The following is a 72,089-nucleotide window of genomic DNA, read 5'->3' as shown; positions in this document are numbered from 1 at the left end:
GTGTGCACATTGATCCAAATGATGCCAAACTACAAAGATCTCAAGCCAACGGAAGTCATTGGAAGAATTGTTGCTCATGAGATGTCACTCAAGGATAAGGAGGAACTTCACAACAAGTCAAGTGGTGCTTACAAAGCCTCAAGTGAAGCCCCCACATCATCAAGTGAGAAACAAACCTTCAATGAAGAATTGAGCTTAATGGTGAAGAACTTCAACAAATTCTACAAGAGTAGAAGCAAAGAAAGAAGCTCCAAGTCAAGGTCTTACCATGACAAAAGATCTTCTAGTTGAGAGCGCAATTGCTACAATTGTGGGAGACCTGGACACTATTCCAATGAGTGTATGGCACCCTACAAAAGGAAAGAGGATTCTCCAAGAAGAAGAAGCAAAAGAGAAGAATCACCACCAAGAGAGAGGAGGAGTAGAGATGATCGTTATGAACGAAGACCCTCACGGAGAAGCAAGGATTTGGAAAGGAAGGACAAGTCATCAAGGAGCTACACAAAATGAAGACATGAAACTCATGTTGGTGAATGGGTATCCGGCTCTGACTCCGACAAACACTCCGAGAGAAGCTATCACTCCGACTCTGAATATACTCAAGATGAAGGTGTTGCCGGTCTAGCACTTGTGTCAACCAACTCCTACGACATATTTGATTCACCAAATGAAGGAATTGGAAGATGCTTCATGGCAAAAGGTCCAAAGGTAACACATCCTGAGTATGTTGATTTCAATAGTGATGAAGATGACTTGCTTATGGATGATGATTTACTTGTTGACAACTCTAGTGATGAATAATATGATGAAACGTCAATTAATCATGCTAATCAAGATAAAACGAATGACAATGGTAAGGAGAAAATTGAGCTTCTAACTAAAGAACTAAACACTCTTAAGTTGGCTCATGAAACTATCTTCGAAGATCATCGAGAACTTTTAAGGGCTCATGAGAAGTTACGCTTTGAAAAGCTCAATCTTGAGCAAGAGCATGAGTTCTTAAAAGCAATCAATGATGATCTCCGTAAGAAAAGTTCTTCTTACATTGCCAAGTGTTTACTCCTATCTACTTACATGCCTCAAGTCAAGTCTAGTAATAAGTACAAGAAAGATAGTTCCTCTAGTAGTAACAATAATAATGTCAAATCCAATATTGTTGCTTCTAGTAGTTCTCTTGATTCCACTAATGATTCTCTTAGCCAAGTTGCACTTGAGCAAGAAAATAGCTTATTGAAGGGAATTATAGAGAAAGGTGTCTACAAGAGCCTTGCCGGGAGTAAGCAATTCGAGGAAATTGTACGCAAGCAAGGAAGGCACCGGAAGAATCAAGGTGTTGGTTTTGAATGAAAGTTCAATGCCAATGGAGTTGAGTGGGAAGAAGATTAATACACCAAGACGAAGTTTGTTCCTCAACAAGAGAAGTATGATCCTACTTCCTTCAAGGGAACACAAGCTCAAGATGATCTTCCACCACAAGACCACAAGAACAAAGGCAAGGACAAGCTTCAAGAAGAGATTGATGCATTTGAAGAAGCACCTAAGGTCTCGGTCAAGTGGATTCCCAAGACTACGTCAAGTTCTACTTCATCAAGTACAACTACAACCCCAAGGATTCCCATCAAGATGATGTGGATCCCGAAGAAGAAGAACTAGAGAGTTCTTGAGGGTGACTCCGCCAACATTCTTCACTCATATCATTATGGCAAGGAAAAGTGCAATCAACTTCCACATCTTGCACTAGTTCAAGGAGTCACAAACCCTCATGTTGGTAAGGCAAGGGACAAGGTAACCTAATGTTTTCATGGACATTATCTCGTGTGTGCATCACTCTATGTCTATGGATATTCTTGTTTGTTCCTTGTGGGACTAACCCATGTAGGCAAGTTGAAAGTGCAACTCACTCCAACGGATTGCTCCAAATGATCTACATCAACCTTGAGCATCCACATCTTCAAAACCTACATGAAGTCATCATCGACAAAACCCAAGGTTAGTTCATCCCTCTAAAAGGGGATCTCACATCTAGGGGGAGCTTAACTCTAAGAATTGAGCCAAAGCAACTCTAATGGTGTGAACACATCAATGCATTATGTAAAAGTGGTAACCCCACTTGAGCTTAAACGATGAGTATGACCTATGATCAAATGTTTATCATTTGACTCCTAAGTCAATATACTCATATATAGATGACCTAGTCATCGCCAATTGTTTGATAGATGCTAGAATTGGTTGTGCATGCTTTGCCACATATTTCATTTGCCATCTTATTGTGTGAGCATGTTGGTGCATATTTTACTCATTCAAGGACATCCACTTGTTGTTATGATTGTTTGGTTCTTTCTTCTTTTGGCCAAGTGGATGGACAAGAATGCCTAAGAACCTTCTCTAGCTATCTATGCTTTTCTCGTCTCAAACTCTATTCATGCTACATCACAAAATTCGATCAAGTCAGATTCGAACCACTCTGTGTGAGGAGCACTCGGAGTCCCCGATTCGTCATAGACTTAAACTTCCAAAACTTCTTTGTGATTCTCGGTCTGACTGATTCCTCCATTTTGGTCCTACCGATATCACCAAGTCGATCTAGGTTTTCAATCTCGGTGCAACCGATTTGAACTTTTCGGTCACACCGAGTTGCTATAACTGTAAACAGTTATGCATCTCGGTGCCACCGAGTTGTTCCACTCGGTCACACCGACACGGTCGGGCTATATATAGTCACGGGCAAAAATTTGGAAATTCCTCCGAACCCCTTCGCCTGCGCAATAGCTTGCTCTGCCTCCAAGGTCTCCGGATCGTCTCCTCGTCGCCAGCCGCCTCCTGTCGCTGGTCTCCGCCACCGTCAACGGAATTCAACCCCACTGTTGCTGCCGTAGCGAGTTCATTGCCGAACTAGGGTATGGACTCGATCGCTGTGCTATCCTCGTCTGATTCCTAGCACATTGTGTTCTTATAGATTCTTGCCACGATTGAAACACTCCTATCCAGTCAATGCAATCTGTAGATTAGATGAGATTTGAAAATTTAGGGTTAGGTTTCCGCCGAAACCATCTCGGACCCATCGAGTTGAAAAACTCGGTCACACCGATTTGGCTTATGTCATTGCACTAGTAACTCTCGGTTTGACCGAGAATTGGTAATCGGTGCGACCGATTTTAGGACTTTGTGAAACCCTAGCAGTCTCGGTGCCACCGAACTGTCACTCGGTAACCGAGTTCATCAGTTTAGGTTCCAAAACTGCTTCAGTATCACCGAGTTTGAAAATCGGTTGATCCGAAATGCTTTCTGTGGAAAACTAAAACTGAATTTTTGAATCATTCTTTTGCAAAAATCTCTGCATTTTGTGATGCTCATCCACTCTATCTCATCTATAACTCTTCACAAGGTCAGCAGTCAGTGTTTGCAGCATGTCAGACCAGAGTGACAGTCAGAACACGTCAGAAGGGCAGATGCACATGAGTGAGGGCACTAGTCCCTCCAGCACTTTAGATGAAGGCAGCAGGAGCACTCCTAGCAACCTGCCTAAGGCTGCTACCAGGAAAAGGAAGAAGAGAACTTCAGACTTTGAAGATGAGGATTATAGAGCTGAAGAGGATGAGGCTACTTCCAAGAAAGTAGTACTCAAAAAGGAGTATGGCTCAGCAAAGCATACAAAGCCAAGCATGAAGATTAAAAGGCCTGCAGGAAGACAACCAATGTCCAAAGCCAGAGCATCAACTCAACTGCCTAAAAAGCCTGATCCCAAAGAGCCAGCTGCTGAAGGAAAGAAAAGGAAGGAAAGGGTCAAGAAGACCATGGCCAGAGTTGTTGGTCAACCTTCCATGATGGAAGAAGAAGAAGAGCTTGCTACACCAGCACCCAAGGCACCAAAGCTTATGGGTGATGCTATTAGATTAGGGGCTTCAACATCTAAGCCCAAGGAAGCACCCAAAGCTGCCCCCAAGGCCAAGTCTGCACCAAAGAGAATACCAGGAGTATTCCAGCTGCTGAGAAGAACAAGGCCCAAGTGCCTGAGGTTGCTGAGGAGGAAGATGAAGAAGGACAAGTTCTAAGGAAGCTCAAGCCAAAGATACCATACCACAATGATGCACATCATGTGGCTGAGGACATGAACATCAGAAAAGATTCAGGGTTGAGGCTATGGAGGATGGCAGATCCATATGCCACAAGGAGAAGGACTGCTGTAGATTACAGGTTCCATACAAAGGAACATCGGGACTTCTATGAGACAATCTTGTTGGACAAGAAGCCCATTGTGTGTGATATGAGGTGGGTCGACTGGACCTACATGAAGGAGAATGAAGAGCACTATCCTGGAGTGCAAGACAGTTTTTTTGCTTGTGGAGTTGCAGATTTTGTTGGGCAAAAGCTCACAAACTGGAATGATGAACTTATCATGCAATTCTACTCCACAGCACACTTCTATCCAGATCGGAGGATAGTTTGGATGTCTGAAGGTACAAGGTACCAGTCAACTGTTGAGGAGTGGGCAAAACTGATAAATACCCCAAAGGAAAATGATGATGACCTAGATGTATATGCCAAGAAGAAAATGGGACACAATACCATGGCACATATGTACAAGGAGATCCCAGACAAAGCTCTAGAGACTTTCTCTTTTGGATCAGTCCACTTTCTTCTGTCAGGGCTGCCTACAATCAACTGGATCCTAAGGCACACTCTATTGCCTAACTCTGGTGACCACAACATGATCAGAGGGCATGCAATCAACATGTTGCATTTATTTGATGTGCCACAGAAATTCAAGGTCATGAGCCTTATAGTTGAAACCATTAAGAGGACTGCAGCACATCAGAAGAGGGGTTGTGGATATGCCCCTCAGATTCAGGAGTTGATTAACTCAAAGATGGGCACAGGCAAATATCTATTGGATAGGGAACATTTTCCTCTCTATCCAGACTTTGAGGACAATGAGGTTGTCATGAATGAGGATGATCCATCATCAGTTCAAGCTCAAGAGAAGAAGGAAAAGGCAAGGAAGGAGAAGGCTGCCAAGATGCCAACTCAAGAGGAGGCATCTGAGTATTTCTTGAAGAACAAGCAGGAGCAGCTTGGTTACTTGATAGCATCATCTCTGAGGATTGAGAAGGGACTGGCCACCCTCACTCAAAATCGGGAGAGCTTGGAAAGAATCATGGAACAAAAATTCTATGAACTAGATGTCAAAGTAACTGAGATTCAGTCAGTTGTGGAGCAGCTCCAGGATGACATGCAGGAGAGGAAGGGCAAGACTACCACAAATATCTTTGCCAGAGTGCCTAGAGCTCAGAGGTCAGCTGCAGTGCCCGTGTCAGACACCAGAGCCACATCATCTGCCCCAGCTACAGCTCCTACAGCTCTAGTGCAACCAGCTCCAGCATCAACTCCAACACCCTCTACATCAACTGAAGTCTTCATCCAAGGAGCCATCTCTACACCACCAACTGAAGATCAAGCCTGAGAGACGATCTAGCACTATGCATTTTCTATGAACTTTTTGGTAACTTGTTGCCAAAGGGGGAGAAAAATGTATAGAGCATAGGCTTCGAGAGAGAGAGAGTGTTGCTTTTATTCTCTCTTGATTTGGTGGTTCAAACTTGTTTGCTTTTGATTGCTTGAGATACTATGCTATTCTTGTGAGACATTGATGATCATGTGTTTGATCACAAGCTACACTTATGCATGTTTGATGATATTATCTTATCTATCCTATGTGATCATTCACTTTGCTTGGTGATGAGTGCATGTATTCAATATTTATTATTTTGAGCGTTCCACCAAGATGTATGTGGCATGGAAGAGTAACCCATGAGCCTAATTCCTTGTGCATTTGCAATCCAAAGCAAATCTTAAACTATGCACAAATTTAGGGGGAGCTCTTGCTTATCACATACTTCTCAAAGCGACGATGTTTTTCAATCTTATTATCATTTGTCGAAGCTTTGATCTATATGTTGTCATCAATTACCAAAAAGGGGGAGATTGAAAGTGCAACTATCCCTAGGTGGTTTTGGTAATTCATAAAAACATATAGCTCATTGAGCTAATGCTATTCCAAGACTATTATTTCAGGAAAGCTCAATGAATGGCATGGCATGGATGATGAAAGTGGATCCCTCAAAATACTAAGGACAAAGGATTGGCTCAAGCTCAAAAGCTCAAGACTCTTCATTTTATATTTTAGTGATCCAAGATCACATTGAGTCTATAGGAAAAGCCAATACTATCAAGGAGGGATGAGGTGTTTCTTAATGAGCCTCTTGCTTCATGTGCTTAGTGATATGCTCCAAAACCCTCACCTACTTTCTCACATCCACAAATGACCTAAACCTAAAGCCAAAATCGGTCACACCGATTCTTCCTATCCGGCGCCACCGATTTCAGTGTCATAGCCACTGCCACAAACCCTAGGCAAATCGGTCCTACCAATAGGGATCTCGGTCTCACCGAGATGGGATTGTAATCTCTCTGTTTCCCTTCGTAACGTTTTGGTCTAACCGAAGTGAGCGATCGGTCCCACCGAGATTGCAATGTAAACTCTCTGTTTCCCTTTTGTAATATTTCGGTCTCACCGAAAAGAGCAAATCGGTCCCACCAAGTTTACCTGACCAACTCTCTGGAAAGCTTATTACTAAAATCGGTCTCACCAAGTTTGTGTAATCGGTCTTACCGAGATTACGTTATGCCCTAACCCTAACCGAATCGGTCTCACCGAGTTGCATGTCAGTCCCACCGAAAATCACTAACGGTCACTAGGTTTACTAAATCGGTCCGACCAAGTCTGTTGAATCGGTCCCACCGAGTTTGGTAAATTGTGTGTAACGGTTAGATTTTGTATGGAGACTATATATACCCCTCCACCTCCTCTTCATTCGTGGAGAGAGCCATCAGACTAAACCTACACTTCCAACTTACCATTTCGGAGAGAGAACCACCTACTCATGTGCTGAGGCCAAGATATTCCATTCCTATCATATGAATCTTGATCTCTAGCCTTCCCCAAGTTGCTTTCCACTCAAACCCTCTTTCCACCAGATCCAAATCCTATGAGAGAGAGTTGAGTGTTGGGGAGACTATCATTTGAAGCACGAGAGCAAGGAGTTCATCATCAACGCACCATTTGTTACTTCTTGGAGAGTGGTGTCTCCTAGATTGGCTAGGTGTCACTTGGGAGCCTCCGACAAGATTGTGGAGTTGAACCAAGGAGTTTGTAAGGGCAAGGAGATCGCCTACTTCGTGAAGATCTACCGCTAGTGAGGCAAGTCCTTCATGGGCGACGGCCATGGTGGGATAGACAAGGTTGCTTCTTCGTGGACCCTTCGTGGGTGGAGCCCTCCGTGGACTCGCGCAACCGTTACCCTTCGTGGGTTGAAGTCTCCATCAACGTGGATGTACGATAGCACCATATGTCGGAACCACGCCAAAAACATCCGTGTCTCCAATTGCGTTTGAATCCTCCAAACCCTTCCCTTTACTTTCTTGCAAGTTGCATGCTTTAATTTCCGATGCCCATATACTCTTTGCATGCTTGCTGGATTTGTGTGATGATTGCTTGACTTGTCCTAAAATAGATAAAATCTGCCAAACTCTAAAATTGGGAAAAGTTTAAGTTTTTAATTGGTCAAGTAGTCTAATCACCCCCCCCCCTCTAGACATACTTCAAGGTCCTACAGACACATTCGGAGGATCCAGAGCGGGCAAGTACCATGCTCCGGCCGGGGTCTGGCGAGGCGCCATGCCTTGCTAAGATGCAGGGTTGGAGTAGATCTGGGGATTTCGAAAGCGAGAAGGATAGGAGCGAGAAAGGGGATCTAGGTAATGACTAGAGAAGGCAAAGAAGGTAAGCCTAGACGGGTACCGCTCTCTTGTCAATTTGTGTAGTTGCCGAGGCATCATGGGGGAGCCAGGACGCCCACGTCCAATCAACCGCCACACGGCGCCCAAGGCCGCAGGCTGATGGGGCTCGTGGCGCTTCGCACTTGCCCCTTCGCTTCACTGCTAAGCCAAGTCTGGGCGCGCCTTGGGCCCGGGGGCTACAGTCGGTGTTCTGGGAATGGGGGTACCCAGACTTGCCTGCCTGCGGCCTGCGGCGTGGCTCGGGGAGTGGCCCAGTACAGCCCATCTTCATCAACACATGCTCAAGACCCTCGCGAGGAGCCAAGCCTCGCGGGGCGGACGACAGGAGGCTTCCTCGGGCACAGCCTCGTCAGGCTGGCTCGCGAGGAGGCGGAGAGATCAAGGCGGGGTACCTCACGAGGTGCCCATGATGCAAGCCATGACGACCGAGGCCAGGCGGGCGCCAGCCTGCGCAGAGTCCTTGTTTCCTCTTTGGTGCAAAGGGGGCAAGTGCAGGCAAGAGTATCAAGCAAAGGCAACCATTTCGGTGCAACAAGACCAAGACCAGCAGGACGGCAGGATGAAGGTCATCGTGGAGCCCAAGCCAGCGTCACCATCAGGGTCTTTGGCAGGCGAGGACCGACTTTAGTCAGGATAAGTGTACTAGATGTTCCCCTTCAAAATGGCCAATTGTTGGCGCCCTTCCCGCTCAATATTTGGGAAGAGGCCCAGGGCCTCCCTCTATAAATAGAGCTAGCCACCGCAGAGTAGAGAGGAGAGATTTTGGGGTAGAGGAGAGATTTGGGTAGACTAGAGGGAGAGAGAGGCGACTGAACTCACCCAAGCAGTTCATGCACCAGCCAAGAACAGCCCCTCGCGAGGCTGTTCTTCCTTGTACTGTTCATCATCAACCCCTGAGGCAATCCACCACACCACAAACTGGAGTAGGGTATTACACCACAATGGTGGCCTGAACCAGTATAAATCTCATGTCCCTTGAGGGTCTGCCGGAACCCGAAATCCGACACATACCACTCCACAAACACAGGCCCAACCACGCGTTCTGCAGTTCGTTGTAATATGACAATGCAGTTTGCTACATTCAAGTAAGCAGTCATGTTGCTTCTCAAATGCATTCGCGTACACTGAATCACAATCAATCCACCTAACACCAACCACAACATTTACTACTTCTGTTGCTCAATTGGTTGCATAAAAACCTATCCATTCGTGCTCCGGACTAACACAACTCCTCCCCCCGTTCCTCTTTCTCTTCAAATCGTAGATCTAGGGTTCCTTCCATCCCCAACTGTTCCCTGAAATTCCACTAAACCCACCATGGACTGTAAGTGTGGGTGTTTGGCAAGGATGGCGCCAGTAGCGGACACATGTCTATACGCAGAGGGTCTAGAGCTCACCAACACCGAGTGGTGCAGCATGCTCGGGTGTCTGATGATACCCAACAGGGGGTTTCGGGCACCATTTCTTCATCGCCTCACACTCGCAGACCTGCAGGAAAGTTGGGTATGTTTTTTCCCTCAAAATTTTTGACTTAATCTAGGCTGCAAATCCACATCTGAATGTATATTTCCATCAATTTGTTCAATAGTGTCAACAAATACAAAACAGAATTTGTATTGTTCTTCAGATTTGTTAGCTATTAAGACTAGATAGTTCCACCTATTTTTCTTTAGTACCACACCAGAGTATCGACACTAGTTAGATCAAAACTCCAACACACGAACAAAAAAGAGGGTCAGTAGATCAGCGTTGCAGTTCGCTTAACATGCTAGCGAAGTACACTGTAAATGACCTTGCAATACAAACATGTTGCAGTATAATATATATCCTAGTAAAGCTAGAGGTCAATTCCGTATATAAGTTTGTTCATACATTGCAACTACTTTACAAAAATAGCAGTCATATATATGTAAGTATTTAAGTCAACATAAACAGATGATCCCAAGTATAAAAAAACAGTTGTTGTTTACTTATAAACATTCTTTTTCCATCCATTCCAAAATGCAGAAACTGCCATCCACAATAAAATTTCCTTCTCCGAGTTCAGGGAAGGTTACTTTGGAGATAGAACACAAGAATGGGTATGGAGACATGCAAGCTGACTACCACATCGACTCTAAAGACTGCATCAGCATAACTACTGGTTGGAAAGATTTTGTCTCCTAGAATGGCTTTGAGGTCGGAGAAGTGGCCATGGTGTTTTTCTACAAAGAAGAAGACTCCCTGAAGTTTACAATATTTGCACTCTAGGATGTCTAATATGAATCAAGCCATCAGTGGCATATTTCTAATGCTTTGCTTATGTTGTATGTTTTTGAAATTATGTCCATCAGACACTTTGAACGATGCCTGCTTAAAGTACCCAACCTCATATGCATCATTTTATCACCCTTTTTAGACAAGTTGCCGCTGGCAGTAATGCAGTTCTCTCAAACACATAGTGTGGTCCCACATATAAAAAAAAGTAGTCCTCTGAACAGTAACAATGAAATGCGAATGGTCAAAACTTTGCAATTAACATATGATGTTCAAAAGAATTCTCATAGTATGCAGTTCAAAAAAATTGTCATAATAACTATTCAACTAACACAAGCATATAATGGACCATCTATTCTAATAGCAGAATAGAACATTAACCATACTGCTAATGTAGTACGAAAGTGCATATTATGCAGTCCTCTAAAAGAGAAATCTCATAAGCTTCCATAACCACTGTAATGCAGCTACAACGAAGTACATTAATAACGAAAATGCAGTGCACTATAACATATGCCACAACTACAACAAATAAAATTAAAGCAGTAGAAATCCAGATGTGTGGTAGACTAACAGAGGTGCCTATTCACTCGCACTTCCATAACTCGCCTAAAAATTGTCCAACCACTAAACTACCGAAAAATACCCCGCAAAAAATTACATGGAACACACGACAACTGGACGAACAACATCAGCTTTTATTTAAAAATTGCAATTCAAAAAATGAGGATTATACCCGCAATACAATGAATTCAAACCTATACAACAGTAATTACAAGATTCAAAAATGCATCGGCGCACAAAATCCAAAAAATAAACAAGAATAGAGGAGCGGACGAAGCTCACCCGCCCACACAATCAAATTCACGGGAATTGAAAACTAACTCCTAAATATTAACAAATTTTAGAGTAAACGGACCGATTAAAACGAACGCAATCAAAGAATTCCTACTAACAAACAACATTCGAGCACAAAAAAGTCGCATTTGACGCGAACACGAACGAACAGAGAAAGCTCGTCTGCCAAATCACTCGATTTGCAAGCACTCTAGTCGATTTTCCTGTACATTACAAAGAATAAAGATCAAATGAGATGCAAAGACAAATTAAATCATCCCGCAACACCCGATTCCACACAGAAAACGCGGGCGGACCGCCAGAAAATGAAGCAGTTCTCCCGTGAAGCATTGTAGTGCCCAACGTAAAGACGATGCAATTCGCTTCTGTTGAGCATGCAGTGCGTAAGTGTTAGTAGAATAACTATTCTGCTAATATTAGCAAATTAGACCGGCTATATATATATATATTGTTGTTGTTGTTGTTCTGTATGCAATCACATTGCACACAGACCATATTTGTGAACCCGTCGGTGATGAATTCATCAATCGCTCACAATTGTATACCACCAAGCGTTTGCCCACCACACACATGGCTTATTAGCAGTAACCATCTGTGTTATTATCGGTCTTCGCACTCATTTCTGATTACGGACCTGTTTGTCGCGTATCACACACATCTTGTTAAGTTGAACCGTTTCTGTTCTCTTGGCTCAACGCAAACAGTTCACCCGGGTGAACTGTATGCCCTCTACCGCACACACCTTAATCTGGCTGACCGTTTCTGTTGTGTTGCTTCATCACAAATAGTTCATTCGTGTGAACTGTATGCCACGCATCGCACACGCAACTATAATCTGAATCGTGTTTGATGTCTCCGCCATCGCAAACGTTTCGTATTGTTTTTGGCAGTTTTATTACATCACCTTTTGCGATTAATGCATTGCACACAGTTTTGTCGAAGGGCCTCTCGTTGTAGTGTCGTGTTTGGACCATCCTGCAATAGTGATATGATCACCTTTAATGAGTTTATCAAGATTTTGCATGCCAACATGTCCTAATCTTCTATGTCATAACCAACCTTTAGAAGATTTTGCAATTAAACAAGTACGAGGTTGGGCTTTTTTAGTAAAATGAACAATGTATAGATCACCTCTACGAATACCGGTAAAGACCATATTTTGATTATCTCGACGAAACACTTGGCAATATACTTCGGTAAATAGAACACTGAAACAAAAATTGGCTAGTCTAGATACAGAAAGAAGATTGTAACCAAGAGATTCAACGAGCATAACATTTTGAATAGATCATTCATTGGATATGGACACATTACCAAGGCCAAGTTCCTTACCCTTGGAGTTATCTCCAAAAGTCACATACTTGCGTGGACCATCATTTTTAGCAAGATCACGGAACATGTCTTTATTTCTGGTCATGTGATCGGTACATCCACTATCAAGAATGCACTCTTTTCCTCTGGATATGTAATTTTGAAGATTTGCTATGAGGCTAAGATTGTTCATAGTCTTCTCATATTCTATGTTGAATTCTTCATCCTCATCATAATATCCATACTCATCATCACCATCATCGTCACGCATATGATCATCACATAGGTCAAGTGATTCATTAGATTTATGACCATGACAATGTGCATGTTTATGAATCCTAATTGTTTCCATGATAACGTTGCTAATGGTTCCAACATCACCCTTAGCACGCATAAGATCACAGAGCTCAAATAGACATTCATCAAACTTGGGATCACTAGGCTTCATCTTATGGAAAGCAATGGACTTCTAAAGAATTTCATTGAGATTTTTCAAAGAGTAATTTGGAAAGTGTTCCCCAAGATATTTCCATATAGTGTGTGCGCATTCAAAGTTTGGTAAGCAAGAAATCACATTTCTAGGTAATGCTCTAATGATAAGATTGACAGTCCTAAGATTTCAAACCATGTCAAGATATTCATCGTGAGTGGGATGCAAAGGATCAATAGGAGGCACATAAGGGCTAAGAATATACTTGCTCAAATTATATTCATTGAACATATCAAGCATTTCAGTTTTTCAAGCACCATAAAACTGCTCATCAAGAATACTCTCGAACATAGACTCATCCATCTTCCTCCAATGGCGATTAAACCAAAGCAATGGAGACCAAAGCTCTGATACCAATTGAAAATTTGAGAATAGGGGTCTAGAGGGGGGATGTTAGACCCTTAATAATCAAAAGTGGCAGTTTTTACAATTCTTCAAGTTAAGGTTGAGTTTAGAACATGTTAAACGGCTCCTAATACATTTCATACAAGCATGGCAAGAGTATAGGCAGCGGAAAGAGTAAAGCATGCAATTGCAAGAATGTAAAGGGGATGGAAAATGGAGTGTGCAAAGCAATGGAGACGCGAAGATTTTTGGCGTGGTTCCCATAGGTGGTGCTATTGTACATCCACGTTGATGAAGACTTCAAACCATGAAGGGTGACGGCTGCACGAGTCCACAAAGGGCTCCACCCACAAAGGGTCCACAAAGAAGCAACCTTGTCTATCCCACCATGGCCATCACCCATGAAGGACTTGCCTCACTCGAGTAGATCTTCACGAAGTAGGCGATCTCCTTGCCCTTACAAACTTCTTGGTTCAACTCCATATCATGTCGGAGGCTCTGAAGCGACACCTGACCAATCTAGGAGACAACATTCTCCAAAAGTTAATAGACGGTGTGTTGATGATGAACTCCTTGCTCTTATGCTTCAAATGGTAGTCTCCCCAACACTCAACTCTCTCTCACATAGATTTGGCTATGGTGGAAGAAGGATTTGAGTGGAAAGCAACTTGGGGAAGGCTAGAAATCAAGATTCAAGTGGTAGGAACGTAATCTCTTGATCTCAACACATGAGTAGGTGGTCCTCTCTCAGAAAATGAGTAGTGGAAGTGTAGGCACGTTCTGATGGCTCTCTCACTGAGTAAGAGGGGGTGGAGGGGTATATATAGCCTCCACGCAAAATCCAACCATTACACACTTTTGACTCAACTCGGTGGCACCGATCAGAAATCTCGGTGGCACCGACCTGTGTAAAAGATATTAACGTCAGGAATTTCAGTTGGACCGACGGAAACATCTCAGAGGGACTGATGTGCAATGGCAAGGGCAGGGCTCATTTCGGCGGCATTGATTGCATCAACTCAGTAGAACCAAATTGAAGCAATAAGGCAATAGAAAGGTTGGCAAACCATCTCAGTGTGACCGATTGCAAGACCCGATGAGACCAAAATAAAATTGCAACAAGTTATAGAAGGTTTGGCAGGCCATCTTGGTGTGACCGATTGTAAAACTCGGTGAGACCAAAATAATTGTAACAAGTTACAAAAAGTTGGGCAAGCCATCACGGTGTGACCGAGAACCATATCGGTGACCCCGATTTGTTAGGGTTTTGCTGTGGCAGTGTCATGAACTCGATGGGTCCGGATATGTATGTTTCGGTGGGGCCGAGTTGGAATGTAGGGTTTTGGACGGATTTGGATAGAGAAAGTGGCTGAGGGTTTTGCAGCAATATCATTAAGCACTTGAGCAAACAGATCATTATCAAAACCTCATCCTCTTTAAATAGTATTGGCTTTCCTATGGACTCAATGTGATTTTGGATCACTTAACCAAAAATGTAGAGTCTTGAGCTTTTGCCAATCAATGTCCTTAGCATTTGAAGGGGGTCCACATCCTCTTGTCCTTGCCACGCCACCGTTGAACTTGTTTGGAATATACTAGATAGAACTATTAGTCCAACAAAAGATATGTTGACATTAACTACCATAACCACTAAGGGGGCACTTGTGCTTTCAGCTGCACTATGTGGCCGCGGGTGGCTGAGTTTGGGTGCATATCTTCATGCAGCTTCACGCGTCCACTACAGTGTGGGTTTTGTCGACGATCGCGTAAGGCGAAGTTGGAGTCGTTTGCTCAGAGTGTAGGGATGGCGATGACGCCTCTAGGGGAGGAGTGATGACGATGACGCATGCGTGCTGTCTAGCTAAGGCCCTCCTTGGAGTGGTGTGCTTGGGTTTCTTACGTGTGCTGCTTAGCGGTTGTGATGGTTTTCTCTCAGTTCTTCATAATTAATTGGGCTATCTGGTTTTCGCTCGGTTTTCCCTAAATTTTTTTTAGAACATAGACGTCAGGGACGTCCGGCTTTAAATTAATAAAGCCCTCAACATAGGCAGCATACATAAATGAACAACCAAACATAAGGAGGTCACCATGTTCTAAGGCATGCCACAATGGTCACGACGGCGAGATAAAGTGCAGTACATGGCCTAACCAGCCAAACTAACGAGCACGCAGGCTCGGGGGGATCCAACACCAAAAGGACAGCCCATCCCTATGAGGCAGCAGACGAAGGAGACGGAGCTCGGGACGCTGAGTAGACAGAGCGAAGTCGTGCGATAGCTTGTCGGTGGAGATCAGAGTCCTGTTGCCTTCCCAGCGGAGCCCACTGCTGCAAGAATAAGATGCATTTGAATATAACATCAGCGGGGTGAGAGGGAAACACTCCCTCAATAGTAAGCTTGTTACGAATGTTCCATAAGGCCCATAACATGGCTGAGGCACACGTCCACATGATCCGGCGCAGAGAGCCCTGGATCGAGGATAAGAGTGACACGAGCTCAGAGCGTGAGCGTGGATCCCAATCCACCCCAGCGGCCTCACGGACCGCACTCCAAGCAAAGCGCGCCAAAGGACACCGGAAGAACGCGTGGTCAGCATCTTCCGCGTCATTGTGCTTAGCTATATTGATAGAGGTAGGAAGGCGATCTTGCCATAGTTGCCATAGGAAGACCTTAATCTTTAGCGGGATTCGCGCCTTCCAAAGCCCCGTGGCTGCCATAGGAGCATGGCCGTGACATAACTCGTGATACAGGGACTTGACAGTGAACTTGCCAGAGCCCGAAAGTCTCCAAGAGACCACGTCTGCAGAGTCCGACAGACGCACATTTGCTAACAGAGCCCGAAGGCGATCCCAATCTTCTAGCTCCGGCCCCACAAGCTCTCTTCTGAAGTGTATAGGGGGCGGAGTGGCACTAAGGGCTGAAGCAACCAATTGTTGGGCTCAACCGCAATGGAATAGAGATGGGTGAACTCCGACCAAAGAGGCTGCTGGCCTATCCAAACGTCGTGCCAAAAACGCGTGGAGCGGCCGTTATTAACCGTGAACCTCGCACCCCTGGCAAAGTATGGTTTGAGGGCTTGGATGGAGGTCCAGAATGGGGACCCCTGAGGTGTTACCTCAAAGAAATTCCCTTGTGGGAAATACTTGGCACGAAGGAGGTCAATCCATAGGCCGGTCCCTCCCTGGGACAACTTCCAGATCCACTTGCACATAAGCGCTATGTTCATCAGCTTAGAGTTGATGATCCCGAGGCCCCCCTGGGCTTTAGTCTGCAAACAGCTTGCCACTTAACCATGTGGTACTTCCATTTAGGGCCCGCTCCTTCCCAAAAGAAACGTGCCCGCGGTGTGTCCATTTTCGTGTGGACCCCAACAGCCAACAAGAACATACCCATGGCAAACATTGGTAGGGATGAGAGGCTGGAGTTGGTAAGGATTAGTCTTGCCCCTGAAGACATAAATCGGCCTCTCCACGGACATACCCGGTCCGCCACCTTAGTGGTGAGAGGTTCCCAATCGGCAATCGAGCATTTCTTCTTTGCGATTGGGAGGCCGAGGTAGGTAAACGGAAACTTCCCGAGTTTGTAATTAAGCAAGTTGGCAACCCGTTCACTTTCGGCCGCGTCCATCCCTATGGACACCACTTCACACTTTTGGAAGTTATTTTTTAGCCCAGACATGAGTTCAAAACATAGCAAGATGGCCTTAACCGTTGCGATACTGTGAGCGTCTGGTTCAAAAAGGAGAAGAGTGTCATCCGCATACTGCAAGTGTGACATGCCTCCTGGGATCAGGTTACCGACCACTCCCCTAATGTGGCCAGCTGCGCGAGCTTTGTCTAGCATGGCGCCCAGGGCGTCCGCCACAAAGTTGAAAAGCAACGGTGAGGCTGGGTCCCCTTGACGTAGCCCACACTTGTTGCGGAAGAAGTTCCCTACTTCTCCATTCGCCGCTATCGCCGTTTGGCCTCCCGAGACCAATTGCATCATACGGTGAACCCAAACCGACGAAAATCCTCGATCCAAAAGGATTTGTCAGAGGAACTCCCAGTTCACTCGATCGTACGCCTTCTCAAAATCTAATTTTAAAAGAATTGCTGGCTGGCGAGTGCGTTTGAGCGAGTGAACGATTTCTTGGAGGGCCAGCGGTCCCTCCAAAATGTTGCGACCACAGATAAAAGCCGACTGATTCCTACTAATAATACGATGAGATACCGGAGATAAGCGCGTAGAACAAGCTTTAGAACAAATCTAAAACGGGACATTGATAAGTGCTATTGGGCGGAAGAGTCTAATGGTGTCCGCGTCCTGGACTTTGGGGATAAGAGAAAGAACCCCAAAGTTAAGGCGGGAAATATCTACTGTACCACGCATAAACCCGTTACATACTTCGAAAATAGGTCCTTTGAGCACTTGCCAAAACCTTTTGAACATCACCACCGGCCACCCATCCGGTCCCGGGGCGGTGTCAGATTTCATCCCAAGGGCGGCCTAGTCGATCTCCTGGGGAAGGAAGGCGAGGCCCAAGCCTTCATTCTCCTCATCCGTGACCCGCAGCGCGGTATCCCAAACATCCGACCGCAGCCGAGCCCGGGCCTCCTCCCTGGAGCCCATCAACTGGATGTAAAAGTCGTAAATATGTCGAACAATATCCTGTTGACGCAAAAGGAGCCCCTGCTCAGATTGCAATCTTAGGATGGCGCATTTACGGCGTCGGCCGTTAGCATAGGCATGGAAATATTGTGTATTCGCGTCCCCCTTGAGCATCCACTTGATTCCACTGCGCCTACGCCAGTACTCCTCCTCAGCGCATAGGAGAGCCTCAACTTGGGCCTCTACAGCGTAGCGCTGGGCCCAGTCTTGCTCTGAGAAGACCTGAGAGTCTGCAGTTGCATCCATATGGGCGAGGTCCGCTACCAAACGCGCACGGAGCAGCTTATCCTCACGACCCTGGTTGGCCCCCCAGCCTTTTAGAGCCGCACGCATCCCTGCCCCTGCGGCAATCCAGAATTCCATGGGCCCACGCGTGTGCCCGATCCGGGCAACACAAGTCTCCCATTTGGAGAGGAAGATTTGCTCGAAATCCGGGTGCTCAAACCACGCAGTCTCAAAGAAAAACCGGGGGCTTCGTTTTAACCTATCCTCCCCCGAGGAAAGGATCAGAGGGACATGATCCGACCCGATCCTCGTTTCAGCGTGTAGGGAGCACATGGGAAACAGCATTTCCCACTCCGCGGCATGAACACTCAGTCAAGCACAGACCGAACTGGTGTAAGCTGCTTGTTTGTCCAAGTGTAACATGCGCCCACGCGGGCCACTTCCCTAAGGGTCATTGATGCTATCGCGTTATTAAACATGGACACCCTTGTCCAGTTAATAATCCCCTTGTTCTTGTCCGCTCCCGAACGGATTAAGTTGAAATCCCCACCGACGATCAGCGGCAAGTTGCGCACACCTAAGGCCGCAACCTTCTCCTGTAGTTCCCCCAAGAACTCCTGAGAGTGCGAGTGGTCAGCCGGGCCATACACCATGATAACCTCCCACTCGCGGAGGGTTGCGCGATGGCAAACATGTGCCGACACGAAGAAACGACCGGCATCCCACGCCACCACCTTGCAGCAAACCAGGCTGACACCAAGAAGTAGGCCCCCCGAGTGGCCCACCGCAGGCGCCCAGTGCCATACGAAGCGCTCGAGGGGATCGATGGCTAGCAGGTCTCGGTGAGAGAATTCAGTTTTAATGGTTTCCTGCAAGCCAACGACGTCGATATCCTCAACGCGAATGAATTCTCTTAGCTAGGTTCGCCTCCCAACATGGCCGAAGCCTCGGATGTTCCAGAAGATGAAACACATTAGATTATGCGATTGCGGAGGCGGATACCGTGAACGGTAACCGCTTTGGCCACTCGCTGTGTCTTGATAGGACCACGGGCTGAGGGGGACGGCGCAGCCCCTGCTGCTATGTCCACCCGATTGGGCCGCGCAACAGGCATCAGAGAAGCCCCTGCTTCTTCTGCTACCGGCGCAACGCGGGCCGCCGCTGCCTGGGCCAGCGCGGCCTGCGCAATTTCTTTAGCCCGGATGAGAGATAGGAGCTCTTGCGCCTCCCCCTCATCAGACAAATCTACCCCACTATCCGCTAAAATACCCCAGAGGTGCTCATCCGAACAATCATCAAAAATCGTAAAACGGGGTAGGGGGTTACCTTCGATCTCCATGTTCTTCTGAGCCACCAATAGCTGAGCGCGCTGAAGAGCAGGGAGGTTGCCCTTGGCGCCCTTCGATCGAGAACTCGCCCGCTCCTGTGCCACCGGGGTCGCCACCACCGCCTTGGAGCGTTTGGCCATGGAGATGGGCGCCGCCTTGGTCACCTCCGCCCGCAGCGCGTCCGAAGGAGGAGGGGGAGCCGTCGGCGAAGGCCCACCGACCGGACCCCCAGGGGAGGCCAACGCCATCACCACCGGCCGGTGCGAAACAGGCGTGCCCGCACGGACCGATGGTGGGCTCACCGGCGTCACGAGAGGAGTCTTGCGGCCCGCCGGCTTCTTGTGGAGCCGCACCCCGCCGCTACCAGGACCGCGCGCAGACATGGGGGAACGCGACGCGACAACGCGCAGCCCACCCACATCCGCAGCCACCGGGGAGACGAGCATGGAGCGGCCCTCCGAATCGCACGAAGCCGAAATGCCCTTGTCGAGGTCGAGGCCGAGGGACATGTTGGAGCCATATTGATTGAAGCCCGTCCCGTTGCGGCCCACGACCACTTGGCGCTCCTCCAGATCCTTTGCGGCCCCCGAAGCCAGGGCCACGGTGTCGGAAGCCTTGTCCTTGAGGCCCAGCTTATCCCAGGACGCGGTGTCGATGGAGTCGTCACCCATACTTGTGTCCTTGTCCTTGTCCTTGTCCATGTCATCCAGCCCCTTGTCCATGGTTGCAGGGGGGTGGGGAGGGGGGCATCACCCTGATTGCCACCCGTCTCGGCCTCCAGCCGGAAGGTGAAGCCCTCACTGTTGAACCACACTTGGACATAGCCTTTGAGCTTAGCCGGGGATCGGCACGCAAAACGCATCCGCACTGGACCCAGCCCCGCCAGCGACGCCTTGTCCACCTCCATCGGGCGCCCGATCATCACCGTCCCTGCCATGAGACGGTCCACGCGACGGTGCTTGGGTGGCACTCCCCAGAGCTTAACCCACACGTCCGGCATGAGTTCGGCCTTGGGCGCTTCCTGAGTCGCTTCTTTGATTTCTGCCATGATGTCGTTGAGGGATAGATATAGTTTGCCGCTTCGCGTCGCCATCTGCAGCATGGCCTTGTTGGGGAAGACGACGGAGAACGTGTCATCTCCGACGGTCGACACCTGCCAATCCCATTCCCCTTCGAAGAGGTGAGGGAGCTCTGCCTCCAAGATGGGAATCGACAGCTTGCCAGGCGCCGCCGAGATGAATGCCGCGTCCGCCACCACCGGGGCACGGATCTCCTCGCCCTCCGTCTCCACGTAGGGGAGGCAGAAAAAGCCCTCACCGGGGATGGCGTTGCCCATGATCTGCAGCAGCAATGGCCGCCCGCGAGTGGGGCAGTGCGCCGACGCGTGTCCCTCCTCATGGCAGACGACGCACAGGGGCTTGAAGTGGCACATGTTCTGGTAGTGGCCCACCCGACCACACTTGAAGCACTCTGACCCGTCGGACTCCTCCACTGGGATCGGGGCATCGGCCGACCCCTTCGACGCCGACGGCCCGGCCACCAGCGGCAGCAGCGCCGGGCCAGCCCCCTTCTGCTTCTGCTTCTTGTTAAGTGGATCCCCAGCCCGCTCGCCGCTCGGAGGAAGGAGGGATTCTTTCCTCTTGAGCTCTTTCTTCTGCTCCAGCCCACGGCGCCGATATTCCTCCTTCTTCTTCTTTTTGCGATCGCGCTCCTCCATCTTCTTCCGCTCTTGCTCCGCGAGCCACCAAGGAGGCGGCGGCCCCCACCCCCCCTCCTCCGCCTGAGGCGCCGGCACCTTGGAAAGCGCCTTCGCCCTTAGATCTTGCTCGCGTTGACGCTCGGCCGCCGGGATCGGGGGCGACATCGGTGGCTTCTCCACGCGGCGGGATCCCATCCGCACCGCGGTTGCGAACGAGCAAGTGAGTGGGGGGAAGGAGGGGAGCGACGCAGACGGCGCGCGAGGTGCCCGAATCGCCGCACCTGCGAGTGGGATGCGGGAAACCCTAGCGACAGATCTAGGGCACCCTTCGGCAGCCACAACCACCTATTTATAGGCGTAGGCGGCCGCACCACCACCAGCGCGATGGGCTCGGGCCTAGTCCCTTGCGGGCGCAAAGCAACCGGGCCAGGCTGACCAGGCCCAAGCACCGAGGAGTGCCCCTGCGTCCCCTCTGGCATGGGCGAGGTTGGGTCGGCCAATGGCCCCCCCCCAGCCCATGCATTGGCAGACTGGGCCAGTCCGATAGGCCCAGCAAGGGGGCCGGCCCGGGTGGCGGCGGCACCGAAACCCTAGCCATGGACCGCATCGCCCTTGCAGGATCCGCCCCGCCGCCGTCGTCGACCCCTGTCGACTCCGGCGAGCTCACCGAGCCCAAAAGCGGCGCAGCCAGCGCTAGCTCCTGGCGCCCCTCTTCCGGCAGGGCACGCGAGCGGCCCTCAGGGCCCGCATCCACACCCCTCGGCGGTCGCCAGATCCGCGGCGCTAGGCAGCGCCCGCCACGCCCGCCAGGGGCGAACGCGCGCCGTCGACCGGCCACGAAAGAGCCCCCCAGCTCCTCCGCACGGGCGACAAAGTCACCCACCGAGCACGTCGACGACGGCCTCGGCTCATCACCAACACTCACCTGACCACTTACCTGAACGGGCTCCTCCTCCTCATCGTCGTCGGAGTCGCCACCCCCCAACGCCCAAAACCTGCTGCCAGAGGGGAACGGGCCAAGGGGCCTCCCGCCGGGCGAGACGCAGCACCGGGCGCGCCCCACCGCCGGGCGCACCGCCGTCCATCCCTCCGCCGACACCACGGGGATCCCCCCGCCGGCGCCCGCGGAATCGCCTCCCTGGTCGCCCAGTCGCACGAGAGCCGTTGGTGCACTCATTCTTTTTCTTCTCTTCATTCTCCCGGTTTTCCCTAATTAACTGAGCAACTCTTTTCTTTCTTAATGAATGCAGGATAACCGCCATTTCGAAAGAAAAAAGATGAGCATGTGTATTCAACAATACTGGGAGAAGAGATATGAAATTGCCGGTTTATAACACAAAACGTATATCTTACTAACTATTTTGTCAGTAAAATAAATATTGTGTTACAACCAGGAAAAACTTATATGGGTGTACCTAAGGAGAAAAGTCCAGAGTTAACCGAAAATTCCAAAGCGCGGACGAGCGCGCCTGCTCACTGTATCGCCAGACACTCGTTCGCGTTGGGATGTGGGCTGAACAGCCTATCCTCGGCCGTATACAGTGCATATCTAATTAATCGGGTCGTATATGAGACAGTCGGCCCCCCCTGGAGCAGCAAACCTCCGTTAGAATACCAGACGGCGGAGGGTCCTTATTCGACGTCAAAACGTCAGCAGGAAATTTGGTGTACATCTATTACGCGAATGCCAGAACGGCATGCTTCAACCAGGCCGATGTAAGCGTAGTTCGTCGATACAGAAACGCAGTTCAGTGTCCACACAATAAACTAGAACATAGACCTCTTGAGTCGGTCATTGCTACGAAGCCCTCATATACATGAAAAAAAGTCATATTACCTCGGACCAAATGAGTTGTCTTAGATTTGTCTAGATACATATGTACCTAACACTAAAACACGTATAACCCTAAAAAAAAATAACACTAAAACACATATAGATACATTTTTATCTACACAACCTAAGACAGTGCAATTAATTTATTCATACACAACTCAGCAAGCTTCTATACATAAGGCAAATCCTACCATTTTCACACGAAGTACCACTAGAGGCACATATTTGCTTCTTCTATATGCACATATTTGCTTTCGTGAGAAGCACAACTGTGCCTCTCGAAAATGTTTTTTTTTTGAAAAAACAACGTGTCTTCAACTATGGTTTTTTTTACCGGTTTTCTCCCGGATTTTTCCGTGAAAAAAGTTTGTCGAAACTTATTACACGGGATCTAGTTTCAAAGATGTCGACGCGAGGAATCCAACGGTGAAAACAGTTCGGGATTTGAACACACGGATCAAGAGATAAAACATTTTGAAAAGTGAATATATGAAAAAGGGAAATTCTCAAATTATGAGAACTGGTGCGCATGTAGTGGACCTGACTCCGACCAGTCCCGATCCATCAACTGGGGCATATGGGCCCAACTAAGTTCTGATTCGATCCGGTGGGAATCCATTGCGTCTTTGCAATGGGCGCTTGGATTCGTCGGAGCTAGAAACTCGAGGTCCGCCTGCCGACCCATCTCCGGTAGAGAGGAGTATGAGTGCTACCGGGATTGATGTGCCCGCTGTAAGAATCAGAGGACGAGGGAGGTCGAGGACTGCATCGCTGCGGTGCGCCCTTGTCGCGGAGGAGGAAGTCATCCGTGACCACATCGTACAGAAGCGAAAAAGTGGGAACACGAGCACCCTCCCGAGAGTAAAACCGAGCGATTTATGCCATCGCTGGACTGACCCACAAAGAGGAGAAGGAGGATAGTGATGGGTCAAACAGCTCCCGGCGGTGAGCAGATCCAGCTTGATCCATGTTGTCTCTTCGAGTGCTACTTTTGCGACAAAGCCGGCAAGGGCAAGAGCAGCGGTGGGTGTAGGTAGAACATGCCAATTTTTGGTAGGCCGATATCATGTGTTGATGTAGTAGTCGGGCGCTTTCATAGAGATTTTTTATTATGTATGTGGGTGTATGAATTTGAGGTTTTCTAAATGAGGTACCCAATTGTGGAAACGAAAATTTGCGGTGTGATCATTTATTGTCCGCGAACGTTTGAGGGGCCGAATTTGAGGTATCCGGCTGCAGATGCTCTTAGGGAGATGCTTAGTAAGATAATCTAGATAATAAAAATTGTCATGCTCTCAAAAAAATTGCCATGCTATATACACAAGAAGGTGCCATAAACCTTACACTTTTTTAATGTATGACGGGATCTAGCGCGATCCAAATGAGTGACGAGCTCATTGTACTTACAATGGCAAGTTTGCAACATTTTTTATTCCTAAAGAAGCATGGCAAAAATTCTAACGACAATTTTTCTAATACTCATATGGCAAATTTCAGAATTGCTTTTTGCTATTTTCCTAAAAGAGCACACATTCATAATTATTGGTAGTGTTCACATGGCAATTTTTGCAATGCTCGCATGGCAATTCTTAAAAACAAGGCACATCATGGCAAACTTAAAGAATTTTGTTTCCCAGATAATTCTTCTTGCTTGATAAACATGAAAAAAATCCTAAATTTCCCATGAAAAAATGTACATTTTTTCCTAAATTTTGCCATGTGATGGGAAACATGATGTTCTGAATTTGTTGTGTGGCCCATAGAAATTTATTTCAAACTTGACATGTTTTAGGGAAAAACAAATCCGCTCACGAATGTCATGGATCGCTGCAAGGAATTTTCAAAAAATTGCCAAGGCTGAATGGCTGATACATATCTGTAGCGTACACACTACTACTGCCTGTCCGACCATATTCGACCATCCTGTGGGAGACGAGTGAATAAAGTGATGTCTGACCATCCTGAACGGTTCGTCAATTGCCGTCACGCAACGCCCGGCGCCGTAACCCCGCTGTACTGGCCAAGGCCAGTATATCAACTGTATATCTACACTTTAAACCTGCCCCGTATTTCCACGATCAATTAATATCACCTGCATGTGCACGTTGTACCATTGGTCCACATACCAGGAGCACGCGAGCTCGTGTGTACTATCGCCATTCTTAGAGTTGACCTTCTTTTCTTCTGTGGCACTAAAGTTCACAATAGAACATCATGGTTATTATAAAAATCTAGCAGACATGTTGGCCATGCAATTCCTAACGAGGCGAAAAGAGCAATATCTAGCATATTACAATACTTGAAAAGCATGAGATTCCTCTTAACGAATAGGTAAGAGTAGAGACCTCTCGGCAGTCCGCTCATTGCTTTTATGCTTTCATTAGATAGACAATTTCATTAGACTCTTCAAAAAAAGATTACGCAATTCGTACAACTGGATGTAATATAACAATCAGATGCAACTCCGGAGCAGGTAATGAAGGGCCCATTCGGTGTCACTGCGCTCCACAACTCCGCTCCTGGAACAGACGGAGCTACAGTTAAAATTCTTGTATCGAGCAAATAGGTGCTCCGAAGATCCTAGAATTTGGAGGAGCTGGTGGATTGCCAAACGGGTGTGAAGTAATGTAGATTGCTCTTGGTCAGTTGACTTGGTGCATGGTCTAAAGCTTCCATAGGCCTTACTCTTGTTGCATCTCCTTTCGTAGCTATTACTACTAAGGAAGGAATCAGACAGACTTAAGCTAGTCTAGCTTTAGGGGGGAAAGCAACCATGCTCAAACAACACGAAACCTTTATTCTCCTTTATATCATGCTACTTTGATTTTGTCCACAACCAAGCAATCAATTGATCCTAGCATTATTGAGGGTTGGAATCCCTAGGAGAACATGACGTTAGTTAACAAATTTAGCATAAAAACATAGTGAAATAGTGACACTTCAAAAGAGAGAAATCTCCTCCAAATCACAAGTGTGACTATCGAAATTGTGAGCATCAGCATGTAGGTTCCAGATCCAAGTGGTAGTGTCAGGGCCCTTAGCTAGGGTTCTTGAGAAATGACCCGGTCTGGCCTATTCGTCAAAAGATGTTTTTACAGATCCCTAACCATAACAATTTTTACTTCTGGTTCCGGCAAATGAATAATCATTAAGTCCTCCTCTTTCCGTACATACCTCAAAGAGCATTCTCCCTGTTTTCTTTTTGAGAAACATACATGCCATAAAATTTCTGTGTTTTATCCACTGGGATTCACCTAGAAAAGAAGTTATGTAGAGGTAGAGTGACTAAATAAAAGGATGATACTACTCCCTCCGTTCCTAAATACTTGTCTTTCTAGGCATTTCAACAAGTGACTACATACGGAGCAAAATGAGTGAATCTACACTCTAAAATATGTCTACATACATCCGTATGTAGTAGTCATTTGAAATGTCTAGAAAGACAAATATTTAGGAACGGAGGGAGTATATCCTAGTTTCCAAATTATTAGCACCAAACAGAAGCCACATATCTTGGGGGCTATGGTCAAAGAATATGAATGAAGCAGCTCCAGCCTCAGCAAGGATAAACAATACTGACAAAAATAGAATACTCATAACGTCAAAGGAAACAAATTAGTGGATTACTGCATGGAATCACTAAACATCAACAAGTCAGTGTCTTCCATGAAAATGCTAGGATCTCAGAAACAACTAGATCTTGCTGATTATCTACCTTTTCCATCTTATGCCTTGAATAAAATGCAAGTCGCTTTAATAAATATTGATAGTCTGCAAGGTAGCACTCTGACCGTGTATTTCTTTTACACAACATTTGATAGACCACTAAAAATATATGACATGCAATTACATCTTCGGATCAATCCAGTAAATACCATTTACATGTCAATCCAAACACAGTGAAATTATTAGTTTTTGGAATGTCACCTTCAAACATAGCAGAACAAAGCCAACGTGTAAAAACATGTATATCCAGGACAGATGGATGTTGGATGTTTATCCATTTCTACTTAGGCAGGCTAGCATGTGCTCATATTTAAACTGGAACGGGAGCATCTGTACCAAGAGCTGCTTTTGTATAATTGCATTCAGACAAATTAGATTAACGCAAACTCAGAATAAGGGATAAATCTCACGGATGCCATCAACCAAGGAATGGAAGAAGCTAATCCCAATGAACTAAAGCTGGGCAGGGAGATTACTCACCATCGAAAGAGCCAATCTGGAAGATTTTATTCGAGAGAAATAGCCATATGCTCCAAACTAAAATAGGCATGCAAGCTGCTGCATGCCCCCAAACTGCGCAGCTATTCTCTTGGGGAATGATAGTACAACGAGAGCAACTTAACTAAACACACACACACACACACACACACACACACACACACACACAAAATCAGACAAGACAGCTGGCTAATCTAAACAGGAATATACTTCACGCGACAAAACCTAAAGAGTTACAGTGGATACACAAATACTTAGATGGTGACATTAGTTAGTGTCGACAACATAACTTGCTGTCCATAAACGAATAGTTGAGAACTTAAATAGCTAATTGGTACAAACATAGTGAGGACAATTCACCAACCAAAATGAACAGAGCAAAGTTTTGCTTGCTGTTGGCCTGTCGCTTCATGACTCCCAGTCATACACGTCCTGCATCACTTCTTTTGTCGACCTTCAAGCAGCCAGCCCTCTTTTGTGATATCTTCCTTCTCCGTAACCAGACAGGACCAAGCAACAGTAATCTCTACCTCAGCGTCCCCAAGCTTACATTTCTTCTGACATGCATTGAAATAATCGGGTGCAAAGACGACTTCCCCAAGCTTACATTAGTTTCTGAAACGATATCACCAGATGCACAGTAACTCTGCAAGACGACTTCCAGGCTGCCTCGAATTTCTACAGAAACAACATGCCTTGAGAGACGAAGGTAACCATCTGAAGCCCTAGGCATTGCTCCACGACGGGAATCAAGCAGCACCACTTCCTCAGGACTGGAAATGTCTTGACCATCAATGACCTCGACTGGTGCGAAGCAAACAACTCTACCTCCATATTTGGAAGGCCATGATCCCCCTTTGACACGGATACCCAAGATCGTGGCCTGGACTGTTTCCTGAATCACCTCCAAACTTAACTCAGCTGTACAGAAGCAGTTTGTAAAGCTGATGGTACCCTTTCCTGCGTGGTAATTTCGCATACAAGTGATCAATGCTCTATCTTGAGACACTGTGCTGCCTCTTAGTTTCAGTTTGATTTCAAGGATAACACCATCTTCAAACACAATTGCACGAGAGGGGCCGGTCAAGCACAAGTAAGGATGCTGCAAGCACCAATTAGCCACTAATCAACAAGAGGGCCAGGTAAAGCATATACCCGAAAGTAAATGAAGAGCAGAGATAGTGCACGTACATCTTTCTCGACTATCTGGCACTTGTTCCGGTCACAAGCAAACAGAAGGTTACGATTGTGATCCATGGTGTCCCGGACAGCAACCACGCCGTACACGGGCAATGGCCATTCCAATCCACCTTTTATATCCGCGAGTTTGACTGAAATGATCTGCAGGGTGGGCGGGAATCCAACACCGTATGACTTGGTGGTACCAGGTTGCAAGTGTGCAAACTGCATGGAACTCAACATCGCTGCATTGTATCCAATCAAGGGAAATTAAGTTGTGTTAGGAATCTTTCTAAAATGAACACGTACTCCAGCCGTTCCTAAATATAAGTCTTTTTAGAGATTCCAACATGGACTACATACGGAGCAAAATGAGTGAATCTTCACTTTAAAGTATGTCTATATATACATCCGTATGTAGTCCATATTGAAATCTTTAGAAAGACTTATATTTAGAAACGGAGGGTGTAGATACTAACTATATTAAATAGCTATCTTCCCTTGTCTAAAGGAAAGACGATCCAAGTTCAATTAAAAAAAACAGTGAGAAAGCATGCAGGATACTTATTTACTCACTCGTGTCTCCGAAGTAACCATGGTGAGCCCATTCCTTGTTCCGGGCCTCAGCGTACAGGGCGAAATCATTCTCCTCGCTGGCCATCTCCATGGCCTCCATGTCTAACTGCTCGATTGATTTGCCGCTGTCCATCTTATCAACATTACCATAAGCTGTGTCGGTGGGAACAGGATCTGCAGCTTCAAGTAACAGCTTGTCTTGTTTGAATGTGGTAGCGAGCCGCTCATCAACATCAATATCGTTGCAGCTGTCACTTTTAGTGATGGTGGGAGTGAGATCTGCAGCTCCAAGTAACAGCTTGTCTGATCTGAATGTGGTAGCGAGCCGCTCATCAACATCAACATCGTTGCTGCTGTCACTTTTGGTGATGGCGGGAATGAGATCTGCTGCTTCGACATCGGATTTGGTCTGCTCGATCATATGCTGATCGAATGTGGTAGCAAGCCGATCATCAACATCAACATCACCATTGTCGCCATTTTCACTTTTGGTGATGGTGGGAGTGAGATCTGTAGCTTTGACGTTGGATTTGGTCCATTCGATCATGTGTGGATCACTACTCTGGATCCCAGGGCGGCAAGGAAGAAATTGAGACTGCTGCTGCTTGCCGGATTCCCCTCCCATCCCAGCCTCACAAGGCAATGGACCAATCACCTGCTTCTCCAAAAAACTGTCTTCCATCCCAACCCCAGTCAACTGCTTTCGCTCTACCTCATGCGCCCGAGCACATTTGAGTACCCGGCTGGCAGCTTCTGTGTCCCCCCGCAGAAGAAGGTCCATTTTACATTTTGCTTCACTTAGCCTGGTATGCAAAGCTGCCACCTCTTTGGTACCCGCCACCCCTTTGATCCGCAGCTGTTTGGAGTTATCAAGCTCTTCACCGTAGAAGCATCTGCGTGCATCCTTCAGTTCGTTAAGCACCTGCATATAGGATTCGATCTCCAAAAGAAGTAGAGAGCATGGTATCTCCTGGGTCCCCAGAACCGTGACCTGTTCCTCCGAGACAGGAAATTTGCCACCATCCATCTCATCCTTTGTCTCATGACCACCACCATCCAATATGTCCGACTTGTTAGCCCTATCCTTGAGCAGCTGCTGGGTCTCCTTATCATCAGTCTCCAGAACCATGCCCGGATCCCACAAGAGGGGTTTGCCTCTGTCCTCCAACCATTCCTTACCCTTATCCTCATTACTACTAGCATCAGCATCATAGTCTTTCACCACTTCAGGAATTATGGCTGGCAACGCAGCAGACCTGACCGTGTTTTGTTCCTGTCTGTTTTCTTCAATGGCATTCAACAAAGCAAGTTGTTCATCAGGTGGAGCGCTGACGGGTATAGTCCAAAGCATTTTCTCCTGTCTCTCCAGTTGCATCGACCCCTCCAAGCTCTCATCTTCGAACGTAGGGATAACTGGAACCTCGCCTTTGTCCTCATTCTTCCTACGAAAATGACGAGAAAGAGGATCTGGAACCTTACTCTGGATCTCAGGGCCGCGAGAATGACCTTCAGATTGCTGCCCCACGAACTTGCCGTAGTCCCCTACCATCTCCATCTCACGAGTCGTCCTCGCCTCGACTTTTCCCCCGCCGACACCGACCGTCGCGCTTCTTTTGTGTTAGAACAGGGGATCGCGCCGCCCGGTCCTATCTTAGGGTTTCTACGACAGAGGCAGGTCCGAGTGATATGATCTCTTAGAAAATCCCGATGGGAGATTTTTTTTTTAGGCAATCTCGCGAAGCTTTTATTTAACTCGTCACAATGTTTACAGGGACGAAAGAAAGATCACTCGGGTTGCCTAACCACACACGGCGGCCAACCCCAAGTGAGAGAGCATGCTTCGCTAAATTGTGAGCCTCGACATTCGAACTCCTAAATTCATGGCTAAAAGAACAAATAGCAAAAAACTTGGATCGATCTACAATCTCCCTAATGATGGCACCATAGGCCGCTGCACTCCCCTGTTTGATATCATCAATAACGTTTTTGCAGTCCGAGGGCACCGAGATCCTGTGCCCGTAGAGGTCGTCCGCTAAAGCGAGTGACTCCCGAACTGCCAAGTCCTCAAGCGTCGTGGGATCGTCCAAAACCTGGAAGGTAATCATGGATGCGCCTAAAAAACTCCATGCCGGTCCCTACACACCGCTGAAACCGCGCCGACCGGTCTGTTTGTCATCAACGCTGCGTCGATGTTGACCTTGCAGGTTCCTTTCCCGGGTGGCACCCATTGGCTCGAACGCGGCTGCTTAGCTGTAGGGTTTCCATGTGGTTTAGCTAGGACCTGGAGATCATTGATGAAAGAGATCACGAATGCATTAGTTGAGTATGGTGTTTGGTGCACTCCTTCATGAATCAACTTTCTCCTGGAGCTCCAAATCGCCCACAAAGTGACACCGAGCCTTGTGAAGTCGGCATGCGATAATGAATTCCCCATAGTGAGCAGCCATGCCTTTGCGCTTGGATAGTCGCAGGTGCTCATCCGCACCACCAAGGAGTCAGGTGCCAAGGACCATGTGCTTCTCGCCATTGTGCAATCAAGCAAAGCATGCCTCCAGGAGTCCGCCGCCCCGCACATCGGGCACGCCGGCGAGGTAGCCATATTGCGGTGGTGCAGAATATCATACGTGGGTATAGACTCCCTTGCCAAACGCCACAAAAACACCCGGATCTTGTTAGGAACCTGTGTGTGCTAGAGAGATGACCAACTATTGCTCTCCTCGGTGCTGGACGGGCCCTCGGTACCGTATAGCCAGTTCTCTCGACTGAGCTTTGTATTTTGGATCATGTGATATGCAGAGCGGACAGTGAAATTCCCTCTCTTTTCTCTGCTCCAGGCCCAGAAGTCGTCAACTCTCCTTGTTGATAGAGGCAAAGGTGTCCCGTCTTTCGATGAGATGATGGATATCGCTTTGGTGGAAGTCGACTTTGACGATCCGACTACGAATGTGCGAGGACGTCGCGCCTTAGCAATCGCTAAACCAACTCCGAGAGGTTATTGACCACGCCGGAGCACGATCAACCTGACCACGAGGGTCTGTTTCCTGCGAGCAAACGAAGAACAAGCAAGAAACTGAGATTGCAATCTGGATATTGCGAATATTAGATGAAAGCTTTATTGATCAAGGGGGAGCAACTACAATAGAAAACAGCCTTGTGGTACAAAAATAGAAAAAGTCGACCTGGACCGTCGGATCCAACATGGATGGCCCATATTCTAGTGGGGGATCTGTGCGCTCTTGTTTATAGAATACCCCCTCATTTCCAGTTATTTTACTCCCGATCTCCTCATGTTTTTGACTGGTCGTGTCCTTCTTCTTCCAAATCGAGTCACAACGGCTGAGCTCCAGCAAATCCCTAACCCTAATGGCTTGCAGATGGCGACGGCGGCGTAGATCCTGTACCTAGCCGGGCTAGTTTGTCTGCTGGGGGAAGCTTCCCATCTCTGCCCCAAGCTGTACCTAGCTGTGCTACAAGAGGAATCCTGGTCGTCTCGCCGCCGGCGGTCGGACTGCCCGGGCGGACCTCTCCTGTTCGGCGCCGCGACGTTGGCTGAGCGAATCTCCAGGTACTATTCCCCAATGCCGATTTACCATTTGTCTTACCCCCAGTACAATCGACAAGATCTGGAGGTGGTGTATTCCATGGCTGATATTGCTCTAACGCTACAGATTTGCAGGCATCATTGCCATTGCAACAAACTAAACTCCATGTGTGTTTTTCCCAGTAGGTCAACTCCACAAGGCTCCGCCTCCCCCTGTGTGCCTAGCTCCGACATCTGCTGACGACAGAGAAGAAATCTTGAGTCTTCACGAAAGCAGGTTTGCCATGCTCTGAATTACTTCTGTTGTTGTCTACACTGGAGTAAGAGTGAAATGGGACCTCATCAAACATAGCACTCTTCATTGAACATCTCTAGTTGTATATGGGTTCACTGCCATTTTGCTCTAGGCTCACATAATTTCCTGCAATATGAGCTCCCCGTCCTAAATATCTATGAGCAGTCAACACAATCAGACCTTGAACAACCACAAAATTATTCTTAAACGAAATGTGGCTGCATCCTAGTTAACATGTAGTCATGGTTGGCAATGTCCAATTCAGGAAGCAGTTTATATGGTCTCTGTTTTATCAAAAAAATGTTATATGAAAATATGGGTATTTTCCCCTTTTGACCCTTACAGAAATGAATCGCCCATAAATACATATAATATTTGTTCTAGATTTTTTTTGAACATGTTTGTTCTAGATAGTAACAATACCCAAATGATTTAGCTGGTTATATTGCATTAGAATCATTTTTCCACTAACATGTTCGAGAAAACGCTGTAGGAGATTCCATCTCAATCTCCCCTGTGGAAATAATTATACCTGATCAAATATTTTAAGTATGGATGTGTGAGACTTACACGGTCTTGTGCTCGAACTGATTCAGATTTTGTTTTGTGTCATCTTTCCAGCACATCAACCTCCATGAGCAAGAAGTACCAACACTGAAGATGGTCATGTCCATGCTGCCAGATTACGAGGAGAGAGCAAGTCTTGCTTGCAGCCAAACCCGCTGTAACTGAGTGGTCTATCGACTTGTAGCTCATGGACCAGTCCTCACTGAGAATTGATGAGAATTATGTAATTGTGTATATGGTACTGTAGTTGTTAACCTGTTGTATGTGTGTTCCTACTTATTAATTCTCCCTGTTTCGCTTCCTGTGTTCCTGCATATAAGAGCTATTGTGTTTGGATGATAGATTTTTCTACTTGAGTCACTTCTGTTCATTTGATTACCGATTATGTGTGGGATGGTCCAGCTTGACATATACTTGAATGAGATGACTTCAATTTTATTTGTATACAAATATTGTGATATATATTGACAATTTTTTTAGGGGCCAACAAGTTCAATTTTCATGGGTAATCAGTGAGACGGAGCCTCAACGTTGAGGGGATTTGAAAATTAGTCTTATCAACTGAGGACAAAACGATTGAATATGAGAAAGTTGGGGTCATTACTGTAAAAGCCATGTTTTATATGCATACATTATCAGGGGTTTTTCCATAAAATGCCCATTAAGTGTCTCGGATGTCTCCCCTAGAATATGGGCCATCCATGTTGGATCCGACGGACCAGATCAGTTTTTTCTATTTTTGTACCACAAGGCTGTTTTCTATTGTAGTTGCTCCCTGATCAAGGTGGGGTTCTGTGACGCCTTTATCTGGTTGTTGAACACAAACGAAGTACGCGAAGTTGCAGCTATGGCGAACTTTAATCTAAACAAAACCCAAAGTCTAAATGGTGCCCTAAGGGCTGTATATATGGAGGAAGAGGGGGGAATTTCGTGGCCCTTGGTAGAGGGGTCCGAAATCAACCCTATCTCTTGTTTCCTCACACATACGGACTCTAAAAATAGCCTATACTTATGTATTTCGAAATTACAAGGGCCTGGCCCAATAATAAGGTGACGCAGCACCTAGAATAGCCTCGGGACGAAATTTATGAAGTGGCATCTTGTATATTTCGTCCAAGGCTTCATGCACCCATTATAGTGGCTTCAAAGTCCTGAAATCATCACTTGTAACTCCGTTCTTGTTCTTGCTCCAATGTTCATCCTTCTCCAAGCTAGGCCCTTCATTTGTAAGCAAAACAAATGTATCCAATTTAGGCAGCATCATATTCTCATGAACATTAGAATCATTACCAAGAAACGAAAGTACCTGATAATTTAATTGGCGTGCGCGAGCTCTAGTAATTGGTCCCGTATATGTAGCAGTAGGGGCTGTGGGTGTAACAATGGTATTGATGTCCTCATCATCCTCCCCTTCTTGAAATGATGTCGTCCTCGACGGAAGCTCATCTTCCTCACCCAAATAAGGCTTCAAATCTGTAATGTTAAAAGTGGGACTAACCCCAAAATCTGCAGGCAGCTCAAGTTTGTATGCATTATCATTTATTTTCTCTAACACCTTAAAGGGACCATCAGCACGTGGCATTAGCTCTGATTTGCGCAAATCAGGAAATCTATCTTTACGCAAATGTAACCAAACAAGATCTCCAGGTGCAAACACAACATGTTTTCTACCCTTATCTCCAGCAAGTTTATATTTAGCATTCATACGCTCAATGTTTTCCTTAGTTAACTCATGCATTTTTAAAACCAATTCAGCACGTTGTTTAGCATCAAAATTAACCTTCTCCAAAGATGGAAGAGGCAACAAATCAATAGGTGCACGAGGTAGGAAACCATACACAACTTCAAAAAGGCACATCTTAGTAGTAGAATGCAATGAACGATTATAAGCAAATTCAATATGAGGCAAGCATTCCTCCCACATTTTCTTATTATTCTTCAAAACAGCCCTAAGCATAGTAGACAATATTCTATTGACTACTTCAGTTTGTCCATCAGTTTGGGGGTGACAAGTAGTACTAAAAAGCAGTTTAGTCCCCAACTTAGCCCATAAACATCTCCAAAAGTGGCTAAGAAATTTAGTATCACGATCTGAAACAATAGTATTTGGCACACCATGCAAGCGAATAATTTCACGAAAGAACAAATCAGCAACATTAACAGCATCATCACTTTTATGACATGGTATAAAGTGTGCCATTTTCGAGAATCTATCCACGACAACAAATATGCTATCCCTCCCTTTCTTTGTTCGAGGTAAACCTAAAACAAAGTCCATAGATATATCCTCCCAAGGAACACTAGGTACAGGCAAAGGCATATATAAACCATGAGGATTGAGTCGTGACTTAGCTTTTTGACATGTAGTGCAGCGAGCAATAAAACGCTCAACATCCCGTCTCATCTTTGGCCAAAAGAAATGTGTAGCAAGTACGTCCTCTGTCTTCTTCACGCCAAAGTGTCCCATTAATCCTCCTCCATGCGCCTCCTGCAACAACAAAAGACGAACAGAGCTAGCTGGAATGCATAGCTTGTTAGCACGAAACACAAATCCATCGTTAACGACGAACTTGTTCCACATTTTTCCTTCTTTACAATTCTGCATTACATCTTTAAAATCATCATCATGCACATATTGATCTTTGATGGTCTCCAAACCAAATATTTGGAAGTCAAGTTGTGAAAGCATAGTATAGCGATGAGACAATGCATCAGCAATAACATTTTCTTTTCCCTTCTTGTGTTTAATGACATAAGGGAAAGTCTCAATGAATTCAACCCATTTAGCATGTCTACGATTCAGTTTAGCTTGACTTTTAATATGTTTCAAAGATTCATGATCAGAATGTATAACAAATTCTTTGGGCCATAAATAATTTTGCCATGTTTCTAAAGTCCGAACAAGAGCATATAATTCTTTATCATAAGTAGAATAATTCAGACTAGGCCCACTCAATTTTTCAGAAAAGTATGCAACAGGTTTGCCATCTTGTAATAACACACCTCCTAATCCAATTCCACTAGCATCACATTCAAGCTCAAAAGTCTTATTAAAATCAGGAAGTTGGAGTAAAGGAGCATGTGTCAACTTATCTTTCAATACCGTGAAGGCTTCTTCCTGTGCGGTACCCCAAAAAAAAGGCACATTCTTCTTTGTAAGCTCATTGAGAGGTGCAGCAATGGTGCTGAAATCTCTCACAAAACGCCTATAGAATCCAGCAAGGCCAAGAAAACTCCTCACTTGTGTGACCGTTTTGGGCTGCGGCCAACTCTCAATAGCTTCAATCTTGGCTTTATCAACTTCAATTCCCTGTGGAGTAACAACATAGCCAAGAAAAGACACTCGGTCGGTGCAAAAGGTGCACTTCCCAAGGTTACCAAACAAACGTGCATCACGTAGAGCAATAAAAACAGCACGTAAATGTTCCAAATGTTCTTCCAAAGATCTGCTATAAATCAATATGTCATCAAAGTAAACTACCACAAATCGTCCAATGAAAGCACGTAAAACTTCGTTCATTAATCTCATGAAAGTACTAGGTGCATTAGTTAACCCAAAAGGCATGACTAACCACTCATATAATCCAAACTTAGTTTTAAATGATGTTTTCCATTCATCTCCCAATTTCATACGAATTTGATGGTATCCACTACGCAAATCAACTTTGGAGAATATTGTAGAGCCACTCAATTCATCAAGCATATCATCTAGCCTAGGAATAGGATGACGATAATGAATAGTAATATTATTAATGCCTCTACAATCAACACACATACGTGATGTACCATCCTTTTTCGGCACTAGAATAATAGGAACAGCACAAGGACTAAGGGATTCGCGTATATAACCTTTGTCGAGAAGTTCTTGTACTTGATGCATAATCTCCTTCGTCTCCTCTGGATTGGTACGATATGGTGCACGGTTTGGCAGTGAAGTACCGGGAATTAAGTCAATCTGATGCTCAATCCCTCGAATAGGTGGTAATCTCGGTGGCACGTCTTGTGGAAAGACGTCAGCGAACTCCTGCAAAATGTTAGTGACAGCAGGAGGCAAAGAGGAAGGCACGTCCTCGAATGAAAATAATGCCTCTTTGCACACAAAAGCATAGCAAACAGATTTGCTGAAATCTAGCTCATTAATATCAAATTTGGTGGCAAATAAACATGCACTTTTCAATTTAATTTCAGAAGCAACACTAGATGGTTTATTATTAGGCTTCATTTGTTGCTCAAATTCTTTTGCCACAATCTGATTTTCACTCTTATTCTTCTCCTGTTTTGCTTTATTAGCTCTATTAATATCATCTTTCAAAATGGAATCAGAAGTCATAGGAAGCAAAGTAATATTTTTATCCTTATGAACAAGAGTATAGTGATTGTTTCTACCATGGTGTACAGAATTTTTATCAAATTGCCATGGTCTACCAAGTAACAAGGAACATGCTTGCATAGGTACCACATCACAATCAACATAATCAGCATATGTAGAGATACTAAAATGCACACGAACAGTACGTGTTACCTTAACCTTGCCGCTGTTGTTGAACCATTGGATGTAGTAAGGATGTGGATGTGGTCTTGTGGTGAGAGAAAGCTTCTCCACCATATCCATGCTAGCCAAGTTGTTGCAACTCCCTCCGTCTATGATGACGCGCACAGAACGTTCCTTCACAACTCCCTTGGTATGGAACAAATTGTGCCTCTGATTTTGCTCAGCTTGTGTGACCTGCACACTCAAAACACGTTGAGCAACTAAACATTCATGCCTGTCAGCGTCTTCAGGAGCCATGTATTGCGTCTCATGATCAAAATCATCTCCACCATGTTCTTCACGTGTAATAAGAGCCGAAGTCTCCTCATCATAGTCACTAGCGGACTCATATCCACCACCCTCGGTAGCAATCATCACACGCAGAGATTTGAATTCTCTCGCATAATGACCTCCTCCCTTACAACGACGACAAATAATATCACTTGTGTGCCTTGTTGATGCCATGGAAGAAGAAGAACTCTGTGCAGGCCCGGCAGGTGCGCTCTTGGCAGATAATGGTGGTTGTGCTTGTTTTCTTGTATCACGGCTGGAGGAGGCACCTGATTGAGGTGCTGGTGCAGTTGAAGTAGAAGATGCACGCAGTGTCCATGATGAAGGTCGGCCTGCAGAAAAGTTAGTTCGCGCCAATGCTTGTCGATCCTGCACTTCACGTTCAGCTTTACAAGCAAGATGGAATAAACGAGTGGTATTAGTATACTCCTTATAGTCTAGAATGGTCTGAATCTCTCTATTTAATCCACCCAGAAAACGTGCAAGCATAGCTTCATTCTCCTCAACAATACCACATCGAATCATGCCAGTTTGTAATTCCTGATAATATTCTTCTACAGAATTTTTCCCTTGTCTTAAACGCTGCAATTTTTGAAGCAATTCATGTTGATAATATGGTGGAACCCAACGCGTACGCATAGCAGTTTTCAAAGCAGCCCAAGTAGTTGGAATAGGATATAATCTACAATGTTCAGACCACCAGACACATGCAAAACTAGTGAAAGCACAAACAGCAGCAGCAACCCGTCTCTCCTCAGGATATTGTAAACATGTAAATCGTTGTTCAGTTTCTAACTCCCAAGTAAGATATATATCAGGAACATATCTACCCTCAAATGGTGGAATATTCAATTTCAGTTTAGGAATATGGACATCATCTCGTACCTGAGGTGGTGGTGCAGGCCTACCATTACGAATATATACCTGAGGTCGACCTGCTGGTGGTGGTGCTGGTGGCTGCACGTAGTTCAGATTTTGATCAACCTCATCCTCATAATCGCCCGCATACTCATCATCCTCCTGGGTACCAGCAGCAGCAGTAGCACGAGCCAAAGAAGCATCAACAATAGGAACAGCAGCACCAGAAGTTTGGCCATCCTCAATAGGAACACGCTTCGCTCGTCCATACTGATTCGGAAGGAGACATTGTTGTTGTTGTTGCAGAGGTGCGATAGGTGCAGCCGGCGGTGGTGGTGGAAAACGCGTGAGAAATTCATTAAACTTGCTATCAAGCTTTGTTTCGAACGTCTTCTCAATGCCATCTACCTTCTCCATGGCCTCGTCAAATCTGTTTAGCACATCTTGCACCTGTCCACTCATCATTTGCTGAAATTTATCATGTAGCTATTTGTTCGTCAGGTTCTCCCAATCAGTCTCATCGGCTTGTGATCCTACCATGGTTAGCAGCAAATAGAAACACACAAGAATATGATCCTACAGACTACTAAGAAGTGGTGGTGGTGTATCACAAACCCGTCAAGCAAATCTCAAATTCTTACCAGTTCTTACCCAGCAACAGGTGGTGATCGGCAACCGTTGTAGTCAAAACTCTCAAAGCTTGGATAGAGCGATTACCAGGGAGAGTCAAACGCACGACGTAGATGTATATGGAGCTGGGAAGGCTTATAATATGGTAGCAAAAAAGAATCAGCAATAATCAATTCAGAGATGCAAAGTTGAATAAACGCTCAACGACGGTACTGTGCTGGTCCTAGGCTAGACTGTACTAGAGACGCGAGCCTAGAACACTAACAAAATCACGGCGCTGCACGGAAACAAGGGAAAAGCACACTCTGGATTTTTTTTCGCTCTTTTTTTTGCGCTGTTTTTTTTTGCGCTGCTTTTTTTTGGCGAAAAATCACTATAATGGCGAGTGTCTCAAAACTCTTCCCAGGTCAAACTAATAGGATGGGCACGAAATTTTTTTTGACCAATTTTTTTTTCGACTGCCTGGACCCAAAAACTGGAAACGGGTCAAAAAAACTTTATATAACGGCGACTGTCTCAATACGCTTAGAAACACCTAAAAATAGGATAGCCAGAAAAATTTTCGACAAATGTGTTTTCAAAAAATTTTGAGCCTAAACGGAGGGTGGTTTCCAGACTCTTTTTTTTCCGAAACCTACTCCGGTAAGGAAACACGAATCGGAATCTAGATGGATCTCGAAAACAAACCTAATATGACAAGAACTCAGATTGGTGGTGGATATATGGTGGTAGATGGCAGCGGTGGTGGTATATGACAGCGGTGGTGGTATATGGATATGGATTCGAAGCGGTGGCGGATAAGCAATGGTGGTAGATGGTAGGGGCGATGATGATGGTGCGGCGGCGGCGTGACAACTTATGACCAGAACTCGAAACTCTAAAAGACTAGACTCTAAGACCAGCAACTAGACACGACGATGCAACCGCAAATTCAACAAAGCAAAACCCTAAAAAGATTATGCAATGGCTCAGACTGGTTCGGATATGATGAACTAACCCTAATTTTTTTTGGCTTTTTCGTGGACTATAGGTATGAAGAAAAGACTCGATCTAAACTACGAAAAACTGTAAAATCTCACTGAGCAACCTGGAAATCTGATACCACTTGATAGAGGCAAAGGTGTCCCGTCTTTCGATGAGATGATGGATATCGCTTTGGTGGAAGTCGACTTTGACGATCCGACTACGAACGTGCGAGGACGTCGCACCTTAGCAATCGCTAAACCAACTCCGAGAGGTTATTGACCACGCCGGAGCACGATCAACCTGACCACGAGGGTCTGTTTCCTGCGAGCAAACGAAGAACAAGCAAGAAACTGAGATTGCAATCTGGATATTGCGAATATAAGATGAAAGCTTTATTGATCAAGGTGGGGTTCTGTGACGCCTTTGTCTGGTTGTTGAACACAAACGAAGTACGCGAAGTTGCAGCTATGGCGAACTTTAATCTAAACAAAACCCAAAGTCTAAACGGTGCCCTAAGGGCTGTATATATGGAGGAAGAGGGGGGAATTTCGTGGCCCTTGGTAGAGGGGTCCGAAATCAACCCTATCTCTTGTTTCCCCACACATACGGACTCTAAAAATAGCCTATACTTATGTATTTCGAAATTACAAGGGCCTGGCCCAATAATAAGGTGACGCAGCACCTAGAATAGCCTCGGGACGAAATTTATGAAGTGGCATCTTGTATATTTCGTCCAAGGCTTCATGCACCCATTATGGTGGCTTCAAAGTCCTGAAATCATCACTTGTAACTCCGTTCTTGTTCTTGCTCCAATGTTCATCCTTCTCCAAGCTAGGCCCTTCATTTGTAAGCAAAACAAATGTATCCAATTTAGGCAGCATCATATTCTCATGAACATTAGAATCATTACCAAGAAACGAAAGTACCTGATAATTTAATTGGCGTGCGCGAGCTCTAGTAATTGGTCCCATATATGTAGCAGTAGGGGCTGTGGGTGTAACAATGGTATTGATGTCCTCATCACTTGTACACAAGGGAATCTTGAGTATGGCTTCCGCATCAATGGGAATGAAAACCGTACGAACCAGATCCACTCTCCATGATGACGTTGTTTGGTCGATCAGCTCATGCACTCAGGTGGGAGGGTTGGCAACCAACGAGGTTATGGGCCTCAAAACTTCCTGCCGCGGGATCCAATTGTGTTCCCAGATCATCGTGCTCTCTCCTGTCCCGATCCTACTTATGACTCCTTGCTTCATTATATCTCTTCCATCAATAATATCACGCCAAATCTGTGAAGGGTGCGCACCCAGCTCGGCCTCAAGCAACCCTGTATTAGGAAAATATGCGGCTTTCAGAATTAAAGAGCTAAGAGTATTCAGATTGTTTAGCACTCTCCATGACTGCCTCGCCAGTAAAGCAAGATTAAAGATCTCGAGATCGCGGAATCCCAGGCCTCCCATGTGTTTAGGTCTTGTCATGATCTCCCATGATACCCACGCTGGTTTCCGCTTGCCCTGCTTACTGCCCCACCAGAACTGCCTTATGATGGATGTAATGTTCTCACAAAGCCCCCTTGGTAACCTGAAGCATGCCATAGAGTAAACCGGGATTGCCTGAGCAAAAGATTTGATTAAGACTTCCTTCCCTGCAGCAGAAAGGAGCTTCTCCATCCATCCCTTGACCTTCTCCCACACATGGTCTCGAAGATATCCCGATGGGAGATGGTTATATGAACCGTCTCACGCTCAGCCTGGTCTGGCCCAGTAGGTTGAGACGCACCAGGCCTCTGTTCTTTTCTAGGGGAGCGCCGAAGCCCACGCGCCCCACCTCATGGGCCGGCCCATTATTCGATTCCTTCCCAATCGCGCTTCCTCGAAAAAACAAAGATCGCTCTCGGTCGCACTCCCTCAAAATAGTTTTCTTTTTTGCCAAAATCCCTTAAATGAGTTTATCAATTTTGAAGGAAAAAATGAAAACGATCATAGATTTTGAAAGAACAATTCATCGATTTTGAAACAAAAAGTTGCCAGTTTTCAAAAAAATGTCCATCGGTTTTGAAAATAAGGTCCATCAATTTGGAAAAAAGTTCATCAATGTTGAAAAAAAAGTTCATCAGTTTTGAAAAACAATCATTGATTTTGAAACAAAAAATCGTCAATTTTTAAGAAATTTCATCGGTTTTGAAAAAAAGGTCCATCAATTTTGAAACCCAAAAACGCGTCAATTTTCAAAAAGGATCACCATATTTAAAAAAACTTCATTGATTTTGAAAAAAAATCATTGTTTTTATAAAAAGTTAATTGATTTTGGATAAAAGTCCTTTTTTTTAAAGTGTGTTCAATTTAGGAAAAAAAGAAGAGAATAGAAAATCGAACAAAACCGTTCCGAGTAAAAAAGACGTAAGAAGAAAAGACTGAAGAAGATGTACCTGGGGATGTTAGGTGAAGGTGGTTGGGTATTTAGTGCAACGCGCTATCGAACAGGAGGGCGCGGGTTAGAATCCGGGTGATCCCGCACTTTTTTGATTTACAATAGAAAAAAGGAAAAGATGGGCTGAGCCCCACTACCACTCATGGGGAGCTGCTTCAGGCGTCGGTTTGCAAAAAGCACTATACACTGGTGCCTGAAGCGCGACATAGGATTGCCCCTTTTCGAGTGCCAACTCGGAGGGCCCAATGGTGTGTGCCTGTATATCCCTTCACGGAAAACGCTATTTGGCGCTTATTACGTCAGTTGGCACGAGTTCTATATCTCGCATTAAGCGAGACTGAAGCACCTCTTGTGTTAAGCCTAAAGTATCGGGTCGGATCATTAGCGTATATTTCCAAAAAATGGGATTAAAAAGGGAACATACAAGGGATAAATCTCCACAAACTTGTTGTAGTCCCCTACCATCTCCATCTCATGAGGCGTCCTCGCCCCGACTTTTCCCCCACGGACACCAGCCGTTGCGCCTCTTTTGTGTTCTAACAGGGGATCGCCGCCGCCCGGTCCTATCTTAGGGTTTCTATGACAGAGGCAGGTCCGAGTGATATGCTCTTTTTCTTCTTTTCTTCCTTGAAGAAAATCCCGATGGGAGATGGTTATATACCGTCTCACGCTCAGCCTGCCCCGGTCTAGTAGGTTGAGAGGTACCGGGCCTCTCTTCTTTTCAAGTGCCAACTCGAAGGGCCCAATGGTGCGCGCTATATATCCCTTCATAGAAAACGCTATTTGGTGCTTATAGCCTCAGTTGGTGCGAGTGCTATATCTTGCATTAAGCGAGACTGAAGCACCTCTCGCGTCGAGCCTACCATATTGGACCGACCCACTAGAGTATATTTTGCGAAAAATGGTGTTAAAAAGGTGCGCGCATGTAACGCCCCGGACACACTGCCAGTGGTCGTTACTCCTGGCGGGATCTAGACTGGCCCCACGTATCAATACTAGTCTTTTCTGCACACTTTGTCTCACTCATGCGCACCCGGGAGCAACTTCCCAGTCGGTCACCCATCCTGAAATTACTTCAAGCTGAGCATGCTTAACTTTGGAGTTTTGCCCGAATGGGCTTTCAGAAAAGAAGAAATTCCTTATTGATATGAGCAGTCTATCATGCCTATTAAGCCAGGCTATCACATACACCCCCATTCAGAGGAAATGACGTCCTTGTCGGGCCATAGGAACGTTCCCTCTTGGCACATACGTTTGTGCATCCAGTCCGGTACATGTACCATACTGTGTGCCACGACGGGTCACAAACGTCATGAACAACATGACCGCGCACCTGTGCGTAAACATCCTGTAACCGCGAGGGTCGGCTCTGATACCAACTTGTACGCCCCGGACACACCTGCCGGTGGTCGTTACTCCTGGCGGGATCTAGACTGGCCCCATAGATCAATACTAGTATTTTCTGCGCACTTTGCCCCCACTCGTGCGCATTCGGGAGCAACTTCCCGGTCAATCACCCATCCTGAAATTACTCCAAACCGTGCATGTTTAACTTTGGAGTTCTGTCCGAATGGGCTTCCGGAATAGAAGGAATTCCTTATTGATATGAGTAGTCTATCATCCCTATTAAGCAAGGCTATCACAGCGCGGGGGGTCGACCCTAGGATCTCCACGTTGCATCGCAGCATTGTTAGCCACTGCGCTAACTTCAAGTTCATGTACGATTCATAGGGTGCGGCCTACTAGAAGGAAACGAGTAGGCTTTTACACATTTTTTCTGTTTTTGTTTCTTTCTTGGTTTTCAATGTTTTTTCTATTTTTTTTCTCTATTTCTTCTGTTTTATTTGATTTATTTTCATTTTATTATTTTCCTTTTTCTCCTCCGGTTTTTCATTCTTATTTGCATTTTTTGTTTTATTTTTCATTTTCATTTTTTCGGTTTATTTAGTTTATTTTTTTATTTTCATTTTTTTTCTTTTCTTAGTTTCTTTTTGTTTTCAATCTACATTTTTCTATATGTCAACAACATTTTCCGAATACACGTTTAACAATTTTTTTCCAATGCAAATTTAACATTTTTTATTACATAGTCAACATTTTTCTCTATACACATTTTAACATTTTTTCATGTACTTTATTAAAAAATACAAGATTACATTTTTTATTACATGGTTAACATTTTTTCTGTACATACTTTAAACTTTTCCAAATGCATGATTAACATTTATCAAATACATGATTAATATTTTTCTAATACATGGTCAATATTTTTCTATTTACATTTAACATTTTTTTCAAAATGCTTGATTAACATTTTTTAAATGCATTATTAACTTTTATTAAACACATGGACAACATTTTTCTTGGTTAAGATTTTTCAAATACTTGTTCAACATTTTATGAAATGTTTGATTAATATTTTTATATACATGATTAAATTTCTTTATCATTTTCTTAATACATGATTAACATATTTTCTATACACATTTAACAATTTTCAACTAGTTATTCAACATTGATCAAATGCTTTAGTAACATTTGTATAGACATGATTAAATTTGTCTCATCATTTTTTTAAGAAATGGTCGCCACTTTTTCGATACACATTAACATTTTCCAAATGCCTGCTTAACATTTTTCAAACACATGTTCAACATTTTTTCTAATGCTTGATTCACTTTTTTGTAAATACATGATCAATTTTTTTCGTGCACATTTTTTTGTATACATTTTTCATATATGTGGTAAACCTTTTCTATATACACATTTAACATTTTTCAAATGCTTTGTCAACAATTTTCAAATATTTTATATAGAGTGATTTTTGTAATATATTTATTTTGAATATTTGGAAATATAAAAAAGCAAAAAAGCAAAAAATGAAAACAAAAAAGCAAAAAACAGAAAACAAAGTTGTGGTTTTCCGCGCACCTGGGCCGGCCCAAGTCGCGGCACCCCTTCAGCGAGGGGTCCCTCTATCTCGCTGAATGCGAGACATAGGGGCGCCCCTCAGTTGGCACATGATCCTATTCAACTCACCACGTTTAGTCTTATTAACTCGATCTACATGCTAGTTTAATGGTCGGCCCAAAAGTGTCTGCTCGCAGGACCGATTTTGTTGACCCTCTTGGTTCCCTCTGGTTTTTGGGCTGATTTTTTCGGTATTGTTTTGACCTGGTTTTTGCTCAGGTTTTATGGTTTCCTTTCTATTTTTATTTACTTTTTGTTTTTTCTCTTTAATCTTTTTTTCAAATTCTCAAAGTGTTTCTCAAATTCGTAAACTTTTTCTTATGTTTTTGAAGTTGTTCTAATTTTTTGAATTTTTTTCCTAAAATTCTTAAACTTTTCTTCAAATTTATGAACTTTTTAAAAAATATGAACCACATTTACAATTCCACGAACCTTTTCAATTTTTATGAACCACTTTCAAATGCGTGTTTTTTTCCAAATTTTTATGTTTTTTTAATTTATGATTTTTTTATATCCCTTTTCCAAAATCAACGGTCAAGTGGTCCAGCGTGGTGATCGAGCGAGTGATTGAGGGGCTCAAGCAACTACAACAGTGCAAAGCGCTAATGGATCATGGCACATCCACAATGCGCATGGGCGCCAGAGAGTATCGGGGCGCCTTAAGCACTAGTTAGGAGGTCTCGCCGGTTGTAGTTGTTTCAATCAATGGGCACATACCCTTCTCGACCTTGCGCTTGAATTCTAGAACCATTTACTTCTTTCTTTCTTCTTCTCGTCCACACAGCTCGCTCCTCACCTCATTTTCTTCTTCTTCTTCTTCTTCTTCTTCTTCTTCTTCTTCTTCTTCTTCTTCTTCTTCTTCTTGGCCCCGCATGGAGAAACGCACTCCTCTTTCTTCTTCTTCTCGTCTGAAACCTAATTCATCGGAGATAGTAGATTGCTCCAGATGGCAGTTTCGTATATCTCTCCTCTTTGTCTCGTGCCTCTACTCCTATAGATTTGGGGCGCTGCTCATGGCTTTTGAAGGTTTGTCCTCTTCACGCTCGTCCCTCTTGTATTTTCTATTTTGGTGATTAGTTTCTCCATTTGCGTTCATGGTGGACATAGGCACAGATGTCCTCGTCTGCACCTTAAGATGATAGTCTTTTGTTCTTCTCGAGGTTATAAATATGAGGTAGGTGTAACGCCCTAGTGTCATGCTATAGTGTCCACATGCTAATGTGCCAAGTCATCATGATTAACTACTCTTGATCATCTTTGATTCATATCTCATTTCAAATTCCACTTTAAATCAAATTCAAATTGTAAGTGAAACTAAGAATTCACAAATAAGAAAACTAAAAAGTACATGTAGTGGCAAATAATCCATAGTTAATTATGGTGGAGGAAAACTATGTGACTTGTTTGCTTATCTAGAAGTTGTCACACAAAAACAGTGACTAAAACAACCACTTTAATCCATTTGCATTTAATCAAAAATCAAATGATTTCAAATATTACCCCAACCATTTTATAGCAGTGCCAAATACTGCATGGTATTTATTGAGCCAAATCCCATACTTTTACAAAAGTCATTTTGTACCAAACTATTAGCAAACTGAGAGAGAATTAAAAAGCCATAAAAAGAAAATAGAAAATGGAAAAAGTGCCCTGTGCACTTTGGCCCAGCTGCGCTACAGGATGGCCCGACCCGTTTAAGCCGGCCTTTCCCCTACCTCCCGATGCCCCATGCAAAGGCCGGCGTGCCATGGCGCCACCGACACGCGCTCACACGGCCACCGAGGGCCGTGGGTGAATAAGATCCCCCTCGGCGCTCTCTCTCTTCCCCGCGAACCCCAGCCCTCCTCAGATACGCCTCTCGCTCGCCCCTCGTTTTCCCACCTCTCTGGAGCATTGCCATGGACGTGCCTCGCTGAACCTCACAACCACCGCCATCCACGCGCCTCGCCGACACGTCCACGAGCTCTGCCGTGCTCCACTTCATCTTCCCTAACCCCAGCCTCAAACTCAGCACCGTGGAGCCGTCGTCTTCTTCCTCGGATCCCCGCCGTCGTTCGACATTGATTTCGGCCACATCGAGCCTCCCCCGAGCCTATTTTTTCACCCGTGCAGGTCCCGGTGAGCCTCTACTTCTTTTTTCTCTCCTCTTGTTGTCACTCACGACCTCTGGCGCCGGCTCCACCATGGCCGAAGCTCGGCGTCCGCCATGAGTGGTGAGGAGCGCGCTCCCGTGCTCCTTCACTTGAACCAATGGCACCATCGTGCTCCTTGTGCCGCTTAGATGCCGCCTAGGTGCTTAGATGGGCTGGTGGTGCGTCGCCTTGCCGTCCTCGTGGAGCTCCCAAAAGCGCTACCGCCTATCGTCGCCATAGGGCTCGTCTCCGGCCATCCTAGCTTGTGCCACCACCATAGATCGACGTGACACTCCACAGTCGTTTGAATGCGACCCCTCGCGCCCGATTTGGTAGCCCCTAGCGAAGTCCCACGGTGCGACGTCGCATGTTTTGGTCGCCAGCGACATGTCGCTTGTGGGCTGATGTGTCCAGCCTAATTAGCACTAATGACCAGTCTAATTAACCCCCGAGAGACTGACAGATGGGCCCCCACATATAATTAGCCACGGGTTAGTTTAAAAGATAGTTATTTAAATCAATAAGCCAATGGTAGAAGGGGCCCACAACTTAATTACGAAAATTAGATTAGTTTAAAACCCTGTTAAACTAACAAAGACTGACCAGTGGGTCCCACTGGACCTAGTTGACCAGTTCAAAGTGCAACTAATCCCCGGGTGGTATTGGTAATTCATAAAAACATATAGCTCATTGAACTAATATCCATTCAAGTTAAATATTTCAGAAAATTCAGTGACTGGCATAGCATGGACTAGAGATGTGGACCCCTCAAAATGCTAAGGACAAAGATTGGCAAAAGTTCAAGACTCTACATTTCTATTTTAGTGATCCAAGATCACATTGAGTCCATAGGAAAAGCCAATACCATTAAAAGGGGAAGATGTGTTGCTTAATGGTCTACTTGCTCAAAATGCTTAGTGATATGTTTCAAAACCCTCAACCACTTTCTCAATTCCAAATATGTCCTAAACCTAAAGTCAAACTCGGCCCCACCGATTTGATCTATCCGGCGCCATTGAGTTCCTTTGACATAGCCACTGCTAGAAGCCCTAATCAGTTCGGTCTCACCGATAGGGATTTCGGTCTCATCGAGATGGGATTGCAAACTCTCTATTTCCCTTCGTAACATTTTGGTCTCACCGAAATGAGCGATCGGTCCCACCGAGTTTGCAATGCAAACTCTATTCCCCTTTCATAACGTTTCGGTCTTACCGAAAGGAGCGATCGGTCCCATCGAGTTTGCCTGACTAACTCTCTATTTACTTATTGCTGAAATCGGTCTCACCGAGTTCATGCAATCGGTCACACCGAGATGAGCTTTGCCCTAACCCTAGCACATCGGTCCCATCAAGTTGGTCATGTCGGTCCCACCGGGAATCCTAACGCTCACATTTTGAACTGAATTGGTCTCACCGAGTTCTCCTATACGGTCTGACCGAGTTGGCTCAAATGTGTGTAATGGTTAGATTTCGTGTGGAGGCTATATACCCCCACCCCTTCTCTACTCAAGAGAGAGCCATCAGAACATGCCTACACTTCCACTACATATTTTCTGAGAGAGAACCATCTACTCATGTGTTGAGACCAAGATATTCCATTCCTACCACAAGAGTCTTGATCTCTAGCCTTCCCCAAGTTGCTTTCGACTCAAATCTTCTTTCCACCATATCCAGATCTGTGAGGGAGAGTTGAGTGTTGGGCAGACTATCATTTGAAGCACAAGAGCAAGGAGTTCATCATCAATACACCATCTATTACCTTTTAGAGAGTGGTGTCTTCTAGATTGGTTAGGTGTCACTTGGGAGCCTTCAACAAGATTGCGGAGTGAACCAAGGAGTTTATAAGGGCAAGGAGATCGCCTAGTTCGTGAAGATCTACCCGAGTGAGGCAAGTCCTTCATGGGCGATGGCCATGGTGGGATAGACAAGGTTGCTTCTTCGTGGACCCTTTGTGGGTGGAGCCCTCCGTGGACTTACGGAGCCGTTACCCTTCGTGGGTTGAAGTCTCCATCAACGTGGACGTACGATAGCACCACCTATCGGAACCACGCCAAAAATCTCCGTGTCTACATTGCGTTTGCCTTCTCAAAACCCTTCCCTTTTACGTTCATATGCAATGTTTTACTTTCCGCTGCTATACTCTTAGACTTGCATGTGTAGGTTGATTGTTGACTTGTACTAGTTGCTAAAATCTGCCAACACTTAAAATTGGGAAAAGGCTAGATTTTTATTTGGTCAAGTAGTCTAATCACCCCCCTCTAGACCTACTTTCGATCCTACAGGTGGTATCAGAGCTTTGGTCTCCGTTTGCCTTGATTTCCATAGCTTTGGTGATCATAGCCTTGGTTTCACAACCTAGGAGAGTATGGCGTCTAGCGAGGGAAATTACCACCGTAGAGGTCCTTATTTTGATGGTAAAAATTTTCCTAGTTGGAAGCATAAGATGAAAACGCATATTCTTGGACATAACCCCACTGTTTGGGTTATTGTTCTTATTGGCTTGCAAGGTGAATACTTTGAGGATGGAAAAGAACCGGATCGTGAAGTGCCCGTGGGAGAGTTGAAGATGTTGCAATACAATGCTCAGGCTTGCAATATTATCTTAAATGGATTGTGCCCGAAAGAATTCAACAAAATCATCCGTCTTGGAATGCAAAGGAAATTTGGGATACTTTGGTTGATATGCACGAAGGTACCGAGTCCGTCAAGGTATCCAAATTGGATGTGCTTCAAAGTCAACTTGACAAGTTCAAAATGAAGGATGGTGAAGGAGTTGCTGAAATGTACTCTAGGCTTGCTCTGATCACAAATGAGATTGCCGACTTAGGAAGTGAAGAGATGACCGAAAAATTCATCATTAATGACCCACAAGTATAGGGGATCTATCTTAGTCCTTTAGATAAGTAAGAGTGTCGAAACCAACGAGGAGCAGAAGGAAATGACAAGTGGTTTTCAGTAAGGTATTCTCTGCAAGCACTGAAATTATCGGTAACAGATAGTTTTGTGATAAGGTAATTTGTAACGGGTAACAAGTAATAAAAGTAAATAAGGTGCAACAAGATGGCCCAATCCTTTTTGTAGCAAAGGACAAGCCTGGACAAACTCTTATATAGAGAAAAGCACTCACAAGGACGCATGGGAATTATCATCAAGCTAGTTTTGATCACGCTCATATGATTCGCGTTCGTTACTTTGATAATTTGGTATGTGGGTGGACCGGTGCTTGGGTGCTACCCTTTCTTGGACAAGCATCTCACTTATGATTAACCCCTATTGCAAGCATCCGCAACTACAAAAGAAGTATTAAGGTAAACCTAACCATAGCATGAAACAGATGGATCCAAATCAGCCCCTTACGAAGCAACTCATAAACTAGGGTTTAAGCTTCTGTCACTCTAGCAACCCATCATCTACTTATTACTTCCCAATGCCTTCCTCTAGGCCTAAAAAATGGTGAAGTGTCATGTAGTCTATGTTCACATAACACCACAAGAGGAAAGACAACATACATCTCATCAAAATATCGAACGAATACCAAATTCACATGACTACTTATAGCAAGACTTCTCCCATGTCCTCAGGAACAAACGTAACTACTCACAAATCATATTCATGTTCATAATCAGCGGGGTATTAATATGCATAAAGGATCTGAACATATGATCTTCCACCAAATAAACCAACTATCATCAACTACAAGGAGTAATCAACACTACTAGCAACCCATAGGTACCAATCTGAGGCTTTGGGACAAAGATTGGATGCAAGAGATGAACTAGGGTTTGAGAGGAGATGGTGCTGGTGAAGATGTTGATGGAGATTTACCCCCTCCCGATGAGAGGATCGTTGGTGATTACGATGGCGATGATTTCCCCCTCCCGGAGGGAAGTTTCCCCGGCAGAACAGCTCCGCCGGGGCCCTAGATTGGTTCTGCCAAGGTTCCGCCTCGTGGCGGCGATGTTTCGTAAAGCTTCCTTATGATTTTTTTCAGGGTAAAAGACTTCATATAGCAGAAGATGGACACTGGAGGCCTGCCAGGGGGGCCACGAGGCAAGGGGGCGCGCCTAGGGGGTAGGGCGTGCCCCCACCCTCGTGGATGGTGGATGGCCCCCTCTGGTACTTTCTTCGCTCAGTATTTTTTATTAATTCCAAAAATAACTTCCGTGGAGTTTCATGACTTCTGGAGTTGTGCAGAATAGGTCTCTAGTATTTCTCCTTTTCCAGCCCAGAATTCCAGCTGCCGGCATTCTCCCTCTTCATGTAAACCTTGTAAAATAAGAGAGAAAAGGCATAAGTATTGTGACATAGCATGTAATAACAGCCCATAATGCAATAAATATTGATATAAAAGCATGATGCAGAATGGACGTATCAACTCCCCCAAGCTTAGACCTTACTTGTCCTCAAGCGGAAGCCGATAACGATAAATATGTCCACATGTTTAGAGATAGAGGTGTCGATAAAAATAAAATACAGACATGAGGGCATCATGGTCATTCTTATAACAGCAACATATATACATTTTGTCATATGATTTCTTATGCTCAAGTAATAATCTATTCACAATATCAAGTATGAATCAGAAACTTCATTGAAAACTAACAAACTATGATCTCGGTCATTTAAGCAATTGCAATTTATCATAACATCGAAAAGAGTCAATATAAGAGCTTTTCAGCAAGTCCACATACTCGACTATCATTTAGTCTTTCATAATTGCTAACACTCACGCAATACTTGTGGTTATGGAGTTTTAATCGGACACAAAGAAAGATAGGGGCCCCTGGAGCCGCCCCGAGCCGCCGTCGTCTTCGTCTCCAGCGATCCCTGCCCTCTGTCTCCGTTGGAGAGGCCGATTCCGTCGCTGTTCGGTCACCTCTAGCCACGTTACGGGTACGGGCAGGTGCGCAATCTTATTCTCCTTCGATCCCCCCCTCTCGTTTGACTCCAAGAACCCTCGTTGCCGACGTGTGCTCCGGCGAAGCGCCACCTCCCTCTGTTTCCTTCCCCCCTCCTTCTGGCCTGACAAGCGGGCCCACTAGTCAGCCACTCAGTACACGCGCGAAGCGGTACGAGTGGTGGCGCCCCGGGCGTTTACACCTTCGACGTCACCCCCAGTCTGTTTTCTTTTTATTTCAAATTCATTTAAATCCAGGAAACTTCAAACAACCATAACTTTTTATCCGTAAGTCCAAATGCATTGATTCTTTTTTGCATTGTGTTCTTTGTCCAAAAATCTAACAGCACCCAAAAGATGGGATTTTTCCTTGCTGTCTAGATTTTCTGGTAATTTTCAGAAGGTTTCATGATGTTTTCTTTTTCTGGTTTTATTTATTTTCAGAAGAGCAAGCTTGTCTTGAGGATCATCAGGAGATTTGTGAACCTCATCAGCACTAAGGCAAGACACAACAACATTTTCATGGTGTCACTTCAATATTTGTGATTTCCTACTTGAACTTATGATTATTCATGCATTTAAATAATTATTATGATAAGTATATTCTGTTAGATGCTTGTCATGTTACATATGCTTGATTTACAGAAAGTTTGAAATGAATTTTGCTGATAAGCTAACAAGAACTTAGATATGAGAAAGATAAAATGATATAGTCATGGAGGTTAATAATTAGTTTAATTATTATTCTTGCATGATGAAAAATGATGATATTGCTAGAAATGGTTCTGGTTTAGTGAGGTTTGATCTTAACCAGAGAAGTATCTTGAGTTGGTGATGGCTCCGTGGGAGCATAGTGGAATTAGTCATTTTCTTGGTTATTTGATGCATATGTTAGGGATGCATAGCATGGCATTATGACACTGGTTACTTTCACTTTAAGTTGAACCTGATAAATAACTCAACTTTAATATGTTGTTGACCGGGTCATGGTGCCGCTGAAATGAGTTTTTCCTAGTGCAACCACATTTGCCGGTATGGGACGACCTTAATGCGTTTCATTGTCATGCCTCTGGTCGGTTCCTTGATACGTCTCTAACGTATCTATAATTTTTGATTGTTACATGCTATTATATTACCCCTTTTGGATGTTTATGGGCTTTATTTTACACATTTATATCATTTTGGGACTAACCTACTAACTAGAGGCCCAGCCCGTATTGCTGTTTTTTTGCCTATTTTAGTATTATGAAGAAAAGGAATATCAAACGGAGTCCAAACGGAATGAAACCTTCGGGAGCGTGATTTTTGGAACGAATGTGATCCAGAGGACTTGGAGTGCAAGTCAAGAAGCAATCGAGGCGGCCACGAGAGGGTAGGGCGTGCCCACCCCTACAGGGCGTGCCCCCTGTCTCGTGGGCCCCTCGGGCGGCCACTAACGTACTTCTTCCTCCTATATAAGCCTACGTACCCCAAAAACATCGAGGGAGCCAACGAAACACAATTTCCACCACCGTAACCTTTTGTATCCGTGAGATCCCATCTTGGAGCCTTCGTCGGTGCTCTGCCGGAGGGGGAATCAACGATGGAGGGCTTCTACATCAATACCATAGCCCCTTCGATGAGTTGTGAGTAGTTTACCACAGACCTACGGGTCCATAGTTATTATCTAGATGGCTTCTTCTCTCTTTTTGGATCTCAATACAATGTTCTCCCCCTCTCTTGTGGAGATCTATTTTTTGAAGTAAACTCTTTTTGCGGTGTGTTTATCGAGATCCGATGAATTGTGGGTTTATGATCAAGTTTATCTATGAGAAATATTTGAATCTCCTCTGAATTCTTTTATGTATGATTGAGTTATCTTTGCAAGTCTCTTTGAATTATCAGTTTGGTTTGGCCTACTAGATTGATCTTTCTTGCCATGGGAGAAGTGCTTAGCTTTGGGTTCAATCTTGCGGTGTCCTTACCCAGTGACAGAAAGGGTTCCAAGGCACGTATTGTATTGTTGCCATCGAGGATAAAAAGATGGGGTTTATATCATATTGCATGTGTTTATCCCTCTACATCATGTCATCTTGCTTAATGCGTTACTCTGTTCTTTATGAACTTAATACTCTAGATGCAGGCAGGAGTCGGTCGATGTGTGGAGTAATAGTAGTAGATGCAGGCAGGAGTCGGTCTACTTGTTGCGGACGTGATGCCTATATACATGATCATGCCTAGATAATCTCATAATTATTCGCTTTTCTATCAATTGCTCGACAGTAATTTGTTCACCCACCGTAATACTTATACTATCTTGAGAGAAGCCTCTAGTGAAACCTATGGCCCCCGGGTATACCCTTTATCATATTTACTTTCAATCTACTTTTATATGCATCTTTACTTTTTTGCATCTATATTATAAAATACCAAAAATATATTTATCTTATCATACTATCTCTATCAGATCTCACTTTCGCAAGTGGCCGTGAAGGGATTGACAACCCCTTTATTGCGTTGGTTGCGAGTTCTTTGTTTGTTTGTGTAGGTGGGTGGGACTTTTGAGGAGCCTCCTACTGGATTGATACCTTGGTTCTCAAAAACTGAGAGAAATACTTACGCTACTATTGCTGCATCACCCTTTCCTCTTCAAGGAAAACCAACGCAAGCTCAAGACGTAGCAAGAAGGGTTTCTGGCGCCGTTGCCGGGGAGGTCTTCACTCAAGTCAAGACATACCAAGTACCCATCACAAACTCATCTCCCTCGCATTTACATTATTTGCCATTTGCCTCTCGTTTTCCTCTCCCCCACTTCACCCTTGCCGTTTTATTCTCCCTCTCTTTCCCAATCTTCTCTCTCTTTTTCGCTTGCCTTTTTCTGTTTGCTTGTGTGTTGGATTACTTGTTGCCATGGCGCAAGATAATACCAAATTGTGTGATTTCTTGAAGACCAATAATAATGATTTCCTTAGTACTCCGATTGCTCCTCTTAATGATGTTGAGTCTTGTGAAATCAATACTACTTTGCTGAATCTTGTTATGAAAGATCAATTCGCCGACCTTCCTAGTGAAGATGCCGCTACTCATCTAAACAGCTTTGTTGATTTGTGTGATATGCAAAAGAAGAAAGACACGGATAATGATATTGTTAAATTGAAGTTATTTCCGTTTTCACTTAGAGATCGTGCTAAAGTTTGGTTTTCGTCTTTGCCTAAAAATAGTATTGATTCTTGGAACAAGTGCAAAGATGCTTTTATCTCTAAGTATTTTCCTCACGCTAAGATCATCACTCTTCGGAACGATATTATGAATTTTAAACAACTTGATCATGAGCATGTTGCCCAATCTTGGGAAAGAATGAAATTGATGATTCGCAATTGCCCTACTCATGGTTTGAATTTATGGATGATCATACACAAATTTTATGCCGGTTTGAATTTTGCTTCTAGAAATCTTTTATATTCGGCCGCGGGAGGCACGTTTATGGAAATCACATTAGGAGATGCTACAAAACTTCTTGATAATATTGGCTAATTATTCTCAATGGCACACCAAAAGATCTTCTAGTAAAAAAGTGCATGCTATAGAAGAAATCAATGTTTTGAGTGGAAAGATGGATGAACTTATGAATTTGTTTGCTACTAAAAATACTCCTCTTGATCCTAATGATATGCCTTTGTCTACTTTGATTGAGAATAATAATGAATCTATGGATGTGAATTTTGTTGGTAGGAGTAGTTTCGGTAACAATGCTTATAGAGGAAACTTTAATTCTAGACCGTTCCCTAGTAACTCCTCTAATAATTATGGAAATTCCTACAATAATTCTTATGATAATTTTAATAAGATGCCCTCTGATTTTTAGAATAGTGTGAAAGAATTTATGATTTCTCAAAAGAATTTTAATGCCTTGCTTGAAGAAAAATTGCTCAAAGTTGATGATTTGGCTAGGAACGTTGATAGACTTTTGCTTGATGTTGATTCTCTTAAACTTAGATCTTCTCCTCCTAAGCATGATATCAATGAGTCTCTCAAAGCAATGAGAATTTCCATTGATGAGTGCAAGGAAAGAACCGCTAGATTGCGTGCTAAGAAAGATAGCTTTGTAAAGGCGTGTTCTTCTAGTTTCCATGAAAATAATGATGAAGATCTTAAAGTTATTTATGTGTCTCCTATTAGATCTTTTTTTGCAATATGAATCTTGATAATTATGGGACTGAAGATGAGTCAACTTTACCTAGAAGGCGTCCCAAGAATTCGGAGTTTTTAAATCTTGATGCTAAATTTGGTAAAAGTGGGATTGGAGAGGTATGACTTTAAATAGTATTGAACCCACTATCTCGGATTTCAAGGAATTTGATTATGATAATTGTTCTTTAGAAGGTTGTATTTCCTTGTTGCAATCTGTTGTTAATTCTCCTCATGCTTATAGTCAAAATAAAGCTTTCACCAAACATATTGTTGATGCCTTGATGCAATCTTATGATGAAAAAGTTAATTTGGAAGTTTCTATACCTAGAAAACTTAATGATGAGTGGGAACCTACTATAAAAATTAGAATTAGAGATCATGAGTGTTCTGCTTTGTGTGATTTGGGTGCTAGTGTTTCCACGATTCCGAAAACTTTATGTGATATTCTAGGTTTCCATGATCTTGATGATTGCTCTTTAAATTTGCATCTTGCGGATTCCACCATTAAAAAGCCAATGGGAAGGATCAATGATGTTCTCATTATTGCAAATGGAAATTTTGTGCCCGTAGATTTTATTGTTCTTGATATAGATTGCAATCTTTCTTGCCCTATTATTCTTGGTAGACCTTTCCTTAGAACGATTGGCGCGATTATTGAATTGAAGGAAGGGAATATTAGATTCCAATTTCCATTAAAGAAAGGCATGGAGCACTTTCCAAGAAAGAAAGTTAAATTACCTTATGAATCTATCATGTGAGCTACTTATGAATTTAGTGCCAAAGATGGCACTACTTAGATCTATCTTCGCTTTTATGCCAAGCTAGGGGCGTTAAACGATAGTGCTAGTTGGGAGGCAACCCAATTTTCTTTGTGTTTTTTGTTTTTGTTCCTGTTTCGTAATAAATTTTGCATCTACCTTCTGTTTAGATGTGTTTTTATCTTTTAATTAGTGTTTGTGCCAAGTAGAACCTATAGGATAACCTGTGATGATAGTTAATTTGATTCTGCTGAAAACAGAAACTTTACACGCACGAATTTAATTTTGTTAAATCACAGAAACGTGCTTTTGTGTTGATTCTTTTTGATGCTGATAAATAGACAAATTTTCCAGGACTTCCTATTTTGGTAGGAATTTTAGAGTTCCAGAAGTTTGTGTTAGTTACAGATTGCTACAGACTGTTCTGTTTTTGACAGATTCTGTTTTTCGTGTGTTGTTTGCTTATTTTGATGCATCTATGGCTAGTAAAATAGTTTATAAACCATAGAGAAGTTGTAATATAGTAGGTTTAACACCAAAATAAATAAATAATGAGTTCATTACAGTACCTTATGTGGTGGTTTTGTTTTCTTTCACTAACGGAGCTTATAAGATTTTCTGTTGAGTTTTGTGTTGTGAAGTTTTCAAGTTTTGGGTAAATCTTTTATGGACTATGGAATAAGGAGTGGCAAAAGCCCCCCTTAGGGATGCCCATGGCACCCCAAGATATTCAAGAATAGCCAAAAGCCTAAGCTTGGGGATGCCCCGGGAAGGCATCCCCTCTTTCGTCTTCGTTCATTGGTAACTTTACTTGGAGCTATATTTTTATTCGCCACATGATATGTGTTTTGCTTGGAGCGTCGTGTATTATATTAGTCTTTGCTTTTTAGTTTACCACAATCATACTTGCTGTAAACACCTTTTGGGAGAAGCCTACTTGATTAGAATTAGAATATGCTATGTGCTTCACTTATATCTTTTGAGCTTGATAGTTTTTGCTCTAGTGCTTCACTTATATCTTTTAGAGCACGGCGGTGACTTAATTTTGAAGAAATTGCTAGTATCTCATGCTTCACTTATATTATTTTGAGAGACTTTTAGAACAGCATGTTATTTGCTATGGTTATAAAATTGGTTCTAGAATGGTAGGCATCCAAGTTGGGTATAATAAAAACTATCATAGGAAGTGAATTGGATGCTATGATCAATTTGATACTTGATAATTGTTTTGAGATATGGAGGTAGTGATATTAAAGTCATGCTAGTTGGGTGATTATGAATTTAAAGAATGCTTGTGTTAAAGTTAGCAAGTCCCGTAGCATGCACGTATGGTTAAAGTTGTGTAACAAATTTGAAACATGAAGTGTACCTAGCTTGTGCATCCTTATGCGTGGCGGTCGGGGACGAGCGATGGTCTTTTCCTACCAATCTATCCCCCTAGGAGCATGCGCGTAGTGCTTGATTTTTGATGACTTCTAAATTTTTGCAATAAGTATATGAGTTCTTTTGACTAATGTTGAGTCCATGGATTATACGCACTTTTACCTTTCCACCATTGCCAGCCTCTTCGGTACCGTGCATTGCCCTTTCTCACCTTGAGAGTTGGTGCAAACTTCATCGGTGCATCCAAACCCCGTGATACGATGCGCTCTATCACACATAAACCTCCTTATATCTTCCTCAAAACAGCCACCATACCTACCTATTATGGCATTTCCATAGTCATTCCGAGATATATTGCCATGCAACTTTCCACCGTTCCGTTCATCATCATGACATACTTTATTTTTGTCATATTGCCATTGCATGATCATGTAGTTGACATTGTATTTGTGGCAAAGCCACCATGCATTATTTCTCATACATGTCACTCTTGATTCATTGCACCATCCCGGTACACCGCCGGAGGCATTCATATAGAGTCATATCTTGTTCTAGTTTCAACTTGTAATTCATATGTTATAATCAATGAAAGTGTGATGATCGTCATTATTAGAGCATTGCCCAAAAAGAAAAAAAAAGAAAAAAAGAAGAAAGGCCAAAAGGAAAAAAAGGAAAGGCCCAAAAGAAAAAAAAAGAAAAAAAAGAAAAAAGAAAAAGAAAATAAAAGGGGCAATGATACTATCTCTTTTTCCACACTTGTGCTTCAAAGTAGCACCTTGTTCTTCATGTAGTGAGTCTCATATATTGTGCTTCAAAGTAGCACCATGTTTTTCATATAGTGAGTCTCATAGGTTGTCTTTGTCATGCTAGTGGGAATTTTTCATTATAGAACTTGGCTTGTATATTCCTACGATGGGCTTCCTCAAATGCCCTAGGTCTTCGTGAGCAAGCAAGTTGGATGCACACCCGCTTGTTTCTTTTTGTTGAGCATTCATTTATAGCTCTAGTGCATCCGTTGCATGGCAATCCCTACTCCTCATGTTGACATCAATTGATGGGCATCTCCATAGCCCGTTGATTATCCTCGTCAATGTGAGACTTTCTCCTTTTTTTGTCTTCTCCACACAATCCCCATCATCATATTCTATTCCACCCATAGTGCTATATCCATGGCTGATGCTCATGTATTGCGTGAAGGTTGAAAAAGTTTGAGATTATTTAAGTATGAAACAATTGCTTGGCTTTTCATCGGGGGTATAGAAGTTGGGAACATCTTTGTGTGACGAAAATGAAGCATAGCCTAACTATATGATTTTGTAGGGATGAACTTTCTTTTGCCATGTTATTTTGAGAAGACATGATTACTTTGATTAGTATGCTTGAAGTGTTACTATTTCTTTTATCAATATGAACTGTTATTTTGAATCATTTGGATCTGAACATTCATGCCACAATAAAGAAAATTACATTGAGAATTATGCTAGGTAGCATTCCACATCAAAAATTCTGTTTTTATCATTTACCTACTCAAGGACGAGCAGGAATTAAGCTTGGGGTTGCTTGTTATGTCTCTAATGTATCTATAATTTTTGCTTATTCCATGCTATTATATTACCCCTTTTGGATGTTTATGGGCTTTATTTTACACATTTATATCATTTTTGGGACTAACCTACTAACCGGAGGCCCAACCCGTATTGCTGTTTTTTTTCCTATTTCAGTATTTCGAAGAAAAGGAATATCAAACGGAGTCCAAACGGAATGAAACCTTCGGGAGCGTGATTTTTGGAACGAACGTGATCCAGAGGACTTGAAGTGCAAGTCAAGAAGCAGCCGAGGCGGCCACGAGAGGATAAAAAGATGGGGTTTATATCATATTACACGTGTTTATCCCTCTACATCATGTCATCTTGCTTAATGCGTTACTCTGTTCTTTATGAACTTAATACTCTAGATGCAGGCATGAGTCGGTCAATGTGTGGAGTAATAGTAGTAGATGCAGGCAGGAGTCGGTCTACTTGTTGCGGACGTGATGCCTATATACATGATCATGCCTAGATAATCTCATAATTATTCGCTTTTCTATCAATTGCTTGACAGTAATTTGTTCACCCACCGTAATACTTATACTATCTTGAGAGAAGGCTCTAGTGAAACCTATGGCCCCCGGGTCTATCCTTTATCATATTTGCTTTTAATCTACTTTTATTTGCATCTATATTATAAAATACCAAAAATATATTTATCTTATCATACTATCTCTATCAGATCTCACTTTCGCAAGTGGTCGTGAAGGGATTGACAACCCCTTTATTGCATTGGTTGCGAGTTCTTTGTTTGTTTGTGTAGGTGCGTGGGACTTTTGAGGAGCCTCCTACTGGATTGATACCTTGGTTCTCAAAAACTGAGGGAAATACTTACGCAAGCTCAAGACGTAGCATGCCTCCCTCTAGGGAAGGTTATGGGCTTGCTGTACCCTAGCCCGGTAAGTAGGCATAACCCTGTGTGCCAGTTGACGAGTTAAGTGTTTGGGTCCCAGAGTGGATCGTTGCCACTGCGGTGGTTTTGAGGTGTCTTGAGGTAGACACAGGGCCACCCAGGACTTTCCTGATGGGGATTGAGTTGGAGTGGCTGGGAGAGTGTCATGACAATGAAGTGGTTTCGTCGGAATGCCGTTGGTCCACCCAAATGGGAGTGCGAGGCCATGAGTTCCATAGTGTGGGTACAGTGCGCTACCTCTGCAGAGTGTATTAATCTATCGATAGCCGAGTCCTTGGTTACGGACACGCTCGAAAGTAGGGTACACCATGGTTCAACACTTAATAAATTTGCACACTAAGACTTGCACTAAGGTAATGGTAGTGAGGCCATCGTGTTGAGGTTGAGACCAAGTGTTGGTTAGGGTTGTGATCGCTGTAAGGATCACGAGATTGTCGTTGAGTTCTTCATGTTTGTGGTCTGGAAAGGATCACGTTCGGTAAGCCAGTCCATGGGACGAGTATCACTTGAGCATATTCACAGCATGTTGGATATACATTTGTTGCATTGTATTTAATTGGTTAAGTATCATGATATTGTCTGTCATTATGTTTATGCTTGTTGTGAGCTTGCAAGTACATTCAATGTACTGACCTGGCGTGTCATGCCAGATTTCAGGATAATCCCGTTGGAAAGGAGAGCTGTCCGAGTCTAGATCGTGCCCACATCGGTGTCCCTATGCTATGGAGTCCCGCTACGACGTTATTTCGCTGCCGCGTAGTTCTCATGATCGAGGCCCCTTTATGCTTACTAAATAATGTACATATTGTTCAGCTGCACCATGTGTGCTACTTGGCCTCACTAACTGTTGTAATATGAACTTTGCTCCACTAGCGTGAATAAAGCGGTTGTTTTTCTGTACCAAGTTGTTGTGTGTTACCAGAAGACAAGGTCTCTGGGCTGGCAATGCAGGGTAGACCGGTCACTCTGAGCCGGGGTGCCACAACGCTTGGTATCAGAGCCGCGCTGACTGTAGGTCATGCTAGACTACACCGAGTAAATTGGACGTTAGATACGAGTTGTAGTTGAGTGCCGGTAGCCTATTGCAGCTGGTTGTTGCATTGCATGCACTGATTTATATTTTTATGCTAACCTGCTAATGGTTGTGAGTGTAGATGGCTCCGGTGCTGTATCCGTGCCAGCTGCAGCTGGTGCTGTACACGTCGCCGCATCTCCTTCATAACGTGTGGCGTCGGCTGTACCCTCACGGTGATGATCCAGTCTATTGTGTGTACCGGGAGCGTCTAGCTGACTCTGTGTATGAGTATCACGTTGGGATTACTCTGCGCACCAGTTCCGATTCCAGCACTTACACTCGTACTTCCCGAAGCGGCTACGCTTCTACCACTTCTCAGGCTGTCCAGTTTGCTGCATTCAAGGTACTCGTTGAGCTACGTTACAATGAGGTTCGGATGCAGAACCACCCAAGTTTCCACTTCTATCCTTCTCTCCACGATAATGGTCGTGTCCGTTTCCCTGTCATTGATCCGGAGTCTGATAGTGTAGCTAGCCACCTTTCTCGCTATATCACTGCTAGCTATCTTCTGATCTACGAGTTGGCTCGTGAGCTGAGTCGTGCCCGTACTGCTTTAGTCTCTGCTAGCTCAGCCACTACTCCACCATCTGTAGGATTTACTCCCTATATTCCTGCCAGTTCTAGATCCCCTGTTTCCCCGGTTACTCCTCCGAGTAGCTCAGACACCATGACCATGAGTCCACTTAGTGCTCCTGCTGAGTGGGTTTCACTCCTCGCCACTCCTGTAGCCCCGATGATTCACCCTCCACCCACCCTTGAGGGAGAGCCCTCGAGGCAGTGTCGTCGTGTCACTTTTAACCCGAAGGTCTCTGTTAACCCCGTCAGTTCAGGATCCGAGTCCGCTTCAGGAGAGGACACCGCAGCACCAGCAGAGCAGTAGAGTTTCCGAGTATTCGCAGTCGTCAGGATGGAGTATGGATGTAGTTGTACAAGTCATGATGTTTCATTTCATGTATGAGGGTAGTTGGACCTTACATGTTGTTATCTTTCATGTATGAGTCTATGCATAATTATGTTGGAACTTTATTTTATTCATCGTATTTTCTTCGCCATTTCGGTTTACTCGGATTTTGTTGCTGGCTTCTCCCCAATTTATTTTGAATGCTTCTCATCTCGGTTGCATTGCCTTGGGAAAATAATCATATTAGGATGACGCGGGGAGGCTGCAGTAGCAACGTTCGCGAGGGTACTCCTGTTCGTCGTTCCACATGAAAGGCAGGACACTCACCCGAGCCGTACGTTCCACCACCGCCTCCACCGCCAAATCCGCCCAGCAAATTCTACGTATGTTTGAGGAAACACGAAATAATGATCTGATGGAAATATTCAGAAGTATTCATGCTGTGGTTGGACAGAATGGAAATCAGCCCGGTCATCACTCCAAGCTATCTGATTTTCAAAGGACTAAGCCTCCCAGTTTCAGTCAGGCCCTTGACCCCTTGGATGCATACGATTGGTTGAGAACTATGGAAAAGAAGCTTGAGGTCGCTCGATCTGATGAAGGGGATAAAGTTCCATTTTAACACATTATCTTGAAGGCGTTGCTGCCATATGGTGGGAAAATGAAAAAGCCATGTGGACTACTGATGAAGAAATTACCTGGTCAAGATTCAAGAAACAATTTCGGAAATATCACATCCCTATGGGAATTATGAAGACTAAGCAGCGTGAATTTCTCGCGCTCCTCCAAGGAAGTCAGTCTGTGGGAGAATATTTGCAGAAATTCAATCATCTGTCACGTTACTCTCAATATGATGTGGCCACTAAGGAAAGAAAGATGGACATGTTTCTTGGTGGGTTAAAGCCACAGCTCCGTTGTACTCTCAGCATGTTTGATTTCACAGACTTACAAACCCTGGTGAACAAGGCTTTCTTTGCTGAAAGGGAACACAATCTTACATCAGATACTAAGCCTGTCAACAATGATCACAAGCGCAAGTTTGAGCCAGGAAAAGAAATGCAACCAGTGCAGAAGGTTTGTACCTAGCAGCCGACTCAGGTAGCATACAAGCCCAGTTGGCAGCAAAATGTTAACAAGACCACCACCCAAGTCAAGAATGACGTGATCAACCCAGTTCTAGAGAATCGTCTGTGCAGCAATTCTTGTATCAATTGTGGGCAAATCGGACATTATGCCAAGCAGTGTCCCACGAACAATCGGGCCAATGCTACATTCAAGCCACACGCCCATTATATGGAGGCATGCCCAGATCAGCATGATCTCACGGGATACATTCATCAGATCTCCGCCGACGAAGCCCAAGAGAACCCCGAAGTCGTCATTGGTATGTTCCCTATTAATAACATACCCACATTAATTTTATTTGACTCTGGGCTTCCCACTCTTTCATTTCTTGAAGTTTTGTTGCCCAAAACAAATTTCCTTGTTCGCTTTTGTGCAAGAATATGCTGGTACAAACCCCGGGATCACTAATCAGAAGCAATATAGTCTGCCGTAATCTGGAAGTCAATATCAACGAAGTCTGTTTTCCAACTTCTTTGATACTTATTGAATCCGATAAGTTGGATGTTATCTTGGGAATGAATTGGCTAACTCAATATCAAGTATGCATTAATTGTGCAACCCGAGAAGTCAACTTGACCGGCCAAGAGGGACGAAGTACAAAATTTATTGCTCTTAGGAGCATACCCTCCAAGGCACTGGTCTTTATAACAATAGCTGAAATGGAATTAATCCCGGTGGTCAGCGAGTTTCCTGATGTATTTCCAGAAGAACTGCCATGCATGCCACCTGATCGAGAGCTTGAGTTTGCAATAGATCTTGTGCCTAGAACCACACCAATACACAAGAAGTATTATCGAATGCCGTCATCAGAATTAGTGGAGGTAAAGAAACAACTGGATGAAATGCTCCAGAAAGGGTATATCCGCCCCAGCTCCTCACCCTGGGGATCACCTGCTATTTTCGTGGACAAGAAAGATGGTAGCCTCCGCATGTGTGTGGATTACCATCAGCTGAATGATGTCACAATCAAAAACAAATACCCTCTGCCAAGAATTGATGATTTGTTCGACCAGCTCAGTGGGGCCAAGGTGTTCTCCAAGATTGATTTACGGACGGGATATTATCAGCTCAAAATTAAAAAGGAGGATATTTCCAAGACCGCGTTCACCACCCGCTACGGTCTCTATGAATATACAGTTATGTCTTTTGGCCTCACCAACGCCCCCGCCTTCTTCATGCATATGATGAATAAAGTATTCATGGACTTCCTCGACAAATTCGTGGTCGTCTTCATCGATGATATACTCATTTACTCAAGAAGCAAAGAAGAGCATAAGGAACACCTCCGAGCAGTGTTGTAACGACTCCGTGAGCATAAGTTATACGCCAAATTCAGTAAATGTGAGTTCTGGCTCAAGCAAGTTGGATTCCTCGGGCATGTGCTATCCGCTGAAGGTATAACCATGGATCCAAGCAAGGTAAAGGATGTGCTCGACTGGTTGCCACCCGCAACCGTATCTCAGATCCGGAGTTTTCTTGGATTAGCCAGATATTACCGTCGTTTCATTGAAGGTTTTTCCAAGATTGCTAAACCCATGACAGAGCTGCTCAAAAAGGATAAGAGATTTGAATGGACTAAGGACTGTGAGAAAAGTTTCGCTGAGTTGAAGAAACGACTGACAACTGCACCAGTATTAACACTCCCAGATATATACCACAGCTTTGAAGTGTACTGCGACGCTTCCAGGCAAGGACTGGGATGCGTACTTATGAAAGATGGCAAATTAGTAGCTTATGCCTCATGGCAGCTACGACCCCACGAGGGTAACTACCCCACTCATGATTTGGAAATGGACGCGGTGGTTCATGCTTTAAAAATTTGGAGGCACTACCTCATCAGAAAAAGGTGCCAAATTTTTACCGATCACAAAAGCCTCAAATATATATTACTCAGCCGGATTTAAATCTCCGTCAACGAAGATGGCTAGAGTTGGTTAAGGATTATGACATTGGAATAAATTACCATCAGGGTTAGGCCAACGTGGTTGCCGATGCACTCAGTCGAAAGCCCGTCAGTTTAAATGTCATATTGGAATCATTGCCTCCCGGACTTAAAGAAGAGATTGCTCAGCTCAACCTGGTCATAGTTGAGGCTGGCCTTGCCAATATTCTGAAAGTTACCCCTACTCTTGAGGAAGAAATCCTCAAGGCCCAGTCAGGCAATGCTGATCTGCAGAAACGTGTCAAGCTTTCCGATTTTTCGAAGGATCAGTGCGGTACCCTCCGATTCAAGGGAAGGATTTGTGTGCCTAATCAAGCAGATTTGAAGCAGAAGATCATGTCAGAAGCCCATGAATCCTCGTATTCAATTCACCCCGGAGGCACAAAAATGTACGAAGACCTTCAACAAATATTCTGGTGGGATGGAATGAAGAAGGACATTGCTTATTTCATGGCCTGTTGCGACATATGCAACAAAGTAAAGGCTGAACGTCAGAAGCCAGCCGGATTTCTCCAACCGCTGCCAGTGTCACAATGGAAATGGGATGATGTCTGTATGGATTTCATCACCGGACTACCTAGGACCCGACGAGGCAATGATGCTATCTGGGTCATAGTGGATACATTAACCAAGGTCGCCCACTTCCTCCCGATCAGAACCTCATATCGAGCAGATGAGCTTGGACAACTATATGTATCCAGAATAGTCAGTCTACATGGAGTTCCCTGAACCATTACTTCTGACCGAGGTTCACTTTTTACCTCGGCTTTTTGGTCCCGTCTCCATCGAGCCTTAGGGACGGAGTTGAAGTACAGTACCACTTATCATCCTCAGACGGATGGACAGACAGAACGAGTAAATCAAATACTCGAGGATATGCTGCGGGCCTGTGTCTTGGCCCAAGGCCCAAAATGGGAAGATTGCTTGCCGAACGCCGAGTTCTCGTATAACAATAGCTTCCAGACCAGTTTAAAGATGTCACCATATGAAGCTTTGTATGGCTGTAAGTGCCGCACTCCATTGAATTGGTCTCAAACCAGAGATAGCCATATTTTCGGAACGGATCTCATGCTGGAAGCCGAAAAGCAAGTCAAGGAAATCCGAGACAGATTGCAATTGGCCAAATCGCGACAGAAAAGTTATTATGATGCAAAGCACCGACAGATCAGCTTTGAACCTGGAGAACATGTCTATCTTCGAGTCACACCTATGAAAGGTATCAAGAGGTTTCAAACACGTGGAAAATTGGCACCCAGATTTATTGGTCTGTTTCTCGTTACGACGCGAGTGGGTGCTCTGGCATATCAGTTGGAGTTACCTCCCGAATTGTCAGACGTGCACAATGTATTCCATGTTTCGCAATTGCGACGGTGCATATCACCGCCTGACAAAAAGATTGATTTGACAGGAATAGAGCTGGCAAAGGACTTAACGTATGAAGAAAGGCCGGCAATTTTTTTGGATCAAATGGAAAGTCACTCACAGTAAAGCATGGAAGTTTTACAAAGTCCAATGGAAGCATCACACAGAGTCAGAATCAACATGGGAATCAGAAGAATTTCTAAGGGCATGTTATCCAAAATGGTTTTACCAAGCAACCGAATCTCGAGGACGAGATTCATTCTAAGTGGGGGAGGTTTGTGACAGCCTGGTTTTTGCCCTCTTTTCTTTGCCTGGTTTTCAGTTGAGTTGGTTTTGAATTTGGAGCTTTGAATCACTTCATTTGGACTTAACAACTTGGGTACTCCTTGACTTTCACCCAAGTGCTCCCTCTCCTCCTCAAAACCATCATTTCACCTCTAGATCAACTCAAAATATTTTTCTTAAATGAAAAATATTCATTTTGCCATCCAAAACCCTAGTTAGCCCTTTGTGCTCCAAAGCAACCAGTGGGGACCCCGACTCATAAATCGTGATCACTGAATGCACGTGTACAGTGATCCCAGAGATCAATGCTCATTGAACACACAGAAGCTGAATAACAAGAGTCTTACATCCATACATACCATCTTACACAAATTATGACCATTATGGTCAAGTCTTACATAGATAAAGCCACATGGGCTGAATACCAAATAAACTTAAGCAGTGGTAATCTTCGTCGATAAGTAGAACCCATGCCATCTGCCTTAACCCTATAGGAATTCTGACTGGGAAATGTCCTAGTTCGCATGTTCGTCTCCAAAAATCTCTTCTTCGAACTCCGGTTCTTCCATGCCTGGCCAATTAAATAACCAGTGGCAAGCCAATGAGTACTTTGAATGTACTCGCAAGCAACCCATGATTGGAACAAGGCACAATTATGCAAAGATATAGCACTAAGTAGGTAGTTTGCAGAAAGCTAGTTTTGCGTGCGATGACATGATCTGCCAACATGTAAAGTATGCATCATGAGAGTACAGACATCCGTATGAACAAGTTACAGATATCAACATAAGCGGAGTTGGACACCAATCCAACTCGATCATCGTGTCAAGCCATCTGACTTAACCCAAATAGTTTTATCAACACGCACACACGATTTGTAAAACTCTGGACGTAGTTTAAGCAGCACCGCCCAACTTTCCTTGACCGTGGACAAGGCTATTCGAATAGTTTTTCACTCTGCAGAGGTTGCACACTTTACCCACAAGATCCGGGGAACTTCCGTGTCATCCACGACCCACGATACCTCAAGTACCCGGGGTAAGCACCTGATCACTATCTTTCCCTAGACGACACTAAGAAGGAGTCCACTCGTTGTTCCATATCCACACGATCTACATCATACGAGACTCACTCGAGATCGTAACATCCGAGAAGGGACACAATGGTGTATCCGGTGCCCTGTGAAAACAGTTATGGCCGCCCTACCTGGCATGACCCCGTCCCGAGAGAGAGCACCAACTCTCCCCCGTCACTAGTAATGCGGGCTCCAAGCTAGTATCAGCCTAGGTAATCAATAATGCCCTTTCCCATACAAAGGTAGAGTGGTTGCGCATGTAAGGTTGGGACAGTCGACAAATCTTAAATCTAATCCATTTTCGAAAACAACACACACACTTGCCTCGGTACACCACTTCGTCATCAAGTGGTTACCCATCTCATTATCTCCCTCGGCCATAAGTGGCACCCGACGGGGTTTTCAAAAAGTCTTCTGAAAATACTTTGTCTCCTTCACCATGCATATACCCGTCCCTTTTTGCGTAGCATCTACTTTAGCATCCTATCTACTCCCACCGACATAACCCTCATAAGAAGGTAGGGTCATGCACAATGCAAGCATCTACGAGGAAGTAACGGTGGCAAACCACCCCATATGGTCACCACAGTATCATGTCTCCGATGCAAGCAATAAAAGTGCTATATGACATGCATAAAAAGGGTTTCATAGACATGGTCAAAGCGCTGCTTTCCTTGTTTGGCTTGGTCCTCAAGTTCTTCAAATCCTTCTCCTTCTTCTTCTTCATCAACTTCGTCTAATACGGGATCTAATCATCGCAAGAAAATAACGAGAAAATAAGGCAATAGAAAAACCAAAGTGCTCAGAAAAATGTCAACTTATTTTTGTTAAATACTAGGGGGAAATCTAAGAAGGGGAAAATTACTAGTTATGGATTTGGAGTTGTGGAATAGGATAAATGGATTTTCAGAGGGGAATATAAATGCTCAAATTTGAACTTAAATTTGAACAGTGCAGAAAAGTTTGATGGATATTTATGAAAGTTACACCATTAAATAGGTGGGATTTTTAGAAAAATATCGGAGTTGGAATTATTGCATTTGGATGAATATTTAATCCTATGGAATTTTTGGAAAATTCTTAGAAAAAGAAAAGGAAAAATGGCACCGTGCCACTGGGCCAGAAAGGCCACAGTGCAGCAGGCCCAGAGGGGATTCAACCCACGCGAGGCCGCCACGTCGAAGGCGTAAAGGCAAAATACGCCTTCAGCCGACGCAGCAAAACGGTTCGTGCGCGCATGTGTTTTAAACCTGACGGGTGGGTCCCACCCATCAGGGCGTGAGGCTGACGGACAAGGGCCACGACCGTCGTCGTCTACCTCCGTCCAGAGGCGACGGCGAGCTCGCCGGCGGCGATATAGGGCACGGGAGGATGCGTGGGTGGTACCGTTTGACTCCACATCGTGTCGTCGTTCGGGGGGTGCCGGAGTTGGCCGAAGGGGAGCAGTGGTTCGCCGGCGACGAGGTTCGCGGCAGAGGAGCGTCGGGCGTTGATGGCTTCGGCCGTTTCCGACTGCAAAACAAGCGCGAAAGAGGGGGGAATAGATCTGTGATCTATGGGCGTTCCAGAGAAGCAATAAAGAGGGTCGGGGGCGGCCTGTACAGTGAGATCGACGACGACCCGAGGCGGCAGAGCTCGAGCTCGATCTCGAGGTCGGGCGGTTCTGGAGAGGAACTGGGGATGCATGGGGGATTATTTGGTGGTGCAGAGGGCGAGTGGTGAGGAGAGGAGAGATCGGGGGGCTTAAATAGAAGGGGGTGAGGTGCACCGTCGCTCGTGCACCGGCGAGCTTCTAGCTGTTGCTGGAGGCCACGGGGGCTCACTTGAGCGTGTCTGGGGTCCTTGTGGGAGAGTTCCACAGCCAGGGGAAGGAAGAGAGAGAGCGGGGAAGGGCCAGAGCTTCGCACGTGTGAGGCCGCTCATTGGAGCTCTCGGGCGGCCGGCGCACGTGCGAGCAAGGGCAGCAGGAGGGAGAAGGAGGAGGGGGACAGAGGCGTGGCGTGTCGCAGACGTCTAGGCGCATCGTCGAGTGCGCTGGGAAGGCCCGAGGTGGCCGGAGGCGGTTGGCAGGGGGCGGCTACAGTGCGGGAGCGCACTGTAGTGCGCTCCAGAGCATGCAAATGGCCGGCATGCCATTTTTTGGCAAAGTGGGCATGGCCAAGCATGTCTGGTAGCTCTAGGGAGGAGTAAAGAATTTGGGGAAATCCTTGTATGCGTTGGGTGTCCACTGGAGTGAGGAGGGAGGTGAGGAAGAGGGGTGCAAGGGCTGTCCAGAGAGGTAAAAGAGGTGGTTTCACCCCTCAATTATTGATCTGAGATGCAACCATTGCTACTGGAGGTAGAAGAGGTCTAGGAGGGGATGTGGTAAAAAGTTGAGGCCATGGAGAAGAGTGGAAGTGGTCAAAACAGGGGTTTTAGTAAAATGGCAGAAGGTGTTTGTTGCTGGTTTGGGCAAGAAGATGAACTTCTCTTGTCATGAGGCTTTACAGGGTCAAATGGCATGAGAAAATAAGAGGTTCCACCAAGATTTAGTTCATTTGTGCAAAGTTGCCAATGCAACTTTTGTAAACCCT

At 44.7% G+C, this 72,089-nt stretch overlaps 1 protein-coding gene across 1 annotated transcript; it reads right to left on the bottom strand.

Annotated features, from left to right (window-relative positions):
- Positions 1–27,298: 27,298 nt before the first annotated feature.
- On the bottom strand, positions 27,299–30,475 carry LOC119295499. The gene is made up of 3 exons (XM_037573933.1): positions 28,832–30,475; positions 28,268–28,500; positions 27,299–28,178 (listed from the first exon to the last, which is right to left on the bottom strand). Exons 1-3 carry the CDS (start codon positions 30,384–30,386, stop codon positions 27,603–27,605), a joined length of 2,364 nt encoding a protein of 787 aa, XP_037429830.1. The 5' UTR covers positions 30,387–30,475; the 3' UTR covers positions 27,299–27,602.
- Between the last annotated feature and the right edge of the window lie 41,614 nt (positions 30,476–72,089).

Source organism: Triticum dicoccoides, chromosome 4B, assembly GCF_002162155.2.
Source record: "Triticum dicoccoides isolate Atlit2015 ecotype Zavitan chromosome 4B, WEW_v2.0, whole genome shotgun sequence".
Lineage (NCBI taxonomy): Eukaryota > Viridiplantae > Streptophyta > Magnoliopsida > Poales > Poaceae > Triticum > Triticum dicoccoides.
This window is presented reverse-complemented; position numbering and strand designations above follow the sequence as displayed.

Bases quoted from the DNA above. Each gene is read 5' to 3' on its own strand.
- LOC119295499 (XM_037573933.1), bottom strand. From the start codon at position 30,386: ATGGAGATGGTAGGGGACTACGGCAAGTTCGTGGGGCAGCAATCTGAA. The intron at 28,501-28,831 runs GTGAGTAAATAA...GATACAATGCAG, and splicing joins TGGTTACTTCGGAGACACGA to CGATGTTGAGTTCCATGCAG. The intron at 28,179-28,267 runs GTACGTGCACTA...TGGTGCTTGCAG, and splicing joins GCCAGATAGTCGAGAAAGAT to CATCCTTACTTGTGCTTGAC.